At 36.2% G+C, this 69,810-nt stretch overlaps 7 protein-coding genes and 1 pseudogene across 12 annotated transcripts in view; 7 read left to right on the forward strand and 1 right to left on the reverse strand.

Annotated features, from left to right (window-relative positions):
- Positions 1–281: 281 nt before the first annotated feature.
- On the forward strand, positions 282–3,883 carry LOC132189401 (zinc finger CCCH domain-containing protein 22). The gene is made up of 4 exons (XM_059604138.1): positions 282–459; positions 1,428–1,739; positions 1,943–2,003; positions 2,580–3,883. The coding sequence occupies exons 1-4, from the start codon at positions 334–336 to the stop codon at positions 3,578–3,580; spliced, it is 1,500 nt and encodes a 499-aa protein (XP_059460121.1). The 5' UTR covers positions 282–333; the 3' UTR covers positions 3,581–3,883.
- A 500-nt stretch (positions 3,884–4,383) lies between these two features.
- Positions 4,384–25,815, forward strand: LOC132190560 (dynamin-related protein 3A-like). Of its 6 annotated transcripts, none has more exons than XM_059605587.1 (20): positions 4,384–5,060; positions 5,420–5,702; positions 5,842–5,870; positions 5,976–6,077; positions 7,192–7,260; positions 7,362–7,421; positions 7,962–8,075; positions 8,647–8,695; positions 10,063–10,172; positions 10,497–10,589; positions 10,677–10,769; positions 10,874–11,011; positions 12,868–12,954; positions 13,237–13,353; positions 21,466–21,511; positions 23,315–23,457; positions 23,569–23,712; positions 23,842–23,894; positions 24,742–24,841; positions 25,318–25,815. In XM_059605587.1, exons 1-20 carry the CDS (start codon positions 4,668–4,670, stop codon positions 25,531–25,533), a joined length of 2,439 nt encoding a protein of 812 aa, XP_059461570.1. In that variant the 5' UTR covers positions 4,384–4,667; the 3' UTR covers positions 25,534–25,815. The 6 variants fall into 6 exon arrangements, with proteins under 6 accessions (XP_059461570.1, XP_059461571.1, XP_059461572.1 ...); XM_059605588.1 differs by having other exon boundaries at positions 4,385–5,060; positions 21,469–21,511; XM_059605589.1 differs by having other exon boundaries at positions 4,385–5,060; positions 13,255–13,353.
- Positions 25,816–26,538: 723 nt separating this feature from the next.
- On the reverse strand, positions 26,539–29,911 carry LOC132190132 (protein TIC 55, chloroplastic). The gene is made up of 3 exons (XM_059605025.1): positions 29,350–29,911; positions 28,110–28,209; positions 26,539–27,808 (listed from the first exon to the last, which is right to left on the reverse strand). The coding sequence occupies exons 1-3, from the start codon at positions 29,760–29,762 to the stop codon at positions 26,690–26,692; spliced, it is 1,632 nt and encodes a 543-aa protein (XP_059461008.1). The 5' UTR covers positions 29,763–29,911; the 3' UTR covers positions 26,539–26,689.
- Positions 29,912–31,539: 1,628 nt separating this feature from the next.
- LOC132189503 (lariat debranching enzyme) lies at positions 31,540–42,580 on the forward strand. Its single transcript, XM_059604246.1, has 13 exons — positions 31,540–31,822; positions 32,034–32,191; positions 32,598–32,719; positions 33,023–33,216; positions 34,236–34,415; positions 34,503–34,621; positions 34,744–34,883; positions 35,823–35,942; positions 37,278–37,363; positions 39,781–40,053; positions 40,558–40,737; positions 41,079–41,244; positions 41,876–42,580. Exons 1-13 carry the CDS (start codon positions 31,700–31,702, stop codon positions 42,289–42,291), a joined length of 2,277 nt encoding a protein of 758 aa, XP_059460229.1. The 5' UTR covers positions 31,540–31,699; the 3' UTR covers positions 42,292–42,580.
- Positions 42,581–43,391: 811 nt separating this feature from the next.
- Positions 43,392–46,046, forward strand: LOC132190059 (putative pentatricopeptide repeat-containing protein At3g25970). The gene is made up of 2 exons (XM_059604941.1): positions 43,392–45,680; positions 45,922–46,046. Exons 1-2 carry the CDS (start codon positions 43,577–43,579, stop codon positions 45,945–45,947), a joined length of 2,130 nt encoding a protein of 709 aa, XP_059460924.1. The 5' UTR covers positions 43,392–43,576; the 3' UTR covers positions 45,948–46,046.
- A 1,260-nt stretch (positions 46,047–47,306) lies between these two features.
- On the forward strand, positions 47,307–53,020 carry LOC132190128 (ribosome biogenesis regulatory protein homolog; annotated as a pseudogene).
- Positions 53,021–55,856: 2,836 nt separating this feature from the next.
- LOC132190204 (eukaryotic translation initiation factor 3 subunit B-like) lies at positions 55,857–61,897 on the forward strand. Its single transcript, XM_059605115.1, has 11 exons — positions 55,857–56,128; positions 56,670–56,907; positions 57,841–57,987; positions 58,871–58,999; positions 59,311–59,439; positions 59,522–59,605; positions 59,690–59,814; positions 59,936–60,128; positions 60,249–60,781; positions 60,922–61,030; positions 61,376–61,897. Exons 1-11 carry the CDS (start codon positions 56,007–56,009, stop codon positions 61,709–61,711), a joined length of 2,145 nt encoding a protein of 714 aa, XP_059461098.1. The 5' UTR covers positions 55,857–56,006; the 3' UTR covers positions 61,712–61,897.
- Positions 61,898–69,325: 7,428 nt separating this feature from the next.
- LOC132189702 (aspartyl protease family protein At5g10770-like) overlaps positions 69,326–69,810 on the forward strand; it is a 3,262-nt gene continuing 2,777 nt past the window's right edge. Inside the window, exon 1 of the mRNA XM_059604475.1 lies at positions 69,326–69,595. Coding sequence (XP_059460458.1) covers positions 69,391–69,595 — 205 coding nt within the window. The 5' untranslated portion in view covers positions 69,326–69,390. The remainder of the gene's footprint in view (positions 69,596–69,810) is intronic.

The raw sequence follows: 69,810 nt of genomic DNA on the forward strand, positions 1-69,810 counted from the left end.
GTGGCTTTGTAAATCAATGCTTTATTAAATTATAAACAAATTATTCTCTCCCATTAAATTATAAACAAATTATTCTCTCTCATTTACATGTCTCAACAATTTCTTTTCCTCTTTCATTAGTTGCAATGATAAAAAAAATAATATTTAATTCATATAAGAAAAAATAAGAAAATCTATTTTTTATTTTTTTATTTTATAGAAAATCCAAAGTAATTTTATTTTCTAAATTGAGAAAAAATGGTTGAAAAACTGTGCTAGTGGTCTAAGGTCATAAACAAAACATGCCTTAATCGATCTTCTACCTCTCTCTGGGGACCGAAACGTGGAGCGAAAATGGCGAGCGAGGAAGAGAGACTTCTAGAGAACCAGCTGGAGCTTCAATTGGAAGAGCAAAGAGACTCACTTGCCATTCTGAGACAAGCCCTAGCCTCTGACCCCGCCAATCCCGAACTTCTCTCGGTACGTCCTCTCTTCATACAGAAGAAAACGGTATCGTTTTGTTACGAATGGAAATTTGGATCTTATCTTCTTAGGTTTTCCGTTCACCGGGATTAAAGAAAATTATAGAATCGAATTAACTGTGACAAACACGACAATATGGTTTGCGCGACTTCAATTTTTCTAATTTTATAGATTAGTGGCAGAATTGGCTTATTTATATTCCCAATGTGGGACTGAAATGTTATAGAAACACTCTGGAAATATGCCTGTTTGTGTTTAATGGAAGAGTTACTAAGCGCATATAAATTGTAGCCCCCATAAATTGTCTTTTGCGTCATTCTCATCATGGCAGAGCTTCTGTATGTTCCCTTAATGAGTAAATACTGTTTCCCCTTGTTGATTTTTTGATTCTTTTATGGATTCTTGTTTCTGCATGTATTTCTCATATTATCCAATGTCTATGGTTCCCACGGATCCTGTTTTGGAGAAGGGCATGAACTCCGAGCTTAGAGCATCATAATTCATAAACATACAAATTTTCTACAATTAAATTACTCGCTAAAGCTTCTGTTCGGTAATTATAGTTAAGATAGCAAGGTGCAAGTGATCCTTATATCAGCTAATGCTAATCATTGAAGAAAGATCAGAGCTTCTTTCTGTTTTTCACAACTTTTGACTTTATGGTTCCCTTTATCAAAAAAATTGTGTAACTTCTGTTGCAGTTGTTGTACATTCCTTTCATAAAATGAAAGAGAATGATATAATAGTCTTAGATCAATTAACCAAGACTTATTATAGGTAATATAAAGATAAATTTGGTTGTTAAGTCCGTCATTTATTGCAAAAACACACATGCATAGAGACACTCGCAGGTGTATCTATGCATTTATGATTTTCAACTACAATAAGTCTTGGAAAATTAAGGTTAGGTGTAATATCATTGTGGATCCTACAACTTGCTAGACTCTGCTGTTATATTGTCTCAGGTTCATGAGGAGCTTGTTCAGGCAATAAAAGATGCAGAGGAAGGGCTGTTTCACCTGAAGCGTGCACGATTACTACAAGAAGCTGATTCAGTGCTATTTGGTTCCAATGATACAGCTGAGGATGTTAAGGTAGAGCCTCTTGATCCAGCAGATGTTGAACTGGAACCGCTGGAGGAGCAAAGCTACTCAGTTGGATCAAAATGTCGATTCCGTCACAGTGATGGCCGTTGGTATACTGGTCGAATCATTGAGTTGGATGGTTCTGATTCTGCAAAGATTTCTTTCCTCACTCCAACATCTGAAAATATGTTGGTATGTACAGTTGTTTTATCATCTGTTTTCCTGCGTGGCTGTATCAAAATTGTATATTTCTCTTTTAATTTTGAGAGAAAAATATCTCCTAGATTTTGTTTTAATCTATGTAGTTTTCTCGATTGCGTGCTCAAATTAGTGCCACAACTAATGAAATTCAATCCACAAATACTATTGATTGAAACCCCATGGTATTTGTGCAGATGTGCAAGTTTTTTCTACAGCAACGATGTCGATTTGGTTCTAACTGCCGCTCATCACATGGTATGTTAATTGTTTATATTATCTGGACCAGGAATCCTGCAATTCATTTTGAAAAGTTTCACTCATCTCATGCGTGCACTGTTATTACCATTCATGGCAAAGCAATCTAATGAGATGAATGGGATGATATAGCCCGCCTATATATTAGAAATGCAGGTAGCAAAGAACGATAAATATCATTATGATTTAACCTAGAGAATCAAAGAAATATTCTTGGTCTTGATTTTGCTTCAATATAGGAGATTAAGAGATTTGTTTGATGAGTCTGTTTCCGACAGAAGAGAAATGTGGTGACTGTGATAGAAGTGCTGGCAACTGCATATGGCAATGTTGGTTTTGATGTTTCTTAATGAGCTATTATAACATATTATATAGTTTGTTTGTTTTTTTCTTAATCAAAGGATACATAGTTTGATTTTTTCCGTGTTACACCTAATATGTAACTAAGAAAAGTGCTGCTTCTGTATGCATCATACAATGACTACAATGCTATTATTAATTTATTACCCTTGGTGTTGTTTATCATTTGGTCATACAGCAGCAGCTTAGTGCCCATATCAATTTGTATGTGTGCAGGCATTGATGTCCCATTGTCCTCCTTGAAGAAGTACATCCCAACAATTTGGAAGCAATCACTAGTGGGTTCCAGTATTTGGGCAGTATCAGATAGTAAATTTGGCATTTGGAGGGAAGCTGAACTTGAATCATGGGATGACAAAATTGGAGTAGGACAAGTTGTTTTTCGAGAGGATGGAAGCTCTGCAAAGCTTGGAGCGGATGCAATCACGTTATCTGAATATGCTCAAGTGAGTCATGAAGAGGAGAGTGATTGCAGCTCAGAACAATCTGATTGTAGCGACAATGAAGAAGACGGTTCACAGGGTATAGGATTTCTCAAAAGCACCAGCCAACAGAGAGGCATACAGACAGAAACTACCATATTTGCTAAGTGGGAAAATCACACCCGTGGCATAGCGTCCAAGATGATGGCCAATATGGGTTATCGTGAAGGGATGGGTTTAGGAGCATCTGGGCAGGGAATGTTGAATCCCATTCTTGTGAAGGTCCTGCCACCGAAGCAATCTCTTGATCATGCTCTTGAAACTTGCGAAGGCGAAGAGACCAACGAGAAGAACCAAGGGAAGAAGCGGAGCAGAGGTGGTAAGAGAAAACGAGATAAGAAATTCGCAGCATTGGCTCGGGCAGCAAAGGAGGAAGAAGAATCGAGGCCAGATGTTTTTAGTCTTATTAATAGCCAACTCGCAATGCATGGTGAAGCTTTAAATGGTGTGGGGTCGGGAAAGAAGCAGCCGCAGAATAAAGGTTCTGGAGAGGGGAAGAAAGTAGACAGGCGAGATTTGATTGCTTATGATGATGAAGTGAAGGACCTGAGGATGCGAGTGGAGAAGCTTGAGGAAATGGTTAATAGAAACAGGAAGGAGAAGGTGGTTTACGAAGCTGCCATGAGAAAGTTAAACGAGACTCGCAAAGCTTTAGCACAGGCTGAGGCAACTCATGCATCTGCATCAAATGCAGTTGCCAGCGGAGAAAAAGAGAAGAGATGGCTCAAGTTTTGAGGCTTTTTATTTATTTATTTTAATTTATTTTTTTTATAGTTATTATTTATGTATCACGAAGTAGATTTCACCCAAAAAAAAGAAAAAAAAAAGGTGGAAATTAAAATACAAAAACTACATCGAAGTAGGCCAGGTGAGGTGTAGCTATTTTCCCCGCCACATTAGAGTTGTTATATTCCTAATTTCCGACCAAAAACAGTTACCCTTCTTGTATTAAGCACGGTATTTTTATGGAGTAACCAGTAATTACTCAATTGTAAATTATTGTTAGTTCTTGAATTGAAAGATTGATCAATTTTTTTTTTTTTTTTTTTTTTTTGTTGAGGATATAGGGATGAAAAGTTGGGCGGTTAATAACCGTTAATTGCACTGACTATTAACTGCTAACCGCCTATATATATGAAATGATGCTGTTTTTGTATTTAAAATTTTAAATATCTATAAAAATCTATAAACGATATTATGGTATTACCATAGAAACTACTTATTAGAGTTACTAATTGTTAGATGGTTAACCGGCGGTTAGCAGACCACTAACCGCCTAGGCGGTTACGGTTGCCAATAACTGTTAACACTAACCGCTTATTTACTCATAGAATTATATTTATACTCTCAAATTACCATCTAATTTGTAATATCTTTTTAATTTTTTAATTTGATTAATCTACCCTATCAATTTATTATTGAGATTGCAATGTCTCGCCGGAATAAATGCGGAGTTTATCTCCTGTTTGTAAAGTTATTCGAATTTAGGTGCAAATTGAAAAGCTAATTATACGAATTCGGATCCCACGTGCAGCACGTTTGAAAATTTTCAAACCAGTTCGGATGCCCACGGGTCCCAGCCACAGACCACGAGAGGCCCAAGTCTCAAAGAGTCTACCGTTGGTCTCACAAAGTGATTACCACCGGCTCTACGCAACATCGCCGTTTGGAAAGCTGTCAACTATAAAACCTCTCCCCCAACTTCCAAGCTCACTTCTTCCCCTCCAAGAACCTTTCCACAACGGTCGAAACCCCACAAAACCCCTTTTTGTAAATCATAAAACCCTTGGATTCTGTTGTCTTTCTTTTGGCTTTAAGACCAATGGGTGAAGAAGCGAGAACAGCGGATGACTTTCTTGGTGCCAATCCAAGAACTCCGGCGCCGCCGCCGACGATCGGGTCGTCGGTGATCCCTATCGTCAACAAGCTCCAAGACATTCTGACGCCGGTGCGGGGCCAGCTGGCCCAGATTTCGCTGCCGCAGGTGGCCGTGGTGGGCAGCCAGAGCAGCGGTAAGTCTAGCGTGCTCGAGGCGCTGGTGGGACGCGACTTCCTCCCCCGCGGCTGCGACATCTGCACCCGCCGACCGCTCGTCTTGATGCTCGAGAACCTCCCTCGCAGGCCCGACGAAGATGGAGTAGCGGAGTGGGGTGAGTTCCGACACTTGCCCGGCAAACGCTTCTACGATTTCTCCAAGATTCGCCAAGAAATCCAGGTGATTTTCAAGTGGAGTCATGTAGTTTGTAATTAAATTCACTGATTCAGTAATTCTTATCAGCTTAGATTTTTAGAGATAGACGATAATTTGTCCAAGTTTGAAATGGTTATGTGATTAAATTCACCATTTTCTATTTTAGCCTTCGGGAAATTAGATAATAGATTTCAGTTTATTGAAGCCTTGGTGCTATTGAGCCTGGGCTGCATTGCCGAAAGCCTTTTATTTAAGTATTGAGAAAATTATCTAACTTTGAAATGGGAATTAACATAACAATTACGAAGAGATATGCCTATATTAATTCCGTTTTGTAGTTTAAAAAAAAAATATTTGGTGAGCTTTGTCTATGCTTAGTGCAGGCGGAGACCGACAGGGAAGTTGGGTATAACAAAGGGGTTTCAGATAAAGAAATTCGCTTAAAGATTTCCTCTCCAAATGTCCTTAATATGGTCCTTGTTGATCTACCTGGTATTACCAAGGTTCCTGTGGGTGATCAACCCAGTGACATTGAAGCCAGGATTAGGAAGATGATAATGGCACATATCAGGCAAGAAAACTGTATTATTTTGGCAGTTAGTCCTGCAAATTCTGATTTGGCAACTTCTGATGCGCTTCAGATGGCTAGAGAAGCTGATCCAACTGGTATGACAATGGATTTATCTCTCTTTTTGAGTTGTTTTATTTCTTGAATAAAATGTACTCATCTGCGTATAAACGTATGCATTTGGTTCTACTCTTTGATACCTGATGTGGTCAAATGCTGACATAACTGCATTAACAGGTTCTAGGACAATTGGTGTAATCACCAAGGTGTGTGTTTCTTGCCCTCAAGAGTAAGAAGGATATTTTCATAGTTACCAGTATGTTAATATGCTAAAGTAGCAGTATAATATTGTAATTCTGTATCGTCTGTAGCTTGATATAATGGACAGGGGTACTGATGCCCGTAAATTTCTGCTTGGAAATGTTATTCCACTTCGCCTCGGCTATGTTGGTGTTGTCAATCGCAGCCAGGAGGTATAAATTGTTATAAACTCATTTTGCAAGATTTGTATGATCTATTTGCATTGTGACCAACTGTCTGGCTGTTGTCATTCCTCATGTGAAAAAAAAGTTTCTTTGATTGTTTTGGGAAAGGGGCAAGGGGTTCCATAATTAAGAAATCACTTGAATGGTAGCATGATTTAAGCTGCAGCACAATTTGATTCTTTGAAGTTCAATGACCATCGAAAAAGGCCTTACTCTCAACTTGGCATTAAATGGCATGGTTGGATTATTTTGCCTCTACAGCTCTATTCTTTGTCTTTGGTTCGTATGTTTTAAGAAGGTTTTGAAAAGAGGTTATGAAAACTAAATGCCTGGAACTTAAAAACTCTTTTTTTTTTTTTTTGATAAGTAAACCTGGAACTTAAAAACTCCTTCCTTTATTTCATTTTTTAAGATCTTTTTATAGGGCCATCATGTTGTAGCTTTGATCATTCGTGAAAGCAAATGGTGTGGTACTATATGTGGCTAATGTTTGCTGCTGAATATTTTGTGGCGGCATGGATTTTTTGGTCCCTTTGAAAAGCTACTGAGTCATCGTGACTAAGCTCATATCTTATACAAAACAATATTCCATCTAAGGGTCACCTTTACCAATAGGGCCTCTGGTGAAGATTTTTCTTTTTCTTTCTTTGATCAACAATTGGACAGCTGAAGCCATTGGTATCTTTAACCTATTAAAGTGGGCCAATCAAATGCCAGGTCCTCAGCTAGTTATAATCAGGATGTTGCAGCAATATCTGCCTGACTATATTGCATTTAACCGAGCCAAAACTGTAGAGGAGGTGAACCCTGTTTTAGTCTCTTTTCTGAGGGTACTTTGAGATGCTCAGAGGTAATGTCTAGATCACCCTTCCCTTTTTCAAAAAATTTTCTTGTGCACTATACACATGAAGAGTCTAGAAGGTATCTCGTTTGCTTTGGTGAAACTGGAAGTTTTTGTTAGCAATGTGTAATGTGAATCTTTAGTGTTCGTTCTGCTTACTATATTGAAAAGCCATTACTAATTAGCTTTTTTATCGTGAATGTTTTGTTTTGCTGTGGCTATTACTAGTGAGTCATATCAATTTTTGTTATTGTGTCACAGGACATCAATAAAAACCGGAGCATTGCAAACGCTCTTACTTACGAGGAGCGATTCTTTCGTGATCATCCTGTAACTTCACTTTTTTAAATGATAATTTTGACTTCACTGATGATTTTCGTTTGAGGTGATTTTGAATATTTTGCATTTGTTAAATGCCATACATGTGAAAGGTATATCGTGGTCTATTGGATCATTGCGGCATTCCCCAGTTAGCAAGGAAGCTGAATCAGGTTGGTTTGCACCCCTTTCTTCAGTCTGGATATTAGCATTTGTCGCTTACAAATGATTATACTGAGTTTCTGAGTTAAGCTTATGTGTTTCTGGTAATTGTTGCATATTTTATTAATTAGGGGTTAATAACAAGCGTAATTTCATTTGGCTTACGACAAATGTAAAAGGTCCATGTATGACACAGACAAGAAAAAGCTGAGTGCCTTTCTTTGCATATAGATCACTTAATGCATATCATGCATGATGCATGTGTGAGATGAATTATATGATGAAAATTCTTTGCTTTGTACTTGTTCAACTTGTCGGATGTGGAAGTAATGGAACTTATCAAAAAAAAAAAAAAAAATGTGGGGGTAAAGGAAACTGAAATGTTAGTGATTGTCCATTTGTGATTTGGACAATTTCATGCTCTTTATTATGTTTTTGTATCTTTTGTTATTTTGATTGATTTTGTTTTCCCATTCAGATTACTTGCTCTTCATTATTTTCCTTTTGTTCTTTTGATTGGTCATTTTTGATGTTGTTTGTTTCCTATTCAGATTCTGGAGCACCATATCAGAACGGTTCTCCCAGATTTGAAGGCTGAGCTCAATTCTTTTATGGTTGGTGTCATCAAAGATCTGAGAACATTTGGAGAAGCTATGGAATCTAGAGTGAGTTAGCAATATAAAATATACAAGTTGTTAGAATATTTTTAGTAGTCTCCGGTGCTTATAATGTAATTTGGAAAGTTTGGGGAACTGGTGATATACTATTTCCTGTACTGCATACTGTTATTCCTTTTGGGACCTTGTAAATTTTGCTACTTGCTTACATACATTAAGTCACTTGGACTTCTTCGTGGGATCAGAAAAAGAAGTAGTGACAAAATTTCATATTTAGATTTATAGTCTGGCATCTGCTGGCAACTGTCTATTTGTGCTCTTAGAAGGAACTACTTTAGAAGATCTGGGTAAGTAATAGTTGTTATTGCCTTGCAACTAATACTTTGTGTGTCTCATTTGTCTGGTAATATCTCTTGGCTTTTAAGTCGTGGACTATCTCATATCTGTACGTGTTTACCCCTTGTTTTGCATATGGAGATGTGCACTCACATTCACTTTTATTTATTATTATTTTTTATTTTGGTTGGGTGTGTGTTGAAAAGGAAGATTGCTAGTTCTGTAATTTTCTGTCTCTATTCTGTCTAAGTTTTTTTTTTCTTATTCATGTGCCATTAACTAGGGGGAGCAAGGAGTGATTCTGTTGAACATTTTGACAAGATATTGTGAAGGTAAGAACTTTCTTGCTATGATAATCATTAAGTATTTTCACCAACTTATCTAAATTGTTTAATCATTTTTCTTTTTTCTGTTCGATCTTTTTTTTTTTTGTGTGTGTGTGTGTGTGTGTCTATTTCCTGTGTACTTTGGTGCACCTTTTGGTTTTTAATGAATTTTCTATTTATTAAAAAAAAAAAAACTAACTTATCTAAATTGTTAGTGCATGTCTATCTGTAGAGTGCCTACTTTGTGTTCATTTACTTGATTTGTGTTTCTGAACTTTTTAGTTTTTTTTAATCGTTACTTTCAATGGGTTAGTTTATGTATTTTTTAAGCCTAATACATTGCTATTGGCTGTTATAAGTTGGAAAAAATATTTGAACTTCACACTATTGTTATGGGCTGGGGAATATTTGGACCATGGATTCTAAGGGAATGTTAGGGTATAAAGTAAGTTTTCCTGTCATGAATATGATAATTTGTTTTGCCCCTTACGATTCTAATAAAATTTGCTTTACTTAATAAAAAAAGAATATGATAATTTGTTTGAGGTTCATGAGATAATTCATGGTCATTATATCATTATCTCTATAGCTATTTCTCTCTCTTGTAAACTACCCATGTACTTGGGTGACACCCTTCCTTTCTTCTTTAATATAAACATTTACTTATCCGCCCCGCTGGCCCCCCTCCCAAAAAAAAAAGAAAGAGGGAAAATCTAAAGCCATCGTGTACCTTTCTCCCTATGCCCATCTTTTTGTTCAGTTACCTTCAATTCATAGTACCTTCATCATAATTCAAATCTCTTGCTACGTTATGTATTTGGTGGATGTCTGCAATAGCCTAAGCCTTGGGAATGTAAGATATCCAACTCTTGCAAGGGAATCCATATTCTAACTGAAGTGAGATTTTATGGGATTCTGATGCCTACAGGCACCTGGATTTCCTTGACAAACAAGGGAATGCAAAAGATCCTCTTAGGATTTTGAGAATCCTGAAAGATGACCAAACCAAACTACTTTAGTTGTAGACCAAGTGAGTTCTTTTGCTTTGATGTGACAAAACACAAGATGTATGCTATTTTGATCATTAGTATTGTTGTAGATTTATCAGCTGCTTTCTTCTAGTTCCGTTCTATTTGTGATGAATAATCCAGTTAGTGTGTAAAATGTTTTAAAATAAAAGGAAACCTTAGAAATCCTGTATCTAAGCATTGATGCAAATGTTCACTTGTTTGCTTATGGTTTTCTGTCTTCTCTGGACTTGTAATCTTAAGTTCTTCGTGCAAATCTGTAAAATTCAAGTAGTACTTGGCTACTTTTTATGGGTTTGCTGCTATAGCTGATATCCCTTTGGGTTTCTCTTTCATCACTAACAGCCTTTTCTGCCATGGTGGATGGGAAAAGTCAGGAGCTGTCAACTAAAGAATTGTCAGGCGGAGCCAGGATTCAATATATTTTTCAGTCAATTTTTGTAAAGAGCTTGGAGGTGCACGATTAATTCAAGCACATCAATTATTTTTAGTGCTGGTTGTTATCTGTACAAAAGTTTTATTCTCTGACATGTGCTACCCTGTAGCCATGTAAATTCAAATCTCCATTGCTTCGTTCTGCTTAATCCTGTTCTCTCGGTTATGGATGCTCTAAGATTAAAATAAATCATTATATCATGAGTGTCACTAGATTACTGTTATTGAATTATATCTGTAGCTGGTGTTAAACGTTATCTAGTTGTTCATTTGTCTGCTGAAAGGTTATTTGTGACAACTTTTAACCATCACATTAGCTGCTAACTACCTCAGAGTATTTGTAGGAAGTGGACCCTTGTGACGATCTGAATGATGATGACATCCGAACGGCTATTCAAAATGCGACTGGTCTGAGAAATTCTTTGTTTGTGCCAGAAGTGAGAATCATGATGATTAAATATGGTGTATTTGTTTTGCATTTCCCTTTGGTGATTGGATGGTAAATTCTGGCATTGGTGTTTAAGGTTCCATTTGAAGCTTTGGTCAGAAGACAAATCGCACGGCTGTTAGACCCTGGCCATCAGTGTGTTCAATTTGTTTATGATGAACTGATGAAGGTGATTTACACAGCTTATGTTTGCTATCCTCTTATGAGTTCCAGTTGTGTTAATTTTGTGATGAATTTCAAGATGTAACATATTGTTTTTTTTTTCCACTGCAGATGAGCCGTGCTTGTGAGACAACTGAATTGCAAAGGTTTCCACTCTTGAGAAGGCGTATGGATGAAGTCATGGGGAAGTTTTTGCGTGATGGTGTAATACCTGCTGAGAGAATGATAGAGAATCTTATTGAGATGGAGGTTATCTGACATCTCTGCTCAATTAGTTCTTTCTAATGCTTTAGTTATTGAATAAAAAGGCAAAGCAGACTCAAAATCATTTATAGATAAAACAACTAACTTCATGTTGCATCTGTCATAGTTGACATTAACGTAGGCGCACAATATCTTGGAATTCAATTGAAATCTGATATGATATATAGTAATATCTTTTAGAAAGTGGTCAGGAATTTCAAGGGTTTGTTTGGTGTTAAAATCTTTGTATTTGTCACTGGGTACCTTCCAAGAGAGGCTTGTTTGACGTTAGCTCATTCTACAATGTTCTTATTCCCCATGATAGTATTCCTTTCCCTTGGAGGGGTATAAGGTTCCCTTGAGAGTGTTGTTCTTTACTTGGTCGGCCGCATTAGGAAAGATCCTCACCATGGACAATCTATGGAAACGATATGTTATTGTGGGTGAGTGGACATGCATGTGCAAGAAGAATGGGTAGTCAGTGGATCATTTTTTACTCCATTGTGAGATTGTTAATGCTCTTTGGAATACTATCTTCAGTAGTGTAGGGTTGGTTTGGTTATGTATGCCTTATCGGGTGGTAGATCTTTTTGCTTGTTGGAGAGTTCTTAGTGGTAGGTTTCAATTTGATGTTGTTTGGAAGATGATTCCGTCTTGCCTTATGTAGTGTCTTTAAAGGGAAAGAAACTATCGGAGCTTTGAGGCCGTGAAAAGACTTTGGTGGAATTAAAAGCTTTATTCTTTAAGACTTTTTTATCGGGCTGCAGCTTTTGATTTTAATATTTTGAACTTATGTGTTTTTTTTTCGTGCTTCTAGCTAGGTGTCTCTCTTGTATACTTACTGTGTATATGGGTTGCACCTTTAAGCTTTTTAATGAATTTGTGATTTCTTATCAAAAAAGAAAGCAAGAACTTTTATCTTGCTTTTAATAGAAATAAAACCATGGTGTTGTTGATGGGGACACTTGATACATGCCAGTGACTGCATGTGCATTTGGGTCCTAATCTCGGAGGACGACCAACCTCGAGAGCTAGAGATTTTACTTTTGGCACTTTTGGTTATGTTGCATTTTATTGTTATGATATTTTATTTTTCAGTGTTGTGTCATTTAGACTTTGGATTCTTTTAATTTAGTTGGACGTTATGTTATTTTAGTGGGCTATCAGCCCAAGGGAAATTAGGGTTGGGGTTAATTCCTAGTCTATTTAAGCATAATATTGTACTCTGATAATTAGTTTTTGATTAAATAAAGAAAATATCGACTGTTGTTGTCTTCCCCTCCTGATTTCTTCTCTCTTCCGCGCTTCTTCTTCTTCTTCTCTTTTACTTCTCTTCCCACTCTTCAAACTTTCTTCTCCATTGTTTGTTGTCCTGCATCACTTGGCTACTCAATAGCATAGCAAAGAGTTGAGGAACTTGTTTCCTGAGATCAAGCATCAAGAGTCACTGAAAAAGTTATATTATTCTTTCAGCTTCCAGTAGCTTTGAAAATTTCATGCTTCTATCACTCAATGCTGTTGAAATCATATTTGTTAAAAAGAAACAATTGTGCTTAGATAATACAAAATTCTCTGTATGCTGTTTGCTGTCCTGAATTCTATTCATCAAATAATTTCATTAGAGCATTTGATGGCTTTGATTCTGCTGCTTTGTTCACTTAATGCTTCTGGAATGAAAGTGATAGATTCATTTGCTTTCTTGGTTCCCACATAATAAGTGATTGTGCTTTAGTTACACTGAAGTTTCATACTAAATGGCAATCTTTCTATTGATCCAAAAATGTCCCGTTTTCAGTGACATCAATTCTGACACACAAATGCTGACATGGTTCACTGCTGATATACAAACTTATTTCTTTCAGATGGATTATATAAATTCTGCAAATCCAAATTTCTTAGGCGGGACCAAAGCTGTTGAGCTTGCTAAGCAAGAGTTTAAATCATCACAGGTATCTGCCTCCACTTTGTGGAACAAATATATAGTTTGAAGGTAGCTGACAGAATTAAGATTAAAAACCATGGTATATGCTTGTCAATGCATAAATTCAGTGTGAATATGGCATGATGTGAGTTGAGAACCAGCAAGACACTTTGGAATTCATGATCTATTTGAACTTGTATTAACAGATCTGAATCAATTGCATATTCAAATTTTGCACCACTTTGACTCTATGATTGAACCCATTGACAGCCCTAACACATAGTGTTTGCCCATATTACCTTGAAAACAGTTTGTTTATATTATTCAGGGCGATATTGATGGTGAAAGGGTACCCACGTCAGGGAGGGGCCAGAAATTACGAGCTGCTCTCCCTAAGTTGGTTGTGAATGGCATTTTGCCTAACCAGGTATATTATCATTTTCACAGTAGACAATTTAAAAAGGGAGGGGGGGTGGGGGGAAGAGTAGGAAAGTTAGCCAAAAAGATGTGTATAGTCACAAGGAGAGAGTGGAGGGAGCAAATATACAAGGCCAAGAAGTATTTCAGTTGGGTGGGAATGACTCTAACATGCTCCTAGGTTGAGGCCTTTCTTTAAGATTTAGATTAGCTTTCTTGTAAATGGATTTCTAATCCAAGGGAAAGGAGAAGAATATATATATATATATTTTTTAATTTTTTAATTAATTAATTTTTTATTTTTTAAATATACTGAAGAAAATACTGTGCTGAAACGTCTTTATTATTTGCTCATACCTCCACTGGTCTCTATACTGTCCTTTGCTTAATCCCAACACTGGAATATTCTTTTTGATCCACCTTGACAAGAATATTTGTATCCAATATGCCTTGCATTATTGTTAGAGGCTAAGCATAACCTCTAGGCACCACGTCCTTGTATTGTCTGTGGTGCTGGTAGAAAAGGCACTCACTTGAGTGCAGTAAGATGCCAATTTCTAAACATTGTACAAATATAATGAACCAAATTATAAAACTAATGAAGTCCTATCTAATTCAGTTGTATCTCGAAAACTTATATTTATTGAAGCTTGTATATGTTTTAGAGAATGAAATGAAGAAAAGATAGGGTATTTTGTTACATTTTTTTTTTTTTTTTTGTGTTAACAGAAAAAAGGTGTTAAGAGATTCTGCATTAAACTAAAAAATTTTAAAATCAAACAAAAACTAGGAAAAAAAAAAAAAACAAAATTCTAATTCGATAGAAGTTAAAAATAAAAAATAAAAAAAAAAGGTAGCAAATGCACAGTTTATATGTCTTATAGAGTAAAAATTCAGATAATCTGGGCTATTGTGTACCTTTAGAGAAAAAAATAATTTAAAAGTAAAAAAAAAAATTAGAGAGTCAGAGTAGAACTAAAAAAAAAGAAAAAGAAAAAAAAAGGAAAATCCCTAGAGAGAAAGATGTAGGTCTTGAAAACACTCTACTCCAAGAAGCTGAAGGAATTGAAAGAGAGAGAGGTTGGGGGGGGTGTGGGTTGGACTTGAATGGACCTTCGTAGCCCAACTTTCTTACTCACTATGATTGATTCCTAGCTCATCAATTTTTTTTTTTTTTTTAATCACGTAAATAAAAACAAAATAGCCAAGTTGACATAGTTACATTTTTAAAGTATACGAAATTTTACGGGTGCTCTTCTCAAGTGCCGGGACTTCATAAAAGGCACTTGCCTAAGTTCTAAAATGAACACCTCAGTGAGGGCGGCTTGCCTTAAGGCTTTACAGGCACCTTGCCCTGCCCAGAGCACCCTCGAATCATCTTTAACAACACTGGTATGTTTACTGCATGTCTAACCAACTTTTATTGCTCTCCATGTCACGCAAGCCCAAACATGTTATGTTTATCAGTTTATACTTATGATAGATTACTTATATTGGTATGAAGAGGCATGGTGGATATGAACTGAGCTTGATCTATGTACCTGAAACCTATTATCAAACATAGCATTCTCCAAAATTTGGAAAGTTCTAAAAATTATAGTGAAATGATGAATGTCACAATCTCCTTTCCTTTGTCATGTTATGGTAATCAAAATTATAGTGATTGTTTTGATTGCCTCTGTTTTGTGTGGTTCAAATTATTAGTATTGTACTAGCTATTGGTTTAATATCATTCAAATAAGTATGGGAGATACAAATCAGTTTCTGTTAAGAGACAAGGATACATGACAAAAATGTTCAGAAAGTTTCCCAAAAAATCATGGAAAAATAATGAGTAAGAAATTTAAACAGCTAATGAAGTAGGGGCAATCAATCTAGCTTTCTTCCACGTTTATACATATCAAGTGGCACAGAGAACATTTCAGCTTGAGACTTTCTATGGTTCAAGTTGAAGGCGCTGTTATAATTGAAATTGTCTCTCTCTCTTTCCACTCCTGCCTGTGTCGGCGCGTGGGGTGCGCGTGAGAGCTGTTTTGTGCTAGTTTTAGGCTGTGTCATGGCTGGTTCGAGAAGGTGGTCGGTGGAGTCCAAGGAGTTTGAGGTTTTGATTAAGGTAGGGGCATCTAGGGTAAGGATTTTTGAGAGGAGTAATAGGATCAAAAGGTCCATTTTCATGAAGAAAGATGAGCTAGCTTGGATGGTGCGAATAGTGGAGGATTTGGTGGCAGTGGATAATTCAGATGTCTTTTGGGATCAATCCAGAGCTGGGTATCCTAGAATAATAGCTCATAAATGCTCTAATAGGAATGGACTTTTTCTAACGATGGAAGAATTTGATGGAAGAAGGAAGTGCGGCTCGATCATCATTCCAGAAGGACGTCGTGGGTTTGGGCAGGATCGTTTCATCGAGGAAATGCGAGTGGCAAACTCTTCTCTCCATGAGTCTTGAGTGGTCAGTGAGCATCGAGTATTCAGGGAAGAAAAGAGAGATAAGGAGGTTAAGGAAAGAAAGAGCTATGCGGAGACACTAAGAATGTCATCGAAGTCAACCAAGGAATGTTGCAATTCCTACCAAGAACCGATTGTTAGGGTGACAAGGGGGCCGAAAGGTGATTTTGGTTACATGGAACAGCAAGTCCAAGAGTATGGCAAGAAAGCGTTGGTACCGACGAAGACCCATGCTTCGGCAAGGGCTCATGATGTATCTGGGGTGGTTCTGATGAAGTCGTTTTATCCGGCGAGGTCTGATCAAGGTCTGGTAGAGTCTGGAAGGCAAAGTTTGAGGGACGGAGGTTGCGTGGGGGCGTCGTTAAGAGCTCCAGCAAGTCGTAACTCAACGCCGACAGTGCAGCATGCTTCAATGTCAGTCTCTGAACACTTGAAGGGACAGGAGGGAGAGGGGAACCATGCTGGGCTGACCTACTCTGATGTAAGTCTCGAGCTCCTCAATGTTAGGGAGTCGTTGAGACGTCTGGAATGGGAGTGTGACGTGGGGCTGACAAAGTTAGACATGGTGATCAATCAGATGGAGGTTAGTAGGCTTGGGCAGGGAGATAAGGAAGCAATAGGCCAGCAGAAATTAGCTCTGAAAGGGAAGGAGACGTGTGGGCTAGGGGGAAAAGGTACAAAGCCCAATAATAGGATGAAGGTGAAGAAGAGAGTGGTTTTTAAGCTCAAAGGAGTTTTGGGCTCAAGCGTGGGCTATGGCAGTAGCCCAGTTCGAGCTGGACCAAAAGGAGTTTTTCTTTCAGCTGAGGTGGCGTCAACGGAGGAGGCTGAGAAAAATTCGAAAGACTCGAGACCTCACATGGCAAGGTCGGAAAACTCATCGGTGTTGGCCGAAAGGGTTCTATCAGGGGGAGGGGGGGCTGGGTTAGCGGCAGGAGGAATACCCACGAAGGTTATTAGCAATTCTGCATGGGGTGTGATGGGTCTATGGCCGGAGAGAAGCCAAGCAACAGGGTTTCTTTTAATCCGGTGATTGAGGCTTAGTCCACCGGCAAGGGCAAAGATCTGTTGACATATAGGAGGAGGAAGATTGGGCCGCAAAAATGGGACGTTGCTTTGGTGGGCCCGTTAGAAGTTTCAGTTTCAGCTTGTGGGCAAGGGAAAGGGATCCTTGGGTCGAAGCCGGAATCTATTCAGAGGGTGCCGGAGACGCAATTTTCGCCGGAAAATCCTCAGAGTCCGCGGACTTGTCCTGTGGAGACCGGAGATGCTGGGGAAGGTATGGGCTCGGCCATAGATCTGGTTCTGATGGAGATCTCCTCTCGTCGGAACACTGGAATGGCAGCGGGGGGTTGTTCGCAGAAGGTCTGTCAGGGGGAGGCAAGTCTGGTTCTGCTGCTTCTTGATGGACAGGTAAGAGTGGAACGTATGCTGGCGATGGAGCCCATTGGGCGTGGTTCAAGTATGGAAGAGGAAAGTATCTCAGAAACAGTTGGGTTGAAGGAGTTAGGGCCAAAGATGATTTCTTCCAGCTGGGTAGTTGAAAATTGTCTCAATTTTTGTCCTAAAATTGGTGTAACTGATGAGGGGAAGAAGGGGAGTTGGCGATTTTGTTCAATTCTATTGAAGCTTCTAGATTGCAGTTTGATTCTGATTTGGGAGGCATTTCTGCCTATGTTCCTGCTCCCACAGGATTTAAGGAGCTCAAGGATTGTGAGAGGGGCGCATTGGTGGACCATGAAGCTTAACATTGTAGTATGGAATGTGAGAGGGTTGAATGCCCTCAAAAAAAAGGTTGTGTATTAGGGGCCTCTTGAAAGAGTGGAAAGTAGATATAGTTTGTTTGATTGAGACTAAGATGAAGGTTATCTCCCGAGAGGTGGTTCATAGTCTTTGGGGAGGTCAACATGTGGGTTGGAAGTTTAAAGGGTCTAATGGTTTGCCCCGGGTTGTTATTGATGTGGGATAGGAGGGTGGTGGAGTGTAAGGAGGAGTATGTGGGGCATTTCTCCTTGGCATGCTCTTTTCAAAATGTGGAGGATAACTGGGTGTAGGCATTTGGGGGGGTGTATGGTCTGAATGAGGGTGTGGAGAGAAGGGCCCTTTGGGAAGAGCTGGCTGGTTTGATGAATGTGTGGGAGGTTCCTTGGTGTCTTGGATGGGATTTTAATATTGTACAGTTTCCTAGTGAGCGTTCTAGTGTTTCTTATTATTCCTCTGGCATGATGGATTTCTCGAATTTCATCTCAGAGAACAACTTGGTGGACATTCCGATGATGGGGGGTCAATTTACTTGGTCTAATAACCAAGAAAATGAGAGCTGGTCTAGAATTGACCAATTCTTGCTATCCTCGAATTGGGAAGATCACTACCCTGCATTGTCACAAAGAAAACTTCAACGCCTGCCCTCCGATCACTTCTCTTTATTATTGGACTGTGGGGCTCCTTGCGGAGATAATAAGTGTTTTAAATTTGAAAATATGTGGCTTAAAGCTGAAAGTTTTGTTGACAAGGTTAGTTCTTGGTGGGGGTCTTATTCGTTTGAGGGTTTACCTAGTTTTGTGTTAGCTAAGAAATTGAAATCCCTTAAATTGGATTTGAAAAAGTGGAATGAGGAGGTGTTTGGGGACATTGGGAGGAAGAAGAAGTTGTTGGGAGGTATTCAGGAGTTGGATGAGTTGGCTGAGGTGAGAGGCTTAGCTCAGGAGGAGAAGGTTCGAAAGGTGGATATGGTGAAAGATCTGGAGAATACCTTGTTGTGTTAAGAAATTCATTGGCGCCAAAAATCGAGAGCTTTGTGGCTTAAGGAGGGGGACCGAAATACTCGTTTCTTTCATAAGATGGCTAACACTCATCGCAGGTCTAATCATGTGGAAGTGCTTCGTATTAATGGCGTATTATCCGATGATCCAATTGAGGTAAAAGATCACATTGTGCAATATTATCAAAGCTTATACTCGGAACAAAGTACTTGACGACCTAGAATGGATAACCAGCCTTTTTTGTCCATTGATGAGGAGGATAATAGGTGGTTAGAAAGAGATTTTGAGGAAAATGAGGTATGGGAGGTGGTTAAAGGCATGGATGGTGATAAGGCTCCGGGTCCAGATGGCTTCTACATGGCTTTTTTTCAAGCCTGTTGGGGTGTTGTTAAACATGATGTTATGGGGGTTTTTGCTGAGTTCCATCGTAGACGTTAGTTGGTGAAGAGCTTGAATGCAATTTTTATTTCCTTGATCCCGAAAAAGGCGGATGCAGTGGAGATGAAGGACTTTCGGCCCATTAGCTTGGTGGGAGGGGTGTACAAAATTGTTTCTAAGGTTCTTGCCAATAGGATGAGAACTGTGTTGGGTAAGGTCATATCCTACTCTCAAAATGCTTTTATCGGGGGTCATCAAATCCTAGACTCTGTTCTCATTGCAAATGAATGTGTGGATAGTCGCATGAAGTCAGGGGTGCCAGGTGTTCTTTGCAAATTGGACTTGGAAAAGGCTTACGACCATGTGAATTGGGACTTTGTTTTGTATTTGCTGCATAGGTGTGGTTTTGGCGAGAGGTGGACGGCTTGGATAGAGTGGTGTATTACGTCGGTAAGATTTTCTATTCTTGTGAATGGTTCTCCGGAAGGCTTCTTTAACAGCTTAAGGGGAATTCGGCAAGGGGATCCTCTTTTTCCGTTACTTTTTGTGCTTGTTATAGAGGCATTGAGTAAGATGGTGAATGCGACGGTTGACCAAGGCCTTTTGACTGGCTTCTCGGTGGAAAATAGGGTATTATCGGAGTTGGTGGTTTCTCACTCTTTATTTGCTGATGATACTCTGATTTTTTGTGAAGCATCTATCGAGCAAATCCGGTATGTGCGTCTCATTCTCTTATGTTTTGAAGCTGTTTCGGGTTTGAGAGTGAATCTTGGAAAGTCTAAAATTGTGGCTATTGGTGAAGTGGAGAACATTGGGGTTTTAGCTAATATCCTTTGGTGTAGTGTTGCCGATTTGCCAATGAAGTATTTGGGTCTCCCTCTTGGGGCGGCGTTTAAGGATACGGTTATGTGGAATGATGTGATCGAAAAGATGGATCGTCATATGGCAAGTTGGAAGAGAATGTATCTCTCTAAAGGAGGTCGTTTAACTCTCATTAAGAGTACGCTGACTAATCTTCCGACTTACTTTTTGTCTCTGTTTCCGATTCCTATGAGTGTAGCTAAAAGGCTTGAGAAAGTCCAAAGAGATTTCTTATGGGGAGGGATGGGAGACGAGCCTAAGCTGCATCTTATAAATTGGAATCAAGTCTGTCGTCCCTTACGATACGGTGGGCTTGGCATTCGAAAGTTGCATCAGTTTAATCAAGCTCTCTTGGGTAAATGGCTTTGGAGATATGCGAATGAGAGTGAGGCTCTTTGGTATAAGATTATCAAAGCTAAGTATGAAGACCAGGATGGTGGGTGGTGCACGAAGGAGGTTTCGGGTTCCCATGGTTTGGGCTGATGGAAGCATATTCGACAAGGTTGGAACTTTTTTGCCAAAGGTATACGGTTTGAGGTGGGGGTGGGTTCGAAAGTTCGTTTCTGGCATGATATTTGGTGTGGGGAAACCTCTTTGAAGCATGCCTTCCCATCCTTGTTCAGTATCGCTAGACATAAAGAAGCTTGGGTGAAGGATAACTTTATTTGGAGGAATGGGGTTGTCGAGTAGAATGTCATCTTTGTGCGGCCCCGTACAGGATTGGGAGATGGATTTGATTTCTCCTTTCTTTGATCGGTTGTACTCTTGCAAGATATCCATAGGTACTGTGGATCGAATTCGCTGGTCATCGTCTAAGAAGGGCAAGTTCGAGGTTAAGTCGCTCTTCAAGGCCTTGTCCAATTTTGACCATGAGGTGTTTCCTTGGAAGAGCATTTGGCGTACTAAGATGCCTTTGCAAGTGGCTTTTTTTGGGTGGACCGCGGCCCTAGGCAAAATTTTGACTCACAACACTCTGCAGAAGAGGAACCTAGTGGTAGTGGAGTAGTGTTGTATGTGCTAGAAGAATAGAGAGTCAGTCGATCATTTTCTTCTCTACTATGAGATCGCAAGTGTTCTTTGGCATACTATTTTTGATCGGTTTGGGTTGCATTGGGTCATGCCTTACAGGGTGAGGGACTTGTTCGATTGTTGGTGGTCTGGAGGTCGTTCTCGAAGCGCGGTAGTGTGGAAGATGATCCCTCTATCTTATGTGGTGTATTTGGAATGAAAGAAATGCTAGATGTTTTGAGAATTCCACTAGGACTATAAAGGAATTGACTCATATTTTCTTCTTTACTCTGTACTCTTGGACGGCCGCTTGGCTAGCTCCTATAGGGATTAGTTTCACTGATTTCCTATTTCACTTATCTCCCTCTTAGGCGCTCTCTTTTTATACTTCCTGTGTATGTGGATTGCGCCCCTCTGCGCTTTTGATATATATCATTATTACTTATAAAAAAAAGAAGAACATTTAAGTGATAATTTGGTTTCTTAAAGCTATTCATGTGGCTGTATCTATTGGTCTGATGACATTATTGGCTATAACATTTGGTTTTGACTATTGCCACAGAAATGGGTTTTTTCTCCCACTATTTAAATCATACTTTAACTCCTTGGGTTATTCATTTTGCTTTCAATTATGTCCTTTCATCTAACTTTTACTTTGCTTTTAGCAGGGAAGTCACCCTCCTTCAAATAACGAGAGACCTGTACCATCTGGTAAATTCTTTTTTACCTTGATATTTTTCTAAGTTTGGTTATCATTCCTTACTTGTAAGATAGTTAGCATGCATAATTTTCTAGTTTGGTAAACTCTAATTCAAATGGCACTTCCTTCTCTTTTAAGAGTGGGGTGGGGGGAGAATTCATGGGTTCAAGTTCTACTGTGTGTGTAATTTACCATTAAAAAAGGAGTGTAATTTTGTTGTATCTCTATATATAATTCTTTAGAGAATTTCTTCATCTTTCTACTTTTGCTTGGGATTTCTTTCTTTGTTAATAAGATATTCATTTTTTTAATAAGAAAACCATCTAGCCAATGTTAATAAGATATTCATATCAATAATAAGAAGAAAAAAACCTCATGGTTGATCAGGAAAACCGATGGTATGGTAATTATATTGGTGCAAGAATAGTACTTTTGGTTTGGGATAGTATAGGTAAATAATCACTGTTTATGGTGACCTATGCTGCAAAATCTGATTTTGAGAGTGTGACATGTTATGTGCATGTGCTTATCATGCATGCTAGCATATAATAATCTTCTGATGGAGTATATGTGCATTATACTCCATATATTCATATGGAGTATATTGTGATAATCATGTAAGCCACGTGCATAACTGATGGAAGATAAGAAGGAAGAATTCTTGTTATTTCTCAATACCTCAATGATACATCTACACTTGTTTATACAGAGAAGCAACACACACTAATGTGGAATTACAATAAATGAGAACGTGTATGGAAAGGAAATCAAATCATATTAGCTACGTATCTTCAACAATAACAAATTTCAATGTATTTTTGTAACGGCCAATTTTATTTTCTCACCCTAAATGATGAGGTCAGTTGCAGTGTCTCCCCAACTTTAAATTTGAGCAATCTGCCTCCTATAGTTTTGCGTTAGTTGCAATGTCTCTTTACCGTTAAAGTATCTCCAATTTTGTTATACTTAAATCATTAATTTCATATGCTTATCCAGTGATAAAGAAAACCAAAAAGGAAAAAATGAGAGAAAAATAAAAGAAATGAAAGAACCCTTTAGTTATATATTTTCATCAACAAACTGTAAATAAACAAACGAAGGATAGTCTTTTATTTTTTATTTTTTATTTTTCCTTCATGATTCATGTGATAAGCATATGGAGATTAAGATTACGTGCAACAAGAATTGGATAAATATTAACGACTGGGGAACATTGTAACTAATGCCACTATTTAGGGGTTGACTTTAAAGTTTAGAGAGGATTTTGCAGATGACCCTTCGAACCAACATTGGTTTGGGGTGGCTCTTAGGTTATCTTGCCAACTAATTATAAGATGAAAATAGAAGCTACAAGAAACAATTGAGATATGGCTTGATTCAATCCTACGCGAGACAAAGGGGATGTGCTTTGGATGTGTAGATACGGTTTTGACTGCATCAGCATTTTAGCGTGGCAAAAGTTATGTGCCCTTCATTGTTAATGTTGTCAATAGCTTGCTTTTTGGTATTCAAAATGTATTAGTTGAATTTTGGTACCAGATAACCTTTTCTACCTTTCTTAATTTGCGGAAGGATAAGTGATAAAAAGTTTCAAATATCTTATAAAGAAAAAATATTTTTATTTATTAGTCGGATGGAGGATATGTTTCTGTGAAATCCACAGAAGTTGCTGAAATTTTCTGAAACTGATAAGCATTTTTATGTTGTGTACATATGGATGGTTATGAAATTTTCTGCATCAGCATTTTAGACTTGCTCATTGTAGTTGCTATGGTCATTAATCACATGAGCAGTAATATACTAGTGCAATGTAGGAGGTTACAATGCCACGAAGAATTGGGGAATCAAATCAATATTTGGCAGCAGGGTATCATCTGGAGAGAGTCAAGCTAGCAGATCTCTTAGTGAAACTGTTTCATTCATGGAGCAGAAACCCTCTACAATCCAGTTGAGTGAGGTAATAGTGTGGTTCACAGATGTTTATTTATGAATCAGTAATTTGTTATTTATTATCTATTTCCTCATTTTCCAATTTTTGTCATTCTCTTCCCTCTGCCACTGATTCCAGCCCCCATCCACCTTAAGACCACTTGAAGTGACTGAGCATGATGAAGTTATAATAATTGCAACGAAATTACTCTTGCGGTCTTACTATGACATTGTCAGAAAGAACATTCAAGACTTAGTTCCAAAAGCTATAATGCACTTTCTGGTAAGGCCTCTGCCCTCTTTGTCCTTGTCCTTTTGTTCTGCTTTATATTTGGGTTATTTCCTTGATCCTTTCTTTTTGACACCTTGTCCAGTCCCTTTAAATGTTTATGTTGTTGTTAATGTCCTCTAGGTGAATCATACAAAAAGGAACCTTCATAGCGCCTTTATAAAAAAACTGTACAGGTATGTGTTTAACTGAGGGAGACTTGGGTCTTTTGTTTATTTCTTCATTTTATTATTATCTTGTTGTTGGTCCTATTGGATTTGAATTCTTAAAATTTTCTATATTTTGTTGGGCTTAAAATTTTAACCTTTTATTATCTAAAAAAAAAAAAATCACAACTTTAATTCATGAAATTATCCTAGAAATAATGACAAAATATCTAGTATGTTTGATAAGCAATCTACTTTTCTGTTTGTTCTGCTAACTATTGCACTGTATTTTGATTAGCATGCATTGTTGTAGATCCCAATTTGTGCAATAAATATATGCATAAATGATCCATTGTGTTCCAATAAGATAGCCAGTCTTTCGATTAGTTCCTCATTACTTGGTTGTTATGACTAGTTCTTTTTAAGTATAAGCACTTGAAATAGTCCTTAAAAGTAGGTCTCTTGAAATGTGAGATATTAAAGTTCATGAAACATTTGAGATCATATATCAATTGAGATTGTTATATAGACTCTGGTTTTCATTATGGTAGCGTTATAGTAATCGAAACTTCTAGTCATAAGAAAATTCAGCGGTGTTGGGACTTCGAAGATATGAGAACCTGTCAATAATAGCTAAATTGTGTAAGCACTCTTGACACATGAAAAAACTGTACTTGTGAGGACTACCTATCCTCCAGAATCCCCGGATTCATCTTATTTTTAGGCTTGCTAATCATGAAACAATGGATTGTTTTGAAATATTCTGTACACTGAACATCTTTGACTTTTGTGCTACTTTATTAGAACATCATTTAGAATCATTGAATATAAGTGTTGAGAGCAAACTTTGAGCATATATTTACTGGTAATCATGCAGAGAGAACCTCTTTGAAGAGCTATTTCAGGAGCCTGACGAGGTTGTTGTAAAAAGAAAACAGACCCATCAACTATACGATGTTCTGCAAAATGCTATTCAGGTAGCCAGCGTTTTTAATAGTACGAATATTAATTGTAACTTGGGTCTCCCTTTAGCTTATGTTTTAATGGGCCCAATCACCAGAAAGAAAGTTTTCAGTTATATCATGGAAACCTAATCAACATAACTGATCTGAAACAGCTTCAGTTGGTTGTATAGGTTCCATCTTCTCTCTTCATGTCCTTCACAGAATGACTCCTTTTGAATCATATTTAGCCTTACCATATGAACTTTGGTTACTTCTGTTGGACATTTTGGGTTTTGTTATTTCTCATCGAGTAATGCTATTTATACGACTGTCATACATTTGAAATGATGTGGTAGTAAAAATCAACATTTGAATCAACATGGGCTTGTCAAAAGAAAAATCAAGAGTTAATTTTCACTACCACGTCATCCCAATCATATAGCAGTCTATAAAATAGTATCTCTTTCTCATCCTGGTGAAAAACTTGAACTATCTCTTGTTATTTGCAGATACTCGAGGAGGTTGAATCCGATGTTTTGCCCCAAAGTTCAAACTTAAGATTGGGTGCTGATACTACAAATGGATTGCCAAAAACCCCCGAATTCTCTTCATCCTCTCTACGCTTGACAAATTATAGTGCTAGCAGGTCATCCTACTTACCATCATTTACTGGTTCTAGTTCTCGTAGGTTGTTTCATTCAGAAGAGCACTCAAATGGACTGTAACTATCGGATGGTAGTGCTGGATCCTTAATACTACACGAATTACTATCCTTAATACTACACGATACAAACACACCTATGTCAGCTTGTATAGTGCTTTGATTTCTTGTATTGAAATTCAGCTAGTGCCCCGAGTTTACTGCTTCAATATTCTTTTGGTTATATTCGAAATTTCTTTGGGGCCAATTACATAATAAAAAAAATATATTCTTTGGTTGTATGAATGAAGGAGTTAATTGTTTGATGAGCAAATGATGTAAATCTCTTATCATTACTTTTGTTTTATTTTGAGAACCTCTCTTTCAATTGGAAGTCTTAGGCTATGTTTGTTAAAATATTTGTTTTATGCCTTTTGTTTTCTGTTATCAAAATAATAATATTAATAAACAACTTCAAATACAAAACACAACATTTTATTTTATTTTTTATTTTTATAAATATGTATTCTTCCAATGTTGAAATATTTTAACAAAATAGGTGTTTCACTTTTGTAGAAGTCAGAGTTAACTTATTATTTAAAAAATAAAAGAGAGTAGGTTAGCCTCAATGGTTGTTCGGCCACCCTAAGTGGAGATTGGTCAGGTGGACTCACAGCCACACTTCCCAATTTTTTTCTCTCTTTTTTTTTTTTTTTTTTTTTTTTAATTTTTTAGAAGTAGGGTTTTACATTTGTTTGGGTTTTCCAAAATAAGCAAGTGCACTCATTGAAAATATTTTCTCAAACGTGGACTATACTATAAAACATCTCTAAAAAAACAGTTTTTACATTTATATCATATTGAATATTTTTTCAAGCTAAAAAAAAAAAAAATTATCTTCCAAATATATATATATATATATATATATATATATATATCTTTTAAGTAATGCTACAAGTCTCTTCAAGAATGATGTGATTATTTAAATTATCATTAAGCTTGTGATTAATCATTATTAAATTTTGATCAAATAGTTAATAGCAAAACAGGAGGAAAAAGAGGACAAACATGAGCAACTTGGTAGCGCGTAGAGGAGAAACAGAATTTCTATGGAACCCAAATTGGAGAATTTTGGGCACCTGTGCAATAAAAATCTTGATAGTAGAATAAACTCCAACACCATAATCTATATTTGAGTACCATATTATCCCTTCCAAGCAACCTTGTAATCCTATGGTCTTTTACAATCTCCTATGCGTCCTTATGAAGTTTGTTGTGTTCAATGCAACGGCGGCTGAGCATCCATAGGCTCCAGCAGAGCATACGGTTGCCGATACCAAAAGAATGGCCTTCCACTGCCTTCCAGACACTAGAATTGCCAATGAGGCCAGTGCAAGAGCCATAGCAGAAAGGGCATTTTTCCAGGCTTGGAAAGCTTTAACGATACTTCTGCATGCCTTGCAATGTATTACATGCCGAAAATACCGGTTGGCCAAGTTTGGAGCATGCATTGTTCCAATCCCTCCCTTAGCCGGTAAAGATGCAGAAATTCCGGCAACCAGTCCGGCCGGTGCATGTTCAACCACAGCAGGCTCTTTAGGCAATGAAATAGTGCTGTGCCCAAAATGATAAGGCATCCCATGCCCTACTTTGTCCATCCACCTCCGGTATTCAGCTACCCATGTATCAGAGGATTTTAGATTAAGGTACAGCTCCTTTGTGGGAACTTTTTCCTTTATTAGAATCTCATTTTGGGACGACAGGAAACCCATATCTTGCTCAAACACCTTGCCTGCATTTTGATGGAAATACCACTGCGGGAACAATTTGGCCAATGGGGATCTTTTTGTTCCTCCAAACCTTACAATAAGCATGGATTTACCTTGTCCGGTCGGTCTACAAAGGAACAGGCCTGTGAAGTAGTGCTTCTCCCCCTTCTCATCCACAATCTCCCGGTTATTCTGAAGAACACAAGGGGCTTCAAGCCGTAAGAAGTTTTTCGGGGGTTCATCTGTTGCCTTTCCCCACCAGCCAGCAAATCCTCGATCTGTACGTTCGGTCACCTCGAAACGCAGTGGTTGAGCATCTTCCCTTTTTGCACTCCAGTCTGTTCTATCATGCGAAATTGGGACGTGGGCTGGATCCATGAGGTTCTCAAGTAGTATGGAGTGATCATATGGAAGCTCATGGGTGGTTGAAATATCCCGAAAACCTGGCCTGGCAAAATTCTCAAACCAAGGTAGTTTATCAAGGTTTGGTGGTGTCTTCTGACACATCCATACCCATATAACTCCTTGGGAGTCCCTCACCTCATACGTTCTCAGGCAAGCTGATCGAGGAATTTTGGCATCAGCTGGAAGCTGTAGCGAGGAAATTCGACATCATTAGTCAGACGGAAAATGCTTGAGGTACTACTACTTTAACTATAACCTTTGACAAGCTCACGTGACAATTCACATTCTATGGACGTGGGTGCCACATGAACTGTCATGTGGCAATCCACATTTTAGGAGTTAACGTAACAAGTGTTATGCAGACTATTATATAGATTATTGCATCAATTTGTAAAGGACTTGTAGTCAAAGCTATAGTATAATTCTAGAAGTAAATGAGGCATTTCTTGTATCAAAAAAATTGTGAACAAGGTAAACTAAGACATACCTGAGGTATCTTAACACATTTACCTTCTTCAAATTGCCAGCCATGGTACAGACATTCTAGTCTTCCATCAATCAACTGGCCTTCAGAAAGTTTTGCTAACCTAAATGAAGCAGTGAAAAGATTAAGGTTTTGTTCATTGTGGAGTTCAAACTTCAAAAGTTATATATCGTATTTTTTTTTACAAGTAATTAAAATATCATTAAAAAGCGAAAAGTACAATCCAGATCCAATGAGATATGCAAGAAAGACACCTAACTAGGAGGCGAAAAAAGAACAAAAAAAAAAAATCAATATATATCGCATTAATATGCATGTTATCAACCGTTTGGCACACTGTTTATTAGTGCTTACAACTAGGCTGAGTAAGATTACCTCGTATTCAAATGCAAACTCCCCAGAAACTATATATAGGTTCATCATAAACATGACATCGTAAAAACCTTATACCAAAGATACAAAATGCAGGAAAACATAGAATCAATTTATTCTAAGATGTAATGACTCAGGAAAAGTGTAAACTACATTTGCATTCTCAGTCCAAAATAACTACTCAAGTTGCAGTTGGAGCACGTTAAAATCACTTATAACGTCTAGATTCATCTAGCAAGGAGTCCATATTAGACTTAGCACTGATGAACTCCTTTATAATCCATCCACTCTGTTGGGCGAGAAACACCAACAGAGTCAAAAAAGAGAGTAAATTAATATACATAGTAGAACACCACTTCTAGCCCAAGAGCCTAAACTAATGAGCTTGGATTCACTTAGATATATTAACCACTCTTATTTCTTTATTCTTTCTCAACGTGGGACACAAACCTCATAAATGCATGCGCAATATACTCTATGTGTGCTAATCATCTTTCTAATTCGAGACCAAGGTGTTACAATCTCTCCCCTCCTAAATTCCAGACGTCTTCCTTGTTAGGGCCACGGTGTTCTACTATTGCATGGCGTTAAGCTAACATTTGTAACAGCCCAAAAAAAGTGCTAGATATCACTTTTGCTATCACTCCAAAAATGACTAATCAAGTAGCAAAATCCAAGTTCAACCTCAATTTTGAGATCACACACAAACAAAGAAACTCCACACCATCACTCCTGGTATAGCATTAACAAACAACTCTAACATACAAAACACTCAAACACGTACATCACAACCTGTCAACCAAAAAGCAAAAAGCAGAAGGATTACCAAACGACCCGTACATGTCGGCACAGGACATGGTGATCCGATTACCTGTGGGGGCAGCGATCCTCGTAACAGCGAAGGTGGCCATTGCCGTCCCTATACAACACGACTTGCTTGTCAAACACGTTGAGACCCAGAGGTGCATCATCGGGCAGGTCCTGGGCCAGGTACAGCGGGTACCATTCTTGCGTCCAATCGTAGTCCGCTACGACCCTCTCACCTCGCCTTTCCTCTTCACTGGACGGACCCACAAGAACCTTGTGATCATCGCCCTCCCCCTCATCCTTCCCATCGAGCACCGGAGGCGCAGCTTTGACATCCGAGACGGCAGAGCACTTGGCGCTGCTTTTTCTTCGCCCGAGGGGTTGTGAAAGAGAAGCCAGCGGTGGTTTGTGGGTGGGTGTGGATAGAAAGAAAGAGAGTGAGGAGTTGTGGGTGGGAAATCTTAGCAACAAAGCCATGCTTGCTCGTCTAGTGTAGTGGGAGAAAGAGAGAAGTTACTATAGCTAGAGGAAATGCGCGAGAGAGAGAGGAAAAGCTGGGTGTTGCTTGCAAGAGAGTGGCACCATTCCTGGCCACACAACCATTGAATTGCGGTCCGTCAGAGATACTGAAAAGCAAGTGACTCACTCTTTTACACGTCAAGTTGTTAGGTTGTTTATAAGAAAATGCAAGGCTTTCTTTTAGTGTACTTTGACTTTAAGTGAATATTATTTTGTAAAAAAATAAAAAATTACTCTTATTTTTTTTTATTTGATTTTAAAAATAATATTCACTAGTACCAAATGAATACTAATAAAATATTAAAAGAACACATAACATTTTTCTTATATTTATATATATATATATATATGAGAGTGGAGGTAGGTGGCATTTCTCATTACATGTAAATAGTCAGTGGACCAATGCTATATACATTATACACACCGCCATCTCATCATTATTTCATTATGCTAGCAATACTATTGTCACACATTGTTGAATTATGATTATTTTCAGTTTATCTGAATTAAAAAATACTCAGTTAGTTATATTTGAGAAGTATTTTTGTTTTTCTTAAAAAGTAAAAAGATAAAAATATCTCTAAAAAAATAATCTAGAGAAGATTGCATTCCCACATTGTTAAAAGAAAATAAAAAAATTTAATGGTGAATTGACATGAGCTACACGATGGAATGACGTTAGTATTATATATAACATTAGTCTTATCTATTTATTTAAAATAAATGTTATATATTTCCCACTTTTATTTTATTTTGCTAATATAATATTGAGCTGTTGTTAATAAAAAAATAATAATTAGGGTTTATTTCACCTTATCAAAGTCAAAAAAAAAAAATGATATATAACATTTTATTTTTATGATTATTATCTAATAATGGGTGTTATTTGAGATGGTCTGTACTAGTTGTTGTCATACGAATATGCTATATTTCTAAAAGTAGGAGAATACTTAGGTCGATACTTTGATATTAATGTTTATCCTCGTAGACTCTGGATTCAAAATAGGATGAGGATCCTCTAATTAGGCTGCTCTAGTTTTACCAAAATTTTGGCACTATATGAGAGGAGACTATATGGTCTACTTGCCTTAAGTAGTCCCAGAATGTGAAATCAATCCTATCAGAGAAGTGGATCCTGCAACTCTTATCTTAATCTCTGTTTAAATTTATAATAACAAAGAATTCCAATCCCATGCAATGAGTGGTTACAAATGAATCACGTCATCTTATAATAAAAAATAAAAAATAAAACCAAGCAAAAGAAGTTAAGGCTTAATGGGATGGTTGGCCAAATTATCTCAAACAATTATTAGATTGAATTTCGAGTTATTCAAACAAATAATTATGAGAGATACTTTTATGAAACTCACTTATTAGAACGATTAAGCACTTGTTCAAACAAGTCTACCCATGTGAGCCCTTTTATAATTGCTTAGCTGAATTGCTAACGATTTCAACAAATAAGCCATAGAAATCTCATTCTAATTGGCCAAAACATAGGATTATTTTTTTTCTTCTCTTTCTTACTTTGCTTGGACTTATTTCCAGCCGTTCATTATAACAAACGACTGAAATTGAGGGAATTCAATCAGTAGATTGTAGTGTGGCACCCAAGGCCTTTTCTCTACGCCACTTGCTGCTATAAACTTTAAACAGAAACTAAACTCATAATAAACGGCATGTCGTACTGATAATCAAAACCAAATCCTTTCCCTTCCTGGCCCAGGAAAGAGGATTCACTTTTCCTTTCAAAATAGCAGAAAGAAAAGAAAAAATCTTCAAACTGGAAAATAGAGACAATCCCAAACCCAAAACACAGGTTTTTTATTAGCTGCTTAAACGTTAAACCCCCCCCCCCAAATCTCGTTTCCCTCCAAGATTGAATTACCACAACAATGAGAATCGCCATAGAAGGCTGTATGCATGGCGACCTTGACACCGTCTACAAAACCCTGCAGTTCGCAGAAAGGAAAAACGGCTTCAAAATCGACCTCCTCTTATGCTGCGGCGACTTTCAGGTTGGTATTTTTTTTATTTTTTTTTCACTGTTCAAGTTTCAAAATTTCTGCTTTTGAAAGCACTGAAATATGCTTTCAAAGATACCCAGTTGTTATTTTGTTGTTTTCAGCTACTTTTCATTGTTGAAGTCCTAAAATTTATGCTTTTGAAAGCACTAAACATTGCTTCCAAAAATACCCATTTGTATTTTGTGGTCGTTCTTGGATTTAGGCTGTGAGGAATGAGGAGGACCTGCAGAGCCTGAACGTGCCACCGAAGTACCGGTCCATGAACTCGTTCTGGAAGTACTATTCGGGCGAGGAGGTAGCTCCCTATCCGACTATCTTCATCGGCGGAAACCACGAAGCCTCCAATTACTCGTGGGAATTGTGAGTCAATTTTCAAGCTATGGTTTTAATAGTTGTGTGTGCTATTATTAGCTTGTTTTAGCATAGTTGTTTTATTGTTGGAGATTTGGCACAGTGGTTTCAAAGCACTGATTTTGGATAATTTCTGATGATTTTTTGGTCAATCTAATGAAACCCAAGTGGTGGTTCAAATTTGACGACTCTTGATGGTGCTTCTTGGAACCCAGGTTGGCAATTATGGTGATTCAATGAAATGGGCTTTGTTGTATTAGTTTCGTGTTCATTTTAATTGATTTAGCATAAATTAGAACTTTTCAGAAGTATTCTACATATGTTTGATTTTAATGGAGGTTTCCGGTTTTTGTATAGCTACAATAAAATGGACCCTGCCAATTATATAAGGGTTTATGTTGGATGTTTTCCCTAGGTACTATGGAGGATGGGCGGCGCCTAATATATACTTTTTGGGGTTTGCTGGGGTGGTCAAGTTCGGGAACATTCGTATTGGTGGACTTTCTGGAATTTACAATTCACGTGATTATCATTTAGGTTGGTTGACTGTTATTTGCCTGTTGCTTAAACCATTATGTAGTTTTGAAGCGGCACTTATTGCTGGTGTTAATGGTCCTTATGTGGGTCATGTTGTATTGTGTTTGCTATCATCTTTTTGGTCATAACTTCTGGCTTTGTGTTGAAAAATCTTCTTGAGAACCAGCTCATTATAGTTTGCATACTCTACTTGTCATTAATTGATAAAACTATAGGTAGTGTATGTGGCAAATATCCTAAACCATTGTTCTTTGTGGCAATTATTCAATGGTATCAAACAAAATAGATTTTTTCTCTAAGCAGGTCATTACGAGAGGCCTCCTTATAATGAGAAGACTATAAGGTCTGTGTATCATGTTCGTGAATATGACGTCCACAAACTCATGCAAGTTGAGGAACCAATTGATATTTTTCTTTCACATGATTGGCCTGTTGGCATCACTGATTATGGGAAATGGGAGGAACTTGTTCGGCGCAAACCATATTTTGAGAAGGAGGTAATTCTAGGCGTGTTAAAATAATGTCTATATTGTATGTGTTTTATGGATTTAATAGAATAGGCCTCAAGCTGCTTAATTTTTTAAGTTTCTTCTCTGCAGGGTTGCTAATACCTTTAATAATTTAAAGCTAAAATCTAAGGCCAATGTCCTTGAGAGAGACTATTTTAAAATATAAGGACACTTGCTGCTAAAGGAATCTAAAAAAGAGTACAAAACAAATGCAGTTGTGCTTATCTTTCAAAATTAAATGAGCAATGGAATAGCTCCTTTCGAAATGAGGAAAAGGAGTGAAGTCGTTGATAGAAACATTGAATCAAAACCTCAAAAAACATTTCAAAATTATTTATTTGAATTTGGACATTATTAATTAGGATAAAGTGATAAAAGATACGGATATACATATGATACGGGAATTCATGGACAGTAACAATCATAAACAAAGATAAGTTTTTCAATTTATAATTAAATCGTGATTAAAGTTGAGAGAAAACATAGATGTTTCTCTTGCATATTTCTTTTCTTCATCTAGGCTACTTCTTCTCTCCACTGTTGCTATTCTGGGTGTATTTTTCACATCTCATAAAAAGCCCTTTTTAACTGCCTAATTGTAACTCCAAGAATGACCTTTTATACATTTATAAACTCTAAATTTCCATATTTCTCCTCATCTCTAGTGACTGAGTAAGACATTGGAGGCAACAATAAAATCCTTATCTTTGTTTTTGTTGAAAAATTCGTGCAACTTGTATCCTAATTAGTTCTTTAATATATTACTTATATTATAATCATGGTCTCTGCTACAATCTCAAACTATAAAAGCATAATTTTCCAAATCCAGCTCAAAAAACAAGTGGAAATAGGAACTTATAATGTTCTGAAAAATCTTTAGGTTTCTTGTTCATCTTTACGTTTTGATTAACTGGCTAGTTTCTGTAACATCTACCACAGAATAACATTGTCTTGATAAAAATGAAGAATTTTTATGATTGCGTATGTGGTTGAAAAATGATTTCCAGATTCAGGAGAGGACTCTTGGAAGTGTAGCTGCTGCTCAACTTCTGGAAAACTTGAAACCACCCTATTGGTTTTCAGCTCACCTTCACTGCAAATTTTCTGCCCTTGTTCAGCACAAGGAAGGCATACTGACAAAATTTCTTGCACTCGATAAGTGTCTTCCTGGGCGCCCATTCTTACAGGTACATAATGTGATGATTGTTATCCAAAGGGCCTTTCTTTTAGTCAATGCTGGAAGCTAAAAATTGTGTCATTTACTGGGCTGTTAGATACTTGAAATTGAATCGGAGCCAGGACCACATGAGATCCAGTATGATGAAGAGTGGCTAGCAATAACAAGGAGGTTCAACTCTATCTTTCCTCTGACCAGAAGAAATGCAACTTTTGGGTTTGTATTCTATACACTTTTGAAAATGCTACATATGACATTTTTGATTACTCTGTCACTCTTCCCTCTCCCCTTTATCATTTTGGGTCCTCTCATCATGCAAGAAGGTCTGTTTTACACAGGAGTGTAGATCTTGAAACTGAAGATTGTCGTCAATGGGTTAGAAGCAGGCTACAAGCAAGAGGGACCAAGCCTTTTGAATTTGTTCAAACAGTTCCATGTTACAATCCCTCTCAATCTGGGTCCAAGGGTTCCTTTTCTGGTATAATTATGGAATTATTTTATCATTCTGAATGTTAATTTCATTTTGCATTTTGAAATCTTGGATAACAGGCCTTTACTGTACATTCCTCTTATGCGGTCCCTGGCAGAAACATAGTTACTTCTTATGTTGCAAATGCACTGAGGGTGTCTGACCACAATCTGATGATTTCTATTTGCTGACTTTTGAATAAAAAAATTAACAAGACCAAAGAAGCTTTATACCCCAAAAGTAACTGATGAGTGGTTTCTTCAGATGAATCCAATTCGAAAAGGATTTTTTTGAGTGAGACATGGAGGCTGGAGGTGTGAAAGAGTTTCTTTTGTGTGTGCGCGTTAAGGGAGGGTGTGGGGGTTGGTTTGGTTTTGGGGTTTGGGCAGTGTTATGTATGCTCATATCTCATACTTATTGAGGGTCCTTGCAAGCTGTATTTTTTTTATAGCTTTGAATGCTCTCTGACCTGTGGGTTGTTATGTTGTGTTGTCTAATATAGTCCAGCTAGTCTATATTATTTTCCACAAGCATATATTATTGAGAAGAATAACAAGATGGACGAGAATTTATACATAAATCAATGTAATTACATATGTGATTGTCATCTTCTTCTCTTTTTCCTTTGTAGTGGGAGGGGGCGCTTTGCATGGTGTCCCGAGGATCTAGTTAGAGGCAAAGCCCCAGATACCCCTGCTATAAAATTTTTTTTTTTGGGCAAATTTTTTTTTTTGGTGTAGTGAGCAATTTGATGAATTTCTATTTAGTGGTTTTGCCAATGGTTTGCTATTTGACGGTTCTTGTTGCAACTTTCATGAGTTCTGGTCACTCTTTCAGTCATTATTACTGATTTGGAGTGCTAAAAGATGTCTTATTCTCTTTTTCTGTTTGCTTTGAGATAAACTAATTGTGCTAATACTAATGTGTACCCTTTTCAATTCTTTGCAGGATACCCTAGGAATCCTCAAACAGAATCTTTCTTGCAGTTTCTAGGACTTCCATATCTTCTTGATTGCATGTCAGAACCCAAGGACCTATCCTATAGTCCTGCTTCCTCGAATCAAAGAGGTAATCAATCATTCTCTGACATGCCAGTGGAAATTAACCAGCCCCTTTTACACGGACTATAATTGACTTTGGAAAAGACAAGTTTTCAGACCAGTGAAATCTAAGAAGAGAATTTGAATTACATCTGCTCATTTGTGCTCCTCTGCAGTCTAGTCAATATCAAGTCTTATTTTTATATTCCTTTGCACTAGTATGCTGCTGTTTTGTTTTTATTTTGAGTTTTCTTAGTTTTGAAGTCAAGTGTATTTAGATGAGGGATTTTGAAGAGGAATTTCACTTAAAAGTTGTAATATGGGAATTTCCAATGTTGATTCCTGTTGTTTGGGTTAATAAGAAAGTCATTTCAAATTATTATACTTGAGCATTTCTTCTCGTGAATACTTTTCTTTTATCCTTTTTTCATTTTTTTTCTCAATTGTCTTGAAAACTATCTAAACCACATCTGATATGAAACCATTCATTTAAACTTGTAAAGAACTCCCAAGCCCGTGATGCAAGAATTTCTGCATAACCTTTGATTCTGCCTCATACTGTTTTTATTCTGGTCTTCTTTTCAAGAACTTTATGCAACAATATTTTTGCATAGTGCATTTAAAGGCTTTTCATGTTAGATCTAGTGCCTTATTGTGGGTCATGTTTACAAGACTTGCCCAAACTGCTTACCCTCATCTTCTGTGGAAGTTCTTTCACGAATGGCAGTGCTTAAAGTTGGAACGAAGTTTTTTTTTTTTTTTTGGTAAGTAGAAAAAAAAAAAAGCCCATCCATAATTTCTTCTCCTCCACTCACCTGAAATTGTGAGGGTTCTATGAGTTGATAGTGGAAAATTCTTTTGAGTCAGTCATCTCCTCATGTGCCGTGTCTAAGAAATAAGCATTTATTGTATTATGTGACACCATAATTTTCATACAAGACACTGGTGCCATAACTGCTCGGTAGAACGTAAATTGTGGCCTATTTTTGTTGACAGTCAATGCCTATATTCCGAAGACAGTAATACCAATAACAAAAGGAACTAAAAGGCATTGATAGGCCAACTCCTAGACTGGAATTAGGTCCAGCATAGTAATAACAATAACAAAAGGAACTGAAAGGCATTGATAGGAATTAAACAATTATATTCAAGCCATCAACCAAGAAGGAATTAAACAACTAGAATCATATCCTATTTTAGATTTTCTTGTGAATTTAATCTTTTTTGGTATCTAAAGTTCTTGTTCTCCCTGTGTCTTCTTTTATTTCTTATTCTTAAGGCATGGTTCCTAAAGATTATGCATCAAAACAAAAATAAAGAAAAAGGGTAAAGTTCCTAAAATCAATTACTGCTACTTGTGCAGGTTCTTTTGATGATGACAGTGAAGCCATTCCCATTGATGATGTGGATGAATTGGAAGAACTTGCAGAAGATGATGATGAGGAAACCTGATCAAGAAAAATTTTGAAGCTTGCATGTGGGTGTTTTTTTCTCCCATCATCTTCATCATCACCACCATCTCTATGCTGTTAGGTTATACCTTCTGTGAGATTGGATGAGTTCTGCCTGTAATTGCTTTTAGGCAGATATGTTGACTCACTGTTTGAGTTGTACGGCATTTCTATTAGAAATCAATTGGAAGGTGGTCCAACCTCTTGATAGAGAGCATTGTTTGTTCCCATTGTAACCTAATAGGCTTAGTAGGTGACAAACTTATGGTGTGTACCACAATGCATTAAAGGTTTTTATGACTTTTCAATTGTAATGATCTATTTATTGGTCACATTTCGTATGTGGAAAGCAAGTTGAGGAGTGAGGACTATAATGGAAGTACAAGGAGTTGCATCTACTTCAGTAATTTAGAAAAATAGTTGGTAAGCTGTTTCAGTGCTCGTCAAATTTGGGAAACACTTTTCACTTGCCAAACATAAATACACAGTTTTTTTAATCTCTAACATTCTCTCTCCTCCCAATAGAGAATAAGAAATTATTGAGAAATAATGTTTAAATGGAATAGTGAAAGTAGATTGCTAAAATAGAGGATTTGATATAAGTGTTTTGAAAAAATTGGTAGTTTTTGATCGAGTTATCTCTTCATTGACATAATAATCAAATGGGGCAAATTGCATCCTCAATACAATGCCAAAGACATAAGTTGGTAGTTAAAATAGAAAGAAAAAAAGTGATATTTAGCTAAAATAAAGAGTAGATTTGCTTAATTGAATGTAAATGCTAAGATTGCAAGTTGTATTAATGAGTGTACACAATTGCATCTCACGTGTAAGGTAGAATCAGCTGGAGAAAGGGCCTAAGATTGTTGGATCTGTGTATACTCTCTCCACTCAATGTTGCCTTTTTTTTTTCTTTTTTTTTTTCTTCTTCTAATCAAATCTTGGTTTAAAATCATTATGGAAACTTGGAGAGGACATAATTTTCCTCTAAATTAGGTTGAAAAAAATTCCTCAAGTCTAATATAGTAAATTGACCAATGCCCAAAATGCAAGTGATTCCTCCAACCTAGACCATGTGAATCACATGCATTTTAGACACATATCAATTTAATATATTGGATTAAAGTAAATGCGTTTAACCCAATTTGAAGGAAAACTTTCGTTTTGGCAAAACTTTTTAGATAGTGCTTTTTGTTTTTTTGGTAATGATATAACATAAAGGTAAAAGTAATTTTGAGTTGTTTGTTAATGTTTTTACTCTTTTACTAAAAACCAAAAGCTACCCCATTGTCAAACGAGCCTTTTTGTTCTTCTGTAAATCACCGTAGTTGACTAAACTCTATTAGGTTTCAGCAGATTATAGGTGATTATGGATGTAAAACTTGACTTGAACTAATTGCAATGATTTTGTTGAAGCATAATATAATTTGGTCAATAGTAATTGATGTCAATGATGTTTCTTCTAAACGTTTTACTTTCATCTGGTACATGCTCACAAATACCAACCCAAACTGGCCTGGTATATGGGGAACATCTAAACAGAAAAACACAAGTTGAAGCACCCATTCAATCAGAAGTGAGCTGAATTGGACCATCTCCATCAGTCCCCCACATATTACTAAACTTGGGACCAGAAGGGTGGTCCGTAGGATGTACGAGGTGATGAACTTATTAAATTATCTGTTGTCTTAAAGTTTAAGCTAATAAAATTCTAACATTTTTCCACTCGTGCTGTCGTGCACCCTCAAACTTCAACTCAAAAAGTGAAGCCTAATAAAAGAATATTTAATTGAAATGGGCTGTAAATTGCGGAGTCGGGGTTCAAATGTAAGACCTCTACTCTATACTATGGTAAATCACCACTTATCCAGAAACACAGAACTTGTGTTAACCACGTCGGCATGTTAAAGCTGCTTGGTGTTGTAGAGTTTTTATATTTATTTAATTGCCTACGTGGCAGGTTGACGTGTATCTCAATTCATGTGTCACGTTTTCATTGGTCTGACATAAACAATATGACACGGGACAAGTTTTCGGTTAGAAACTGGACAGAAAATCTAATATTGGAAGAATCTATTTATCACTCAAACAATTATCAAAATTAGAAACTTGGGTCACAAAAACAATGCCAGAGGGCAGAGACTTTACAGAAATCTACCAGCCACATATATATATAGGTGGCAATATATATCTGTATAAGGGAAGTTACAGGCATCTTGAAAGCTTTCACTTTGAGAGTTCATCTTCTTCTGCTGACTTTTACACTGAAATTCTATATATAATTACAACCCACCTACTTACTGACATCACCCAACTACATAAATGCAGTTTTAAATAGAGCTAATGCATGGCCAGCTGGGAGCTGGGCACTCCTCTTTAGATGGTTTTCAATATGAAGTAAAGAGAATCAAATGAAACGCGTTTACAATTACTACTTTGTACTCCAAGAAAACCAGGACCCTTGTTATGGAGAGAAGAGAAGTAGTTTTTTCTGCAGCAATCTTCATTCTTGTGCTGTTCTCCATTGCTGCTTCTTCTTCTTCTGCCAACCTCTCATTTAACTTCTATGCTGCTTCATGCCCTACAGCTGAGTTCGTCGTTAGAAACACAGTGAGATCAGCTTCCTCTGACGACCCAACTATCCCCGGGAAGCTCCTTCGCTTGCTGTTCCATGATTGTTTCGTGGAGGTGAGTCCTTTTGTTTAAACAGCGTGCTGAGATTGCGTTTATGAAATAGAATTTTTGTTTGAAATATAGCTTCCATAAAACACCGCTTTGAGTTTTTTAGAGTAAAAAAGTAAAAAAAAATTAAAATAAAATAAAGAAATTTTCTTGTTTTAAAAAGTTTTTACAGAACGAACTCATTTTTGCTTGGCACAAATTTTATGTACCAGAAGCATTTTGAAGCTTTTTAACGCAATCTCAATCGGACTGTATCTCCGTGTAGCAGCTTCTAGAATGGTCTCCTTTAATAAGATATGGGTTATATGACATTAGCTACAAGAAAACCTAATAATTGCTGCATTTTCTTCCTTAGTCTAATTACAATCGATCCTCTAAAAGGTGATTACCCTATTATGGAACATATCATAGATATTCAAACAGTTTGAAGTTCTCTTGATCATATAATCTTAGCCAATTTGGGTACCGTAACCAAATCAAGAATTTTTTCATGTTTGTGATGATCAATAGGGTTGTGATGCATCTGTGCTTTTACAAGGAAATGGGACAGAGCAAAGTGATCCAGCAAACAAATCTGTTGGGGGATTTTCAGTTATAGATTCAGCTAAAAGTGTGCTGGAATTCTTCTGTCCAGGGACTGTTTCTTGTGCTGATATTGTTGCTTTGGCTGCTAGAGATGCTGTTGAAGCGGTGAGACCTTCCCTCATCAACTACTTAGAGCCTGTTTGAGATTACATTTGAGAAATAGAGTTTTTAAGTCAAAGATCGCTCTTAGGCAAAAACTTCATTTTTAAGCTTTTGCCAAAAGTGAGTTTTGGCTATTTTTAGGTCTTTTGGACCCTTAAAAGCGCTTTTAATTTTTTTTTATCAAACTTGAACCTTTTTTTTTTTTTTTGAACAAACTTTTTGAGCGTAAAAAGCATTTTTAGGCTCCTTAAACGCAATCTCAAATAAGCTCTTAATGCTGTCTTTTCACTTAATTCCTATATCTTTTGGTTGTGTGAGTTTTATTCATCAAGGCTTGGATTCAGGCTGGCGGACCATCATTTCAGATTCCAACAGGTAGGAGAGATGGGATGGTTTCAGCAGCTTCACATGTCAGGCCTAATATTGTTGACACAAGTTTTTCTGTGGATGAGATGATAAAGCTCTTCTCTTCTAAAGGGTTGTCCTTGGAGGACCTTGTCACCCTTTCAGGTAATTTTACATTCTGATGTCTTCATATAAATTAGTTGAGTGAAGGTATTCAACTAATATCTAATTATTTCCCTTCAACACGACCCAAAACCCGACACGTGATGTTTAGGGTTAACAGTTTTTTACATGACTCGCAAACTGAACACGAAATTAACGAATTAGTTTGACCCGTTTAATTAAATGAGTTGAGTTATAATTGATTTATATAGTTTTATACATATGCTTTAACACGACTTAAACCTGAAATGCAAATACAAATTGCAACCCTTAATGCATTGTAGTCAAATATGATTTTGGGTTCATTATCCTCTGCATTCTACAATCTAGGATTATTATAAGAGGCAAGCCAAACTCGTTTTTTTTTTTAAATATTTGATTTCTCTCACAAGAGGTAAATCATGAAAAGAAAGTGTAGGAACTAATGGCTCATATTAGAACAGCCTCACTCTCGGTAGACGTAAGCACATTGCTGAACCACGTTAAATATGTATCTCAACTCTCTCTTAATCTCTCTCTTTTTGATTTTATATTATTCATCATTGTTGTGCACGATAACAACCGAAAGACATTGAAGGATTTAACTCTTGGTTGCATTACCAGATAGTGATGCTTAATTTGGCTCATTCTGCAGGAGCTCACACCATTGGAACAGCTCATTGCAATGCATTCACTGATCGGTTTCAAGTAGACTCCAAGGGGAAGCTCAAACTCGTTGACAAATCCCTCGACAGTATTTATGCAGATGAGCTCATGAAAAGGTGCCCTGCAGGCGCAAGCCCCTCTGCAACTGTTAACAATGATCCTGAAACATCCTTCATGTTTGACAACCAGTACTACAGAAATCTTCAAGCCCACAAAGGGCTTTTCCAGTCAGATTCTGTCCTCCTAAACGACAAAAGAACCAGGAAACAGGTAGAGAATTTCGCAGTTGACCAAGTTGCTTTTCTTGAGAGCTGGGGTCAATCATTTCTGAAGCTCACAACCATTGGAGTGAAAACAGGGGAAGCAGGGGAAATCCGAAGATCTTGTTCAACAACAAACATGTGAATGACATGGAAAATATTTCCCATTTGGTTATTCAAGAGAAGTACTCAAAGCATTAATGGCTCCCCCAAATGACTTCAACCTGCAAATACAAACTTCATAGTTTGAGTCGTAAAAAAACTCTTCTTGTATGTTCTAAATTTCTTCTTGCTGTAATTTTCTCTTTTGGGAAGATTGAATATTATATTTGAGTATCATTGTTTCATAGGTTAAAGGTGTGGAGAGAGGGAATAATATTGTCTGTCCTATGTTGTTTCTGATTGGAAATAATAATAATGTCTCTTATCACTGTAATAATAATATTGAACCATTCTTTTCTTCTAGATTACTCTCTCACAATTGTTAAGTGTTTTTTTTTTAATTGGCTATGATATTACTGTTGTATTGGACAAATGTAGATTATTTTCATTTCTTAGTGTGAAATCACCAGTTCAGTTGTTTCAAAAAAATTTAAAAATTAATTATTTAAAGTAATATTTTAAGTTTCAAACTTAGACCTCAACTCTGATATTAGATCATCATTTATTCCAAAAGAGTAAATCACTGTTTAGTCACTCAACTTATACTTTAACACTTGGAGCCTATTTGAGGTTGCATTAGAGAGCTTAAAACTCATGTCAAACAAAAATTGGCATGTTTGATAAAAAATTCTAATTTTATTTTTTTTTTTAACTCAAAGAATGGCCGAAAAAAAACGTTTTTTTTTTTTATACTTAAAAACTATATTTCTCAAACGCAATTCTAAACATGTTCTTACAGAATTTGGCTTAGATGTGATTTTTTATAATTTTTTCAACTATCCAAATTTAATTTTACTCGCTCTTTCTATCAAAAAAAAAAAAAAGAAATTAAGTCTCAACCAAAGTAACTCTTTTTACGGCACGCCAAATCCAAGACATAGAAATTGCTTATGCTTCTTTTCTTATACACTTTGAATGTGTTAACAATCCGGCGTTGGTTACCAACATGTATAAACCAAATGTCGTTTAACGATTTCCTTCAACGAAACCACATGAGAAACGACTATGTCGTTTATAGAAAAGACCATTTAAAATGCGGAGTTTTGGGCCTTTTGGCGAAACAGAGCTTCATATAGTGCTTCTCTTGTTTTACTGCTATCAAATTGATTGTGGAGCTTGATTCTGTTAAAACAGAAGTCTTTAGCAAATGGGTATGATCGAATTGAAAAGATTGTGAGCCTTTTGATACTGGGTATTGAAGAAAAAGAAAAAAGAGAAGGATTTGTGGTTATTTAAGTAGTGAAAACCCTTATGGTCGTTGCTAATGAATGAGGCCATTGCACTCACTCATTGAGAGTTCAGCGTATGCTTCCTTCAAGGTTTTGGTAAACCATTGTCGGGCAATCAAATTAGGTGCCGTCGCAGACATCTACACTGCCAACAAAATCTTATGTGGGTATACAAAATGCAGGGATTTATGCGTTGCTCACAAGTTGTTCGAGGAAATGCCCCACAGAGACACTGTGTCTTGGAATACAATGATCGGTGGGTATATAAACTGTGGGAATTTCGAGATTGCGTGGGAAATTCTGAGAACCATGAAGAGATATGGATTTGATTTTGATGGGTATACATTTGGAAGCATACTCAAGGGGGTTGCTTGTGCTTATCGGCTTGATCTTGGGCAACAAGTGCATTCGATGATCGTTAAGATGGGCTATGCCGGAAATGTTTATTCGGCTAGTGCACTCTTGGACATGTATGCAAAGTGCGAAAGAGTTGAGGATGCATATGTGGTGTTTCAGTGCATACCGGAGCCTAATTCTGTTTCGTGGAATGCGCTGATCGCTGGTTATGTGCAAGCGGGTGACCGTGGGACTGCATTTTGGCTTTTAGATTGTATGGAGCGGGAGGGTGTAAAGCCTGACGATGGCACATTTGCTCCGCTTTTGACGTTGCTTGATGATGCTGATTCTTACAAGTTAACGATGCAGATTCATAGTAAAATTATAAAGGATGGGCGAGCATTTTATAACACCATGTGCAACGCCTTAATCACTTCATATTCAGAGTGTGGGTCCGTAGAAGATGCCAAAAGAGTGTTTGATGGTGCTGTTGGCGTCCGAGATTTGGTGACATGGAATTCCATGCTTGCTTCTTACCTCGTATACAATAAAGAAGAACTTGCATTCCAACTCTTCATGGATATGCTAGGGCTTGGGTTTGAACCAGACATCTATACTTACACTAGTCTCATTAGTTCTTGTTTTGATGCAACACATAAAAGGAATGGGAAATCCTTGCATGGATTGGTAATGAAAAGAGGACTGCAACTATCCGTACCAATATCTAATGCATTAATAGCCATGTATCTTAAATCAAATAACAGATCTGTGGAAGAAGCATTGCTCATTTTTGAGACCATGGAGTCCAAGGACCGTGTTTCATGGAACTCTATTTTGACTGGACTTTCTCAAATTGGCTTAAGTGAAGATGCCTTGAAATTCTTTGGTCATATGAGATCTGTGGTAGAAGACATTGATCACTATACCTTTTCAGCTGTCCTCCGATCTTGCTCAGACATAGCAACCCTCCAATTGGGTCAACAAGTCCATGTCTTGGCACTTAAATCGGGCTTTGAATCCAATGAATTTGTTGCCAGTTCATTAATCTTCATGTATTCCAAGTGTGGGATCATTGAAGATGCTAGGAAATCCTTTGAAGATACCCCGAAAGACAGCTCAATCACTTGGAACTCAATCATTTTTGGGTATGCACAACATGGGCAGGGAAATGTTGCACTTGACCTCTTCTACCTAATGACACAGAGTAGCGTGAAACCTGATCATATAACCTTTGTTGCGATTCTAACTGCATGCAGCCATATTGGTTTGGTAGAAGAAGGACGCAAGTTTCTTATATCTATGGAATCAGAATATGGGATTCCACTGCGAATGGAGCATTACGCCTGTGGAGTCGATCTATATGGGCGAGCTGGGTGTCTAGATGAGGCAAAAGCATTGATTGAGGCAATGCCTTTTGAACCTGATGCAATGGTGTGGAAGACTTTGCTCGGTGCCTGTAGGATTTGTGGTGACATTAAATTAGCTAGTCAGGTAGCAAGCCTTTTGCTAGAGCTAGAGCCTCAAGAGCACTGCACTTATGTTCTTCTCTCGAACATGTATGGGCGTCTTAGGCGGTGGGATGAAAAGGCTAGTGTGACGAGGCTTATGAAGGAAAGGGGAGTGAAAAAGGTCCCTGGTTGGAGTTGGGTAGAAGTTCATAATGAGGTGCATGCTTTCAATGCAGAAGACCATTCCCACTCCCATTGTCAAGAGATATACCTTGTATTGAGATCGTTAATGGAGGAAATCAGGAGGTTGGATTCTGTTGCCAATTTAAAGGTTTTGATGCATGATTTTGATCATATGGGTAAGTGCAGTGAATTAATACTCTGATGCTTATTCAAATCCTATTGTTTGGGTTTGCTGCTGCACTTTATGTTAGGTAAATTATCTTTTTGAAGATGCAAATTATTTTTTTGTATGGGAAAAATATCACAAGTTCAAATTTTAGAGCTTGTGCTCAATGCTGGAAACTTACCATAATAGCATTCTCTGTGATATTATAGCCAACAATTTATTCAGGTTATGTATCCTGCTTTTGGCTGCAGGCAAAATAGAGGGAAGTAACAAATAGTGGAATGCAACCAGTACTGCTGTTCTAACTCGTAGTGATTGTTCCTCAAAGAATGGCTGTGTTTATCAATAAATATTTCACTTGTTTAATTTTTTATCACTGGTTTGATTTGAATTTTGAGATGTTTTATCAATGAAATTCTTACAATTATCTTCACCAATCAAATTATTTTATTATTCACCCTCCTCAACTTTGGATTAAATAATACTTTTTATTAAACCTTCACTTTCCAAATATATACCAACATTTGGAATTTTGCTCGAGTTTATGCTAAAAGGATTTGGCTTACATCCTTTTAAGAATTGCTATTGGTTTGATACCAATAACAGTAGTCGTTTAAGAATGACAAGAATTCATATGAATCTGCGATTGAAAAGTCATTAATGTGCAAGCCTCTCCCATTGGAGCCCGCTATGCCAAAAGCGAGAGAAACCCCATTTTCTCTCTTCTTCTTTTTTGACAACCACGTCACCTGTACGATTTAGATTTAAGAGCAATTTGTTTAAGGAAAACGACGTCGTGCAACTTTTTGTTTTGGTGAAAAATGAAATTGGTATGGAGAGTATTGCCGATGTAGTTAAGTAGGTGCATGCTCTTTGATCTAAGGTTAGCAATTTTTAATATGACTCGCTAATCTAACACGAATTTGGTGAGTTAATATTGAGGATTTGACCCATTAAATAAAACGAGTTAGATTAGGGTTTACCTATATAGTTTTATATCCTATGCCTCAACACGACCAAAACTCAATACACAAACACAAATTATCACCCGTATTTGATGATTCTAGATTTTGTTTTTTAATAAATAATGATTTTGAAAGTTGCTATGGTATACGATAAATTAAGCAAGAATTATTTGGTAGCCAGTATTGTCAAATGGATTAGTTTTAGGCATAATAATATGAATTTAATTTTTAATAATATGAATGTAATTTCTTAGATAAGAAAAAAAAAAAACTTTTAATTTGGATACCCTTCTTGAAGGCTAATGTACATTTGATATATGAAATGACTATTCCATTAAAAAAATAAATAATTTTTATTGAGAATAAAAGAACTATTCTTATGAAAATAGAATAATGATCTCGCTTGTACTTTAGAAAGAGAGAGATTCAAATTAGTAACCTTCTCTTCATAAGGCATAATCTCCAACTAATTGAGCTATTCTTTAAAGATTTTTTTATTTTTTTATTTCGCTTACTAAACATACCATAATTCAAGGAAAAATACTTGTCATAAAAGGGGCCTTATTATAAAATAATGAGTTCACCATACAAATCCCAAACGACACCGTACTTACCCACGTATAAAACCTCTGTAAAAAAGTTCCTGAGCTGCAAAGCTAGCACAGAGAGCACGCCCTCCAAGGAAGGAGCCGTGTGAGATGGAGACCCAAAAGCAGTTCGAGGTCGACTTTGGCAATCTCATGGCCTTCGATCCTAACCACCACATCCCCTCCCTACCCTCCTCCAGGTTAGGCTTTAGTTTCCCATGTATAAAATCCATATATATGCATATGAGTATGTGTTTAGCCATGGGGTTCTGTTTTTCTTTCAAGTGGTACAGTTATTAAAATCTATGTGAAGGTTCTGATTCTGGGTTTTGTTTTTGGTGTTTTTTTTTTTTTTCTGGGGAATTTTTTGTTTCAGAAAGCGAAGATTTTTCGAAATTTAATTGAAAAAACACGCAGTAGAACACACATTGAGATAAATATATTCATGGCATTGGCTTTTGTTGCTTTTTGGAGGTAGGATTTGAACTCAGAAAGGGTATGCTATAGATGGTATATGAAGGTCTTGTTAAGAATGGTTACAAGTAAGCGTAAGAAAAAGAAGCCAGAATATGAGGAAAGAAGCTTTCTATGCACACATTCGATATTGAACCATACTACCTTTTTGTTCTAATGCCTCAAGGAATGTGCAGGGGGCAGAACTAGGATTTTTTGTGTTGGGGGCAACCTTTAGTGGCTGCACATTCCGCCCGTCTATATGATACTATTCCAATTCTCTTTCTGCAATTCTTAACAACAATACCATTTTCTGCAGTGACAAGTTCTCAAAGATGAGTCTGTACAAGAGAAAAGCAACCAATTCATACAATTGCAAGATTGCCAAATATGGCAAATTCAAACATATATAAAAAAATCCCTAAACAGACTGAGGCCCAACTGATACGGAAAACCAACTCGGACCCTTTTGGAAGATTCATCCAAAAATAAGAAAAGCTTTTGAAAATTCCAGAAACATATGTGAATATAGTCATTCTACTTATTTTCATGAACCATATTGCAAATTCAGACAATAAATTCTGGAACTCAGGTTGATATTAACAAGATGGCTTAATTCTAAAAAACTAAAGAAATTCTAACAAGTTCATGTTTTTATGGAGGACATTTCTAAATAAACTCAAATTCCTTAGTGGGACATTTTTTGGTGATGTAGCAGAAGACTAAGGTAACTAATCAAAGAGCAACGCCTTTGATTCTGCAAGGATAGCCCGCAAGCTAAAAAAAAGAATAAAACTCCTCAGAGTGTTTGAGAGAGAATTCTCTGATTTGATAATAATTCAATGAGTTCCAGTTTTACATAATAAACTAGCCTATTTATAGAAGAGAAATACTTGTAGAGAAAGTAAACCTAATCCTAGTAGTAATAGTAAACCTAATCTTAGTAACAATAGTAAACCTAATCCTAATAAGGAAAGGAGAATAATTAAAACAAATCTAACCCTATTAAGGAAAGGAATTAAAGTCCTAATAAAATAAAATCATAATATAAAATTGTCAATCAACGAGAATCATGACAATCTTTATTTTTGTACTTTCATTGTTTGAGAATGAGTAAAATTCTGATCAAGCAGCGCTGCTCCAATATTATTTTTGATATTTTCTTTATTTTCGTTTTAACCGAAAATAAAGGTAAATATCGTCCTACATCACTAGGTTTTCTGACCATCTATATAAATAAAGAAGACCCTATTTACAGGAGTGTTCTTCTCAATTCACTGCTTCTATAGAAATTTTTTTGCCAACAGTTTTACTAACGACTGCTATAGGCTGTTGGCAAAAAAAAAAAAAAAAAAAAAATTGAAAATGAAAATGAAAGGGTGTGACACCCACTAACAAATAAGGACCTGTTATTGCTCATTTCTAATATGTTTTTGTTTTATTCCTTCATTTATTTCCAATGTAGAAAAAAAAATGAAGATCTAAGTCAACAATAAACTAACTCATCAGGAAGTTCAAATAAGAGCAAGAGCTTAACTTGGTTTTCCCATGACATTTATTCCCAAGTGATGAGTAAGAGTGGGATAGTCATGTTTCTGGTTTTAAAAATTTGGGTGGGGGGCAAACGTAGGTCCGCCCCCTAGGAATGTGTGGATATTAAGAAAATCTATTTCCAAGTTTCACCGTGCATCTATTTGGTGATAACCTTTTTATCTGACATTTTCATAAGTTCTGCAAGGTTTTTTATTTTTCAAAACATCATTGTGTGTGGAAAATTACATATTTGGTTTGAGGAGTGCATTTTGTGTGTGTTTTTGAATTGATCTTTCCAAAAATCATAGGGAGGATTTAGTGAAGGAATGTCTAGAGAAGGGCACTGAATTAGTTCAAGCCATTACGAATAAACTGTTCGACTTACCTTCAACTGAAGACACAGATGGTCCCCTGGTCAAGTTGCCTCCACCAACAACACTGCCCAGAGAGAAGCCTGTAAGCTCTTCCCTTTTATTTATATACCTATATCTATTTAATCTTCCAGTATATGTACTTTTTATATAGGTTCTGCATATTTACATGTAATCATTGCTATTTTGTGCATGCTAAGGTTACACTGAAAGCGTGATTACTTATATGATAAAAAGGGAAGACAGCTTATAACCGGCATTTTTAGAACTTTCTACCTTGTTGAATTTCTGTTGCCAAAATATAATATATTGCAGTAGCTTCTACAGCTTGCTATCTGGGAAACTAGATTATTAATGGTAACTTTTTTGAGAGAAGGGTGAATATGTGGAAATGACCCTTGGTTAGGTTGGTTAGGAAATTCCAAGACAAGCGAAGGAAACCTGATTTCTCATGAAAGGAGCAGAAGGGAAATCTATGTGTCACACCTTGGAGTATAATTACAAATAGAGGAAGATGTATTTGTTGATATTTAAATTGTATAAATGTGCCATGCAGTTCCTAATTGTGTATATATGGCATAAACACTCAAGCTTATCTCAAATACATTGTGTTTTCAGCTGCCAAAGCCCAAACCTCCTACGAAATGGGAACTGTTTGCCAAAGCAAGAGGTTAGTATATCTTTATAATCATCTGCAGCCTATATGGGTAATCAAATATTCGTTTAATATTCAAAACCTTTTTTTTGGACTTTGTATATACATTTAGTAGATCTGATCTGTCATGGCTGAAGTTAGATGTTCTTGGTTCTAATGGTTTGAGATTTCATGCAGGTATAAAGAAGCGTACAAAAGACAAGATAGAATATGATGAGCAAACTGGTACTTGGAAACGTCGCTACGGATATGATCGGGCAAATGATGAGGAAAATATACCTATCATTGAGGCCAAGATGACTGATGGTAAATAATTCAACAAGCCCTTTGGCAAGAATCCATTATTGCCTTCTAGAGCTACTATTTTATTCTATTTTTTTATTTTTGTCAAAATGGGAAAAGGATTTTACTATTTTTTTTTAAAAAAATCATTAGGTAACTGAGATTATAAAGTGATAAACTTTTATCCACTAATTTACAAGTGTCAAATATCACATCAGTTCTACATTATGTATGACATAGTGATCACCTTTTTGTAGTGCCAGGGGAGGACCCTTTTGCTAAAAGACGAACAGATAAGAAGAACCGTGTTGAAAAGCAAGAGAAAAATCGGTTGCAGAACTTGAAACAAGCAGCAAAAGTTGGTGCTTTATCAAGTTTTGCCTTTTTATCACCTTTCTACTGTTCCGAAAGCATAAAAAATTTCTTAATTGGTACAATTAATTGTCACATGGATATTAAATTTGGTTATTAATGGCTACAAATTTACAAATTCTATTCTTTGAGCCTTTTGTAGCCCTGATCAATTCAAAGAAATAATGACATGTAAACCGTGATTGTCTTTAATTACCCCTATTGCTCTTTTCTTTTTTCCCTTTATTGGAGGATGCCCCTAGATGCTAACGATGGTTTCACTTTTGCAATTTAAGAGTGAACCTATGATTGTGCAATCTCCAAGGTTGATAGTGTTTATATCAAACATGACTTCATCAGATATGATTACTACCTGAACAACACATATTGCAATTATTTTTGGGCATTATGAATAAGCTGTGAAATATCAAAGTGACTAGATCACCTCAACTTAATACCATATATCCTTTGACCCAATTATTTCAGGACATCTGGCAGTGCGTTGTTTCCTCTCCTTGCTTGTTGCTTATAGCCCAGCCATCCCAATTGATTCTTCATCTTTACGTTAATTGGTAGCATACCAAGTCCTCATGAATTTATTCATTTTTAATCCTGGCCTTTCTTGCCCAGTGCCCACCATATCTCATCAGCCTTTGCCATTTTGACAATGCTTTAGGAGCTCTTCTTGGCTTAATTACTTGAGTCAAATAGACCTGTATGTTGTGTTTTCTTGTTCTGATAGTTTAGTTTGAAAAAGTTTTTTGGGGTCCAATCCTCAGTCTTTGGTAGAGCATTCTCTTCTTGAGTCCATGCCAACTTTGTTTGATTACCATTCTTCTATATTTTCATTTCTCCTTCGTTTGATATATTGTTTATTCACGCACAAAGACATGTATGTATACTTCAGTCATATTTTGGCGGTATCATGTTATTATTTTTATATATATTATGAGTAATGCTACTTTTAACTCCCATGTCACACCGGTTGATATGACGTGTTTTAAGTTGCATATACTTTTTCTTCTAAGTGACTGACATGAAAAGCCACTTAAAACACGTTACGTCAACTAATGTGACATAGTGTGACATAGGTGTAAAGAGTTTTACCAAACTAATATCCTACTATGCTGACGTGATATTGTCAATCTACACTTAATTTTTTATTTTTTTATTTTTATTTAACAATGGCTAATCTAAAGGTGGATTGACAATTCCATATTAGCATAGTGTGATAGTGGTGGAATATTAGTATGGAATACACCAATATATACTCATCTTATATTTTGCAACACTGGACCTGACGAAACTCTTTCTGCAGCCACGTCCAACTAGCTGCCACAGCTTTGCCCATAACGTGAACGCCGGCTGCACCCAAGAAAGTCACAAAGGATGAACTTGGGAATGTTGCTGGAATAGCAGCAAGTGCCACAGCCATTGGTGGGAAATTTGACAAGAAGTTGCCAGGAGAAAAGCCTGCACAACATAAAGGGAAATATCGCAAGGTTTGTAGACTTTTACAAATGCAAATGCTTCTCTGATAAAGTTTACTCTTAGCAATTGAGTGGTTCAACATCTTCTGTAAATCCTTTCAGTTCCTACCAGTTGTGGAAGGAAAAGGGATATCACAAGAGAAGGAGCAAACCGAGAAAGTTCTGAATAAGCTAATCTCTAAGAATTCCCATGAAATTTTCAACGTTGATAAGGTAAAATTTATCCATTCAGTTACATCTTTCCTTGGTGGTCAAGTCTTCTGCTTTGTTGGTCAAATCAAGTCTTGCTTATCAATTGGACATGTATTGTTTGGGATCTAGGCTGTCAACATGTTTTTCTTATCAAAAACATGTACAATGTGAAAAAAGAGAAGAAGCGCAAGTACCAGAAAGATAAGTCTACACCAACCTCAAGCAAGTTGAAACCGAAGATGAAACGTCATAAGAAGGGGTCTTCATCCTCGAAGAAGGGATCTTCGTACTCGAATAAGGGATCTTCATCCTCAAGGAAGGGATCTTCCAAGAAAGCAAAGGCAAAATGAGAGTAGGTGATTGGAACTCTGGAGAGCTTGTAGAGTTTTGGATCAGGGAAAGTTTGTTTACTTGGAACAAAGTGTTTTGTATAAGATTGTAAAATTTTGGAGCAAAAAATTATGTTCTCTCTCTCGTTCACGCGCACAGACGCATCTTTGGATTATACCTAGTTCAATTTTGAAATAAATCATCTTAGGTATGATATACTCTACAACTCAGGCTAGGAATAATACTATTTTTCGTACTTATCACACACATTTCACATTAGTTGATATACTATAATTTATGTGGAAAATCATTTTAAATATGTCACGTTGGTCGATGTAAAATAGATGTGAAAAGGGGCATTATTCCTTAGCCTAGTGGCAGTGGGTAACATCTAGAAATAATGCATGTTTTGTTGTTTCTTGAATTGCCAGATGAGACTATGGACACAAACTTTCTCTATTTGCCCAAATGTCTGGACATCAAGGACAGATGTCCGAACATGAGAGGTAAATAGGGTTAATAAAGTTCTGTAAATGGTATGATATTGTCCGCTTTGGGCCAAGTTCACTCAGTTTTATTATTGGGTTTACCCCGAAAGGCTTCATACCATTTAGAGAGTATATTTCATATAAACACATCATATTTTCCATGCCCAAGCAATGTGGGACGTTACAATCACCCTCTTAGGACCCAGCGTCCTCACTGACGACTCTCATGGGCTTTGGGCCAAGCCCGCATGGGTTTATTATTGGATTTATCTCCAAAATGCCTCATTCCATTTAGAGAGAATATATTTCATATAAACATATCATCTTTTCTATGTCCAAGAAATGTGAGACGTCACAATCACCCCCTCTTAGGACCTAGCGTCCTCGCTGGCAACCCTCATAGGCTTGTGCACGCTCCCCTCATTTCAGATTGGGCTATGACTCTAATACCATATGTAACACTCCTGCTTCAAGTGGTATGGTATAATATTGTCCGCTTTAGACCAACCCCACACGATTTTATTATTGAGTTTACGCCCAAAAGGCCTTATACCATTTAGAGAGAGTATATTTCATATAAACACATTATATTTTCCATGCTCAAGCAATGTGAGACGTCACAAACATGATGTGATTGCACAAATAGGAGGAACATGTTGTGACTACACAAAAACAACTGAAGTCTAGTAGTCTATAGTGGGAGATTGGTAAGGATTAGCTTCAAGAAAATTAGCCATTAGATAAATACTTGTAAAAAAAAAAATGTTAATTTTTACTGCTATGTTATTTCAATTGTATGACCAGTGATGAATCCAAGAATTTATCTTGTTAGGGACAACAATAAAATAATAAAATATAATGAAGATGTGGCTTGCGGAAGACTACTTACTGCTCAGACAGGAGAACTTTGATCATAGGCTTCACAGAACAGAATTATCGCGTAGTAGCAGCCAACAACAATGAACAAGCACCAAAAAAATAATAATAATAAAAAATAAAAATTGTGGTAGAGTAAAACACCATCTCCTTCAGTTTACTCTAATTTTTGGGCTGAAATTTGGGCTTGGCTGAGTTTTATAGGGGCTAAAAGTGTCAAAGATATAAAATTTGGGTTTATTTTATAGGAGCTAATAGAAAATTTGGGCATAAAAAATATTTTTTTTAAAAAAATAAAATAATTTTTTTTTTAGAAATTAAAAAAAAAAAAAATTACCAGGGGCGGGCGCCCTGCTCACCCCTGTGTGTATCCGCTATTGTATATGACAATCGTATACTAATCTACTAAATAACATTACTTTTGTAAAAAATAGTGCCATTTGATGGCTAAATGGCCTCTTAGTTATGTGGATGAAAGACTACATTAAATGAATTTTACATATAGAATAATATGAAAAATTAAATTTTTATTCTATAATACTAACATTGCTGTCTAAAAAAACGATTGTTAATTAAAATTGTCAATTCAGCATTGTTAGATAATTGGTGGATAAAAATATGAGTATATAACATTTTTCTTAAATATATGAGGACTAAATTGACCAAATCAATCTCTCAAAAATAAAAGATAAAAAATTGGCCTAATCAAAACTTTGAGGATCAAATTGATATCAAACCCAAACTGAGTGGGACTTTGGCCTTCAGAATTTAGAATTTAGAATTTAGTTGATTTTAGCCACTCAAAATCAACTTTTTTAGTTTAACTACTACTTTTTTATAAGAGTAATTTTAGGTAGCTCACTTGTGTCCTACTAAGAATGATGTGACTATTAAAGTCACAATTAGATTTGTGATTGATCATTATTAAATTTTGATCAAAAGGTGATGTTAATAGCCACATCATTCTTAGTAAGACACAAGTAGGCCACCTAAAATTACCCTTTTTCACAATGCACTCCAGCAGACTATCTATTTTACAATTTACTTTATTTAAATATTATTTTTTAATTTATTTTTAATTATAGATAGAGGAGAGAGGGAGAGGGAGAGGGAGAGAGAGAGAGAGAGGAGAGAGGAGAGAGGAGAGGGAAGAAAGAAAGAATAAAAAATGTTTACAATGAAAGTTCACTCTAGCAAATTTTAGAAAAATTGATATTCTAGAAGGTATGTTGGAGGACCCAAATTACTAAATTTAACTGAAAAATTAGTTTAAAAGCCCTGCCGAAAATGCTCTGATAATTGATATGCCATAGAAAAGAAGCAAGTAAATCGTTTATGTTTATACTTGCCTAAACATAATTACATAAGATTAATGGCGGAAAGAGTGTACGTGGTTTTTTAAATTATTGATAGATCAAAATTTAATAATAATTATATCAAATTTAATAGTCAATTTAAAAGAAAAGACAAAAAAAGAAGAAGAAGAGAATAATAGATAAAAGTCATACTCTTAACTTTACGCATAAACATAAATCACTAAAAATAATTTATTTGCTTTTAAATTTTATTATTTATTTATTTTTTGACTTCGTAACGGTATTTACCATTCGCCATTACGAACTGTTGAGGTAAGCTCAACCCCACCTTCACAGTATCTTTTCCAACCCAATAAACCCTAGAAATCTCATCACTCTTTCTCTAGAAACTCCCCTTCTTTGTGTGGGTCTCGCTCTGTGGAGAGCCTGAAATCCGAAGAAAGAACCATGGCGGACGTGATGGTGATGAAAGAAATAGAGGAAACGGCGGATCGGCTCGGCATCGATCTCGCCAGTTTAGACCTCGACGCCATTCGCGTCCCTCCGGGCCAAGATTTTGGCATAGCAAGGTAAATAATTCAAAACCCAGAAAAAATACCTAAATTTTAGCCTTCTGATTGATTCTCGAGAAAACGTGGAAATAATTTATGACCGAGTATTGAAAATTGGCATGTTTTAGAGGAAAAAAAAGGTTAACTTTATGTTTATATGCATGTATTTATGTATTTCACATATGTTGTGTAACATGTCTATCTATTGTTGCAGCGTCGTATTTAATTTTTCGAAATAGCGTTGTAGCTGCATACTTGGGCTGTATCAAAGTTATGGACTTTGTTATTTGAGAATGGAGAATAATAGGATATTTAATTGAATTGAGCTGATTACAATTGTTAGTCCAAGAAAGTACTAAGAAAAAAAGTGCTCTACCATATGGATTTATTTGATTTGCTGAGTAGAATGACTGAAGATGTAAAAAGCGCAGATTTTCAACTAACGTTTTCCACAATTTAATTTTAGCAATTACATGGGGGTTAGTTTTAGTTTGGATTTTTTTTTTTTTTTCACTCTGTATTATGTTCCGGTTCTGATTCTTTGTTTTTGATTTTGTAGTGACGATGAAGATCTACATCAAGGCGATAATGTGGAGTTAGACACTGGATTTGGCAATATTATCATTGTTGACAATTTGCCTGTTGTGCCTCGGGAGAAGTTTGAGAAGCTTGAAGGTGTTATTCGTAAAATCTACAGTCAGATTGGTCTGATTAAGGACGATGGGCTGTGGATGCCTATTGATCCTGAGACGAACAAAACATCAGGATATTGCTTTATTGAATTTAATACTCCTCTGGTAATTCTTTCTCTCCCACTCTCCAGTCATTTGTTATATTTAGCAAAAACTTACTCATCGTTTGTTTAGAGGTCTTCAAATATTTTTACTTTTGTATTTAAGACAGTAAAATATTCAGTTGCCTCCTATTGAAGGAGTGATAAATGGCTTTAGGAGTACACAAGATACTGAAGAAACATCGCTTTACTTGCAATCTATCTTGATAAACCAACTGGTCTCTAATTGAAGATTGGGTTAAAATTTTACCCTGTCAAGGGTTCCTTAGGACTCTGAGTTAAACTATTAGATGTGTCCATCCACTCTTACCAAACTCTCTCTCATTTGGGAGCTTGTTAGAAATAGATTCAAATAAAACAAAAATTTATATATGAATTCTTTTTATTTATATAGTTATTAGAAGTTTTCCATGTTAAAGAGTGTAGAACAATCCTCCTCAGGCCAGCAATTGATGGGTGTAAAAGATGAATCATCTATCCATTATATTTAATTTTATTGGGTTTTAGAATATCTGGTTCAAGTCAGATTAATTCATTATGGATGGAAATCGACTGCCCATAAACTTCATGAAAAATTACGTTCCTTTTCCATTGCATTGTCCTTTTTTTTTTTTTTGAAACATGTTAGGAGTTTGCTTTTTTGGTTTTAAGATTTGTTGTTGAATGCTGTGGGATTTGCTTCCTGAGTTCTAAAATTTGCTTATCCAATCTCAAGTTGATGGACAAGGCTTGATTGAAAAATGACCAACGTAGTGATAACCTTTGGATAATAATATACACAATTGGATTATTCTTAAAAGTTTCTGTTCATCTGCTTGTAGCTAGTTTCTAGAAATTTCCAAACACTAGCTGTGGGTATTAATGCTGTTCTGTACTGTAGTGTGGCGTGGTTCAATGCATTTTCATTAGATCTGGTTCTTTTATGTCCCTATTGTAGGAAGCTGAGCTCGCTAGGGAGAAGACAAATGGATACAAGCTGGACAGGTCTCATATTTTTGCTGTGAACATGTTCGATGAGTTTGATACATTCATGAAAGTTCCAGATGAGTGGGCCCCTCCTGAATCTAAGCCTTATACTTCAGGGGTAATTGCTTCAACCAGTTTGTTTCATGTATTCTGTCATTGATCTTAAAATCCACATCAAATTGCATTATGAGCTGCATTCTAGCTACTGAGTAATTTACCTATCCTCAAATGCCATGCCTTAAACATCTACTGTTTTTTCCTGTACTTATATGAGGTGATACAATGCTCCTTCTTGCTCTTTACCATTTGGTATCTTTTGAGATTTCTCTGATGAAAATTTTCAATTACAAATAATACTTTTTTCTCTGTCCCCAAATAGATAGGGTGCTTTCCTTTATTGGCCGTCTTAGAATAAATGAGATTTAAAAAAAATAAATAAATTTATCTATTTAACTTGATATATTACCCTTAAATTTGAATTCTTTTGAAATTTGATACCATCTTTCTTGGTCCTTACCATGCATTATGCCAAAACTAATTGTGGATTCAAAGTGCCATTATATCTGCAAATAATGTGAACTTTTTTAGTGTCATGTAATTTTTTTCATCCATAGGGAAAGAAAAAGGTATTACACATTGGTAATGGTCTTAAAAAACCCTTTTCTTTTAAATATGTAGCATTTTGTTTGTAGCTCATTTCTGAGACTAATACAACTAAAATCATAAATGCATTAAAAATAATCTAAATATGCATAAAGGTGCATTCTTTGCAATTCATTAAAAAAAAAGGTGCCTTCTTTGCCAATTTTAATATAATTTATCTTGCTGCGAAGTAAGCACCTTGTATGATTTAGGTGGGTTTTTAGGTTTCTCCAATGTTGACCAAGTAGATGGGTTTTTATTGTCTCTAATTGCCCACAAACGGATCCCATCTCTATCTGTGCTATTTGTTGTGTTTTTTAAATGTCTTAACTATGTTTTACACTGTCATGTCATTGCAGGAAAATCTTCAACAATGGCTGACTGATGAGAAAGCTCGTGATCAGTTTGTCATTCGTGCTGGTTCAGATACTGAGGTTTTATGGAATGATGCGAGGCATCTAAAGCCTGAGCCTGTTTATAAGCGTGCTGTGAGTAGGAATTACATTTAATTGTCCTGTTACTATCACTTAAGACGATTAATTATGTGTTAGTTGGGAGGATCTCTCTCTCTCTCTCTCTCTCTCTCTCTGAGTGTGTGTAGGTGAGAGGGAGAGAGAGAGAGAGATTGATACTAAAGCTCAGTGTGGCTTGTTTCTACTGCATTGTTTAATAAACTTCTGCTCACTGCTACAACATCATTTATTGAAGTTAACAAATTTTTCAATTTATAATAAGATACTTATCTTTTTATTTAGTAATTACCACTTTGATGAATGGTCCTACTTGTTACCCTTTGCAGTTCTGGACTGAAAGTTTTGTGCAGTGGTCTCCACTGGGAACTTACTTGGCGACAGTTCACAGGCAAGGTTCTGCTGTTTGGGGTGGTGCCAGTACTTTTAATCGCCTTATGCGTTATGCGCATCCTCAGGTTGAAATTTGGTTTCTAGCTTTTGATTTCACGCTGTGTTCCCTTTTCTCCTGTCATTTAGCTTTTTTGATATTAACTTCAGGTAAAATTGATTGATTTTTCCCCTGGTGAGAGGTATTTAGTTACCTACAGCAGCCATGAACCGAGTAATCCCCGTGATGCAAATGTGAGTTTTTCTACTCTGCTGTCCATTAAGTCACTGTAAAGTCATTGAGCCTGGGACCATTGATAATGTAATTTTATGTTTCAGATGGTCGTGATAAATATTTTTGATGTGAGAACTGGAAAGGTAATGAGAGATTTCAAGGGAAGTGCTGATGAATTTTCTATTGGAGGAACTGGTGGTGTTACAGGAGTGTCGTGGCCTGTTTTCAGGTTAGTTTTTCAATCTACATAAACATGCTAATAAGTCTTTCCCCTTTTTCTGACTGCATTGCTGTTTTCGGCGTCACCCATTAGTCTAGTGGGAGATTAAGAGTGTGTTTTATTTTGTCAGATGGGCCGGTGGAAAAGAGGACAAATATTTTGCGAGAATTGGGAAAAACGTTATTTCTGTCTATGAAACAGAGACCTTTTCACTAATTGACAAGAAATCCTTGAAGATTGAAAATGTTGTGGATTTCAGTTGGTCACCAACTGACCCAATTCTTTCAATCTTTGTTCCTGAACTGGGGGACCATCCTGCTAGGGTGAGCATTGTTGTTGATTATGAAGATGCTCTTTAATTTACAAGTTGTGTTATTTATTTATTTTTTAAAGAAATTATTAATCAAGGTAACTTGATGTTCTGCAATTAAACTGTCTCTCAGGTGAGTCTCATGCAAATACCAAGTAAAGATGAGCTAAGGCAGAAGAATCTTTTCAGTGTTAGTGACTGCAAAATGTACTGGCAAAGCAATGGGGATTATCTAGCGGTTAAGGTTGATCGATATACAAAAACGAAAAAAAGCACATACACAGGCTTTGAGCTTTTCCGCATAAGAGAAAGGGATATTCCTATTGAGGTTTTTGAGCTTGAGAATAAGAATGATAAGATCATTTCCTTCGCTTGGGAGCCAAAAGGCCACAGGTTTGCAGTTATCCATGGTGATAACCCAAGACCTGATATAAGTTTTTACTCCATGCGTTCTGCCAACAATACAGATAAGGTTAAAAAGCTCACTACTCTGAAAGGAAAGCAAGCAAATGCTCTTTTCTGGTCACCTGCTGGCCGCTACATAATACTTGCAGGATTAAAGGGTTTGAACGGACAGTTAGAATTTTACAATGTTGATGAGCTTGAAACCATGGCAACAGCTGAACACTTTATGGCGACAGATATTGAGTGGGATCCCACCGGAAGGTAATTTTGAGATTCTTTTTAGTAGTGTCAAAATAAGGGGTGCTCAAGTGCTATGCCTTGTTTAAATCGAACTGAAGTGCAATATTTTGTTTCTCGTCTTTTTCTCTCAGTTTTGATATGTGACCTTTCTGGATATATAGGTATGTTGCAACTGCAGTGACTTCTGTTCATGAGATGGAAAATGGTTTCAACATATGGTCTTTCAATGGCAAACTACTTTATAGGATTCTGAAGGATCATTTCTTTCAGGTAAATGAGGCAACACCTCACCTATTTTTGCTTATAATGGTCTTTGTAAATTTTAAGTGATTCAGTAGATGTATATGGGTGAGAAGAGATAACAAAGTAAATAAGTACAAATTTAATTCGCTTTTTTAGGAAAATGGATGTATGTTTCTTGCCCATGCATGCAATCCTAATAAACTATAACATAAAAGAAAATGTAGATATAGTGCTCCTAGTATTAAAGAGCAAACCCCATATTTGTATGAACACTCAATTGTATGTGAAATGGGTGAGTCATATTAATATCTGCTCTTGCTATTACATATCAGATTATCAGCTGATTTCTTGTTTTCTTATTGTTTGCAACAGTTTTTGTGGCGCCCAAGGCCGCCATCATTCTTGAGTCCTGAGAAAGAGGAAGAAATTGCAAAGAACTTGAAGAAGTACAGTAAAAAGTACGAGGCGGAGGACCAGGACGTCTCATTGCTATTGAGCGAGCAGGATCGCGAGAAGCGGAGGATGTTGAAGGATGAATGGGAGAAGTGGTTGAATGAGTGGAAGCGGTTGCACGAAGAAGAAAAGCTGGAGAGGCAGAAACTCAGGCATGGAGAAGTGAGCGACGAAGAGGAGGAGTACGAGGCTAAAGAAGTCGAAGTTGAGGAGATATTAGATGTTACAGAGGAGGTCATTTCTTTTGAGGAGTGATAAATGTTTTGGAGCTTTTAGATATCCCTCTGTTTAAAGCACAACAGACCTCAGCAAGACAGCGCTCTTCCAGATCCCTCTATATTTTTTGAAGCATCTTGTGGTGAGCTGCTAATTGCTTTGTTTCTCCATCTTGTATTTTTTTTGGGTTAGTTTAATATTATCATTGACCAATTTTGTAGTTCTGATCCATGTACACTAATTTACAAATGGTAATGTTGTTTTCACGGCTAATATGATGTGCTCTAAGTGAAGCCACTTAAAACACGTGACATTAGTCTGTGTAAAATGAACAATAAATAGGCGTGAAGAGATATGCGTTACTCGTTGCATATATAGCTCTAAATATATGCGTTACTCTTCACCCCGAGTACAAAGCTTTTGTTTGGTAAGGATCTATTTTTAAGAATAGTTATTTTCGTGGAAATCATGAATTCCTTACACACAGGAATAGCTATTCCTTAAGGAATAAAATACATTTTTCTCAAACACATATATTTTTAAACTTCGAAAAAAAAAATATAAAACATGAAAATTAAAGTGGGTGGCCAACCACCAAATCTATTTTTTAGGGTTTTTATTTATTTTTATTATTATTTTTTTAATATGAGTTGAAAAACAAAAATAATATGGGGTTTTTAGTAATTTTAATTCAATTCTAATTATAGTAAGTTTGTTGTTACCAAACTAAAGAATATGAATGACTTCAATTCAACTCTAGGGGTGGGTATCAGTCAAAACGGTATGGTTTTGGCTCTTATCAGTTATTAATTGATAATTTTTGGTTAAACGGTTTCTTAATTGATACTGGGCCGATAAGGATTTTAACCGAAATTATCGGTTATAACGGTACACGGTTAAATGGTTTGGTTAAACTGGTTAACCGGTTCTAAATCTCACCTTCTTCACTTTTCTCTGCTTCTCTAATTTCCAAGCACCAAAAGGTAAAACTTTTACAGAATTGAATCTTCTATGCTAAAAGAGAGGTCTGTGACTGTGAGAGCAGATGTTGTGAGAACCGGAAAGAAAAAAAAAAAATGGAGAAGAAACTCATTCTCTTGCAATGGTGAGAAGGAAAATTGGAAAAGAAGAAAAAAAAATGAGGAAGAAACTAGAAAGACCTGAAAGTGAAAGACGTCTGCGTGGGAGGAGTAAGAAAAAAAAAAAAACCAGAAGAAAGAAAAGAAAAGAAATATGTGGCGTCAGGCGCGTGGGAATTGGGAAAAGAAAAGAAACGACTAAGTGGAGAGTGTGAGTGGGACTGTCGGCCAAGTGGGAAAGAAAAGAGAGAAAAGATAAAAAAAAATAATAATAAAAAAAGAAAAAAGAAAAAAAGATGGCCACCATAGCAGCTTGAACCCACAACCACAAGGTTAAGAGCCTTGTCCTCTAGTGCCCTACCAACTGAACTAGACCGCCTTCGAAAATAGCCTTTCCCCATACTGGATCTTATGGGTGAAAACAATAACAAATGGCTAACCAGACTATATCGGACCGATAAGAATTTCGGTACAACATTTTTAACCAATAAGAATATCGATTAAACGGTTACGGTTAATATCGGTTCGGTCAAAACCGATAGATGGCTGGTAATCGGTAACCGGTTAATCTGCTCACCCCTATTCAACTCTTCTCTATTTCCAATAACAACTATTCAGTTTCCTAATGAAATACACATTTTGCAAACTAAACGAAGCCTAAAAGTGTAGTTAGCACGACTAGACAAGTAATTTTTTTTAATTTGGTTAGAGTTTTTTTTTTTTTTTTTTTTAGTCTATTAAATTGATGTCTTTAAAATGCAGGTGATTTTAACATGCATTTTTAGTAATGATTCTTGCATGCATTTCTATTTCCAGCAAAGTATTTTTTTCAAAGGAATTTGTTTTTTTTTTTAATTAGTCTATTAAACTGATATATATTTAAAATGTATGTAATTTTTACATGCATTTTTAATAATGATTCTTACATGAAATAGAAGTACATGTAATTCTTACACCTATTTTGGACACATCAGTTTAATGAGTCATGCTATCCGGCATCCTAGAGAACGCTGACGTGGCTGCCTCTAAAAAAAATAATAATAATAAAAAAAGGGAAATGAAAATTTTGTTTTTGTTTTGTTTTGTTTGTTTTGTTTATATATATATATATAAAACACGTTTATATGAGAATAAAGATTTTTTTTTGTTTTTTTTTTTCGTCATTGGCAGTTTATGTTTATGTTCTTGCATTCTGTATGTTTGATGAAATTTCCATGAGAAAGAGCAAGTTTTTTGGGTTGTATTTTGAGATATTTGAGTGATATTAGCTAAATTTTCATAAGCTAATATTTGGATTCTAATGCCTCAAAACTTATTTTTGGATTCAAAACTAAAACCTAGGGGTGGAAGGTTAAGCCTTTAGGGATGGTATCACCCTAAAGGGATTCGGTCATCCTAAATTTGGTGCTAATGCCTCAAAACGCTATCTCGATTTTACATACTTTTGCTCATACCAATTTCTGATCAGTGATTCATAGAAGCCAGTGGATTTGATATATAATTTGATCAATTTCTGATCAGTAATTCTCAGTTTTAAATTTGGAAGACGCTTCCCCCTTGTAACCTCTTTCCTCTTCAATTAAAATAATAATAATAATTGGAAGACGCTTGGCTGACTCTCCTTGGCAGCCAAAAATCTCTTCTCCAGTTTAATAGACAAGTTTGAGAAAAATTGTGTCAATGTTAAAACCTTTCCTTGCTGTTATTTCTATTTTAAATTGGGCATGGCATTATTCTCCAAGAAAAATGGTTACAATAAGGGTAAGGGTCGGTATGGTTTTATGATTCAAAATATACGATTTTGAAAAATGCAATTAAATGTTTTGTAAAATTATAATTTGGTCTTTAAAATCGTAATTTGACATTTAAACTTTGCAATTTTTTCAAGAAACTTTTCTCAATTTTGTTTAAAAACGCCATTTAAACTTTCAAGATTGCAGGGCCAAACAGATTCTAAGAGTCATAAAAGCCAAGGCTAGCTCTCAATTCCAATTGGGAATGAGACAATACCGTTTGATTTCAGCAGGACCATACAAGAAAAAAATCTATTATATCCTACTCCTTCCACTTCCCACTCTCAAAAATCCTTTTCATATCCATAGATGCATCAATAATTAAGTAGATGACACTGACACATCATCATCTTTGGTTTGCATTGCGTGTGGTTAACAAATTGATAAATCTAATAATGCTGATGTATTTGCTTCCTTTGAGACATCCAAACACAGCCATATAATATGCATCTAGGAGACCCCAAGAGTGTGTGTATAAAAATGTACTTAAATCATATATATCTAGCTCTAAGAGTGTGAACATGAAGATATTTCAGACAAGCAAAAAAACCAAATTAAAAATTTCAATATGTTTTTGTCTTTCCCACTTTTGGTGATATATGTCTGTTTTAGCCGCAGCCATCAATTGATTTTTTATCTTTTTGTTTGAAAGATTAGGGAAACATGAGCCAACCCTTTCCACATTACCTTTATGGGAGTTTGCTTAAAACACAAAGACATAATTGGTTCCAACCAATACTTGTTTGCATAGAATGTCTTGGAATCTAATGAGTCCACACCTAACTCTTTTCTAGTTTTCTTCTACATATGTGGACACTTTCAAGGATGTAATGAGGCATGGAGAAGGATATTGGACCCCATTTTAAACAAACAAAATATGTAAAGAGTGATATTTGGGAATACTACAGCTTTTACTACAAGTTCCTCATAACATTTATATTCAATCCTATAATCAACATTTTTTCTTTAAATTAATTATGACGAATCATACCTCAAAACCACCCAACATCTGATTTTCGTTCATCCTCCGTATTAAAGAAAACGCTACAATGATATTTCATATATGAAGTATCACTGTATATCAATTTATCTTTTATTTTATCAATTCCTATTTCCAAATTCTACTTCTCCGTTTAATTAGAGAAATGTTATAGGTACCAAATATTTTATGAAGAGAGACTTATCAAATTGATGTGTAACTCATTCATTGGAAATGATCAAAATAATTAATCAAGAAAAATGTAACGGGTACCAATAAATAAGCTCCACATTATTTTAGTACTCTTCTCTTGGTAAAAGATTTAGTACCTGTAGTATTTATCATTTAATTATTCCTTCTTTACGCCTAAAAGAAAGAATAAAAATTAAATCATTCTCCAAAATAAAGAATGAGACGTAGAGCGTTTTAAATTAAAAGTGGTTCTTTAAAATAGAAAAAGAAGAGCTATTCTTCAAAATTCGAAGAAAATTTTGAAAGATTTGATGCAAATGCTCTTATAAACTACTATAAACGTACTGAAGTAGTTAAGATGAAATTTATCACGTCAACTACTTCTATTGCTTAATTTTCTCATTCCATGTGAGTTTGTAAACAATAATTGCACTGAAAGCTGTAATAATCAATGATTATTAAAAGAGTAAATTGTTGAAAATGAATGATGAGGCAGTTAACCCATCAAAATCTCTCTCTCTCTCTCTCGTGTTGTGAAAATTAAATCATGAGACACAGATTCCAGCTTTCTTCCACCACCCGGCACACGCCAGAAGTGGAGCCCGGCCTCCCGCCAAACAAGATTCCAATCATCGTAATCTCTCTCACCGTTTAGCTCTTTCTGTCTCTTTCCCATAAGAATCCAGCTATTTTAGACCCACTAAAAATGCATTATGGCCCACAGCCAAACAAGGTTCCAAGCATTATGAGAATGAGTGCTTATAATAAGGGCCACAAGACCGCCACTTGACCGTTTTCTTGGTGGCCAGCGATATATGTATATATATATATTTCTGGCCGGCCATGACAATGATGGCTTGACCTCTTAAGTTTCACAAATATCTCCCTGCAACCAAGTTGAAGTACCTGCACATGGAAACAACTTTATGGGTTTGGATTTTCCCCCGTGATCATAGCTGTTGCATTTACAAGGAATGCTTAACGTGGTGTAAGATATTAAGAGAGATGCCAGATTTTTTCTCCCTTTGTTTCGGCGTAAAATATATATATATATATATATATTTTAAAAAGTAGTTATGTTTGTTTGCAACCTGTAAAATGTTGCATTTAGTTGGTATGAAAAATCACTAAATATATTTTTTTTAAAATTTTTTTTCTTCATATAATTTGAGGAGTTGCGACAGAGATAAAGAGAGATGGCGAGAAAAAGCTGTGGAGGAAGAGAGTATGTGAGAGTAAAAGGTTTTTAGATATGAGAATGAGATTTAGTGCAATTGTTTACCTATATTATTTATAATTTGGATAAATAATTGTAAGATGGTTTTTGTGGGATTCACCTATCTAAACAGGTATTCGGACAAATCGAGACTTTTTTGAGCAGGTAAGCCCACAATTGCTTTTCCAAGGGTGTTGGAGAGCATAAAAAATGGTATATGCAGATGAGAAAGTGAATCATTTTACGCATTGTGAATGTTATTTTTTTTAGTCAATTGAAAATATTTTGAGATTGACCAACACTTTATATCGTGCTAAACACTAAAAAATATTTTGAGATTGACCAACACTTCTACGCCGAAACCAACGGATGACTTGGAATTGAGTTCCATCATCAACAAGTTCGGCACCAATTACATAATTTTCCAAGCAAAAGTAGACTTCTGTATGCAAGCCCTGACATTGTGGTCCTGTGGAAGTGGTGGAGTACTCCCCATTAGTCTAAGATTTACATTTCCCGTCTGTATTCCTGTTGAATTTTTGCTCTTTCTTCTGACAAAGTTGATCATCAATTTCACTTTGTCTTATTGTAGAAACTTCCAAATTGCTTTGTAAAAATCGACCTTGTAAGATTTGGGATTCAATGAATCCTTTCACACAGGCACACAAATGTCACAAGCAAATTAAATAAAAACACATAGATTTTTGAAGTTTGGCATCCTAATAATTTCATCAGATTAATTATGTTTTAAACCCAATTCTAGTACCATGATGATCTATGGTTCATATTGTATAACTATATATATTGGGCGCCTCAACCCCTATATGGGTCTTGCTTCTATTTAATTAGTTAATAAAACTAATTCTTATCCATAAAAAAAAAAAAAAGTGTATGATTAATCAATATAATTACATATACTAATCAAATTATAAGCCAAACTCAGGGTGAGATCTCCCATGATAAGAGGTAGACATTCAACCAGAGCATGTATGACACGCATGTACGTACCTTTAACGGTAACAGCATGGAATTTTCATCCCTCCATATCCCAATTCCCAACCTAGCTATCTATTATGCCTCCATCAACATAATCAGGTTTAGTCTGAAAGGAACCAGATTATATACAATATGGTTCCATCAATCAATCTCTTTCAAGCCTCAAATTGAAATCTGCAAATCAATTCAATAACCGTTTTAATTACAATCTGCTGCATGGACCCAACTGGTGAAACACATTAATCACCCAATTTTTGGAGGGTAATTATTTATCGTAATTCTAGCTCTTAATTATTCGGAAAAAAAAAAAAAAAAAAAATCCCTGATGATCATCTCAGATATCCTTGAACTCCATTCCTACTTCTTCATCTTCAAAGACTAAAATAGTTTACAAGAGTGTCAATTTCTATGCTAGCTTACAATATGGCAAAATGAACTACGTACCACACGATATTTTTCAAGAAGCATTCTCATTTCTTCGCCTTTGTGCATACCTTTTCGTCTTAAAAGACTAAGCAGTTTACAAAAGTGCCAACTTTTACCTCACAATATGATAAGATGGGCTATCTTCAGGAAACATTCTCATTTCTTTCTCCTTTGCACTTATTTGGCTGAACAGTGGAAAAGATTCCCTTTTTCTTAGCTTTTCTTTGTAATCTTCCAATTCTGAAATTGCACAATTATTGACCTTTGCAGGAATTCAACCCTAATCTCTCCCTTGGATAGAGACAGGATATAGCATCCAGTGCAATATTGGGCCATGCTCACTTCAAAAGCATTAAAAAAATATGGAAAATTCCATGAGAATTTAAGGGTGCTAGGAAAATCAAGATAGCCTATAATAGATAATTAGAGGTTCATTGAATATGATAATTAGGGAATAGGTATAATTATTTTTTCAGCTATCTAATCTAATGACTCTATTTTGTATAGATTCAACTATAAGCAGGCATGGATATATCTATGGGTGGTCCCTGGAGGGCAAAAAGAGAAAAAATAAAACCAATATATTGACTAAGTTTGTTAATTAAATTCTACCTAAAAGGAATTATATGTGATTTGTTGAAACTAAATGTGTCACATGAGAGATTAAGAAGCCCCAATTAAACTTGTCACCTTAATTAACCCTCAAAATCTATGAAGCCACCCCTAATTTGCCCTCATAAAATATTCTGATTCCATCAAGGATTAAAAGTTTGGTTGAGCTTTGCACACCACTAGTTATATAAAGCTCAATTATTCAGGATACCCTTGAAATAGCATGAAATAGAAAAATTCAATTATTCAGGATACCCGTGAGAAATAGAAAAATTGTGGGTGACGTGTAAGAATTGGCAATCTATTGAATTTCAAATTAGTATATAATAAGGCCAACAAAGACAATAAAAGTTCACATGCAGCAGCAGCATAGTTGAGAGAGAGAGAGAGAGAGAGAGAGAGAGAGAGAGAAGGCTAATTAAGCAATGACCACTCCCAATTCCTCCTCCTTCCTTGGGTTTTTCCTCGTGACCACTCTTCTTGTATTTCTTTCTTCTTCAAAGAAGCTGGGATTCGCCTTTGCAGGAAGACAGAAAATCGAGAGCAATAACCATCTTCTTCATCATCATACTCATACTGTGGAAGTCAGCTCTCTACTGCCATCAACCACTTGCAGCCCTTCTACCAAAGGTATTTGATTTAACACAACTTTGAAAAATCTCTCTCTCTCTCTCTGTCAAATTCTCCTTTCCCCCTCTCCCGCTTTGATTAGAAAAAAAAAAAATTAATGGCAGAAGAAATCAAGAAAATTCAAATAAAAATCTTGTTGGGATTCATGGCTCTATCTATGAATCAATTATTGATATTCAACACCCATTTCTACAGTGTCTTCATGTGAGGTGTAA

This window comes from Corylus avellana, chromosome ca8, assembly GCF_901000735.1.
Source record: "Corylus avellana chromosome ca8, CavTom2PMs-1.0".
NCBI classification, from domain to species: Eukaryota; Viridiplantae; Streptophyta; class Magnoliopsida; order Fagales; family Betulaceae; genus Corylus; species Corylus avellana.

Bases quoted from the DNA above. Each gene is read 5' to 3' on its own strand.
- LOC132190132 (XM_059605025.1), bottom strand. From the start codon at position 29,762: ATGGCTTTGTTGCTAAGATTTCCCACCCACAACTCCTCACTCTCTTTC. The intron at 28,210-29,349 runs GTAATCGGATCA...TGCTTCATTTAG, and splicing joins GAGGATCGCTGCCCCCACAG to GTTAGCAAAACTTTCTGAAG. The intron at 27,809-28,109 runs GTATGTCTTAGT...TCCTCGCTACAG, and splicing joins AATGTGTTAAGATACCTCAG to CTTCCAGCTGATGCCAAAAT.
- LOC132189401 (XM_059604138.1), top strand. From the start codon at position 334: ATGGCGAGCGAGGAAGAGAGACTTCTAGAGAACCAGCTGGAGCTTCAA. The intron at 460-1,427 runs GTACGTCCTCTC...ATATTGTCTCAG, and splicing joins CCAATCCCGAACTTCTCTCG to GTTCATGAGGAGCTTGTTCA. The intron at 2,004-2,579 runs GTATGTTAATTG...GTATGTGTGCAG, and splicing joins TAACTGCCGCTCATCACATG to GCATTGATGTCCCATTGTCC.
- LOC132190059 (XM_059604941.1), top strand. From the start codon at position 43,577: ATGAGGCCATTGCACTCACTCATTGAGAGTTCAGCGTATGCTTCCTTC. The intron at 45,681-45,921 runs GTAAGTGCAGTG...TTTTGGCTGCAG, and splicing joins GCATGATTTTGATCATATGG to GCAAAATAGAGGGAAGTAAC.
- LOC132190204 (XM_059605115.1), top strand. From the start codon at position 56,007: ATGGCGGACGTGATGGTGATGAAAGAAATAGAGGAAACGGCGGATCGG. The intron at 59,606-59,689 runs GTGAGTTTTTCT...TTTATGTTTCAG, and splicing joins GTAATCCCCGTGATGCAAAT to ATGGTCGTGATAAATATTTT. The intron at 60,129-60,248 runs GTGAGCATTGTT...ACTGTCTCTCAG, and splicing joins TGGGGGACCATCCTGCTAGG to GTGAGTCTCATGCAAATACC.
- LOC132189503 (XM_059604246.1), top strand. From the start codon at position 31,700: ATGAGAATCGCCATAGAAGGCTGTATGCATGGCGACCTTGACACCGTC. The intron at 34,884-35,822 runs GTATAATTATGG...AATTCTTTGCAG, and splicing joins GTCCAAGGGTTCCTTTTCTG to GATACCCTAGGAATCCTCAA. The intron at 37,364-39,780 runs TGATCAAGAAAA...AGAATCAAATGA, and splicing joins AAGATGATGATGAGGAAACC to AACGCGTTTACAATTACTAC.
- LOC132190560 (XM_059605587.1), top strand. From the start codon at position 4,668: ATGGGTGAAGAAGCGAGAACAGCGGATGACTTTCTTGGTGCCAATCCA. The intron at 8,076-8,646 runs GTGAGTTAGCAA...GCCATTAACTAG, and splicing joins GAGAAGCTATGGAATCTAGA to GGGGAGCAAGGAGTGATTCT. The intron at 10,590-10,676 runs GTGAGAATCATG...TTGGTGTTTAAG, and splicing joins ATTCTTTGTTTGTGCCAGAA to GTTCCATTTGAAGCTTTGGT.